The sequence below is a fragment of the Mus caroli genome, chromosome 10 (genome assembly GCF_900094665.2).
Source record: "Mus caroli chromosome 10, CAROLI_EIJ_v1.1, whole genome shotgun sequence".
Classification (NCBI taxonomy): Eukaryota; Metazoa; Chordata; class Mammalia; order Rodentia; family Muridae; genus Mus; species Mus caroli.
In genome coordinates this window covers 53,122,870-53,181,125 of record NC_034579.1, presented here as the reverse complement: position 1 = coordinate 53,181,125, position 58,256 = coordinate 53,122,870, and the positions used below count along the sequence as shown (strand labels likewise).

General features: G+C 47.5%; 1 protein-coding gene across 1 annotated transcript; it reads left to right on the top strand.

Moving 5' to 3' along the window:
- Positions 1 to 18,693: 18,693 nt before the first annotated feature.
- On the top strand, positions 18,694 to 48,182 carry Edar (ectodysplasin A receptor). Its single transcript, XM_029482305.1, has 11 exons — positions 18,694 to 18,759; positions 19,347 to 19,469; positions 20,147 to 20,328; positions 27,474 to 27,559; positions 36,820 to 36,906; positions 38,409 to 38,534; positions 38,633 to 38,707; positions 38,972 to 39,044; positions 41,488 to 41,647; positions 42,884 to 42,944; positions 45,798 to 48,182. The coding sequence occupies exons 1-11, from the start codon at positions 18,709 to 18,711 to the stop codon at positions 46,118 to 46,120; spliced, it is 1,347 nt and encodes a 448-aa protein (XP_029338165.1). The 5' UTR covers positions 18,694 to 18,708; the 3' UTR covers positions 46,121 to 48,182.
- Positions 48,183 to 58,256: the final 10,074 nt, after the last annotated feature.

The following is a 58,256-nucleotide window of genomic DNA, read 5'->3' as shown; positions in this document are numbered from 1 at the left end:
TAGAATTTTAAGTCTTCTCAATATCAATTCAAAATGACAATCATTTTACCTTACAATTGTATGGGTAGGAAATTTGGATCAAGTTCAGCTATGTTGCTCTGTTGGTCTCATCTGGGTTCACATATATGGGTTATCTGTGGGAATAGGTTTATCATGATCCAAGACTGGCACTGTGTCAACTCTTAACTACAGAGACAGAGGGAATTAGACTGGGTGACATGTAAATGTCACAGGATCAGGAACAGAATGTGACAATTAAACCGAGTGCACTCTTTGAAAAAAAAAAAAATAGTTGATAGACACAGTATAAAGGAAACCCTTGTTGGAAGTAACCAAGACTTGGGAACAGCTGATATTCAGTATGCGCAAGGATTTAAAGGAAAATCTGAACGCAGTCAGAGAGCAATGGGGAGCTTCAACAAAGAAAGTGAGATTCTTTTCTAAAGGAAACTCTAGAACTAAAAAGAAAAGAGCTTAACCCTGTGGGAGATTATAAAGGAGCAGTGAACCAAAGATAGATCAAATGAATGTATCTAAAAAAAACAAAAACAAAAAAACCAGAGGATTAATACCATTTTTATCATGCCCTTCCATTGCTCAGAAACCCATTCTCCCCTGCCTTACCCGCTCACTGGAGACAGAATCTATGTATCCAAGGCTGTTTGCATCTAGTCCTCAAGTGCCTTCTACCTCTACCTCCTAATACCTTGTATGAGGTTCTACCTCGTTCATGTTCTAGTTTGATTTTCTATTGCGTGATGAACACTAAGCTCAAATAAAACTTTGAGAAGAGAAGATTCATGCCATTTTACATTTCGAGGTAACAATTTATCAGAGGGAAGTCAGGGCAGGGACTCGAGGCAAGTGCTGAACAGAAGCCATGAAGGAGCACGGCTTGTGGATCACAGTCCATGCATGACTTGCCCAGCCCACTTTCTTACACTGCCCAGGACCACCTGCCTGGAGGTGGCACTGTCCGCAGTGGGCTGGGCCCTCTCATATTAATTACTAATTAAGGAAATGCTCCACAGAACTGCCTACTGGCCAGTGTGACAAATGGAATTCCTCAAATAAATGTCCCCATTCCCAGGTGACTCTAGTTTGTGACAAGCTGGCATATGAACAAACTATCCTGAAGCACCTGTTATCTTTCTGAGTATAGAGACGATCTGAAACCCTCTCCTTTTCTTCCTCTCACATCAGCATCAAAGGAAGGCAGCTAGCACTTCTGCTTCTGTGTGGCAGTGTCCTCAGTCCCCAGGCCCACTCACTTTTCTACAACCCAGCCTTCTTCATCTCGGCTTTCCATTCAGTCTGGGAGCACAGTAGCAGCCGCTGAGTTAGTAAGCACATAGCTGTGCTGTAACAGAGTGCTCCTTTACTGTTTCTCTCAGTAAAGTTTTGCAAAGATCTTCACGGAATAACATAGACCTAAGAGGCACTCATGGGCTGGTAAAATGCCAGAGCTTCTAGATTTAGCCCAATATCCTCAGTGTGCATACAGATGAAGAACTTGAAGACCTGGGTGAAGTGTTTTTCCCATCCTGGTACAGAATTCTTCTTTAAGCCACATTGCTATGGCCCAGATACCCATACAAGATCATAAAGAAACCATACAAAGGATTTGAAACAATGACTTTCAAATACACATTTAAATTTTAATGGGACTAACTCCTCCCTCATCATTCATAGTACTCTTTTGAATAACGTTCAATCTTCTTGAAGCTCACTCTCAGCTAGCACAGGAATGACAGACACCCTAGCCTTAAAGGATCTTAGACATAGATGCTGAGGTACCAGAAATAAGTGTCAGTTCAGCTCTTGGTAACAGCCTACTAAGTTTAGGGTCTTTCTTGACCCTCTACTGGAGGTTGATCATTGGAGTAAGATGCCACCAAGCTAGACAAAACAGAAGATGCTTACTAAGATGACTCAATGAACAGATGCCATCAACAGATGCCATCAACCCCTACGGAGTCCTCAGCATGCTAAGAAACACTTGAGTAGGTGGCTATCAGCCTGGTGAACAAGCACGAGAAATAGATAGCCTATAATAGGTGTGTTGCCTAGATGGCCCCAGAACATACCATTTGTCCTACCAGATGCTCAGATGAAAGTGAGGCATAACAGAAGAGACAGCTGCGTCCCCAGCAAGCAGCTCCTCCAAAGACACACTCTCTACTTGTATCAGCCACAGGCAATTCCTGCTTGTGCAGGGGTATCAAGGGGGAAGGAAGCTCCAGGGGATGTCATTTGCTGAGACTACAGTATAGCCTTACTTTCCCTCTGCCCCCTGGCTTTCCCTGAGCTTTCATCTCCAGCACCAGGTTCATGTCACTAGATGGGGAGCTCTGTCTATGAAGTGGAATGGAGGACCCAGGTGGGACTGAGGGCAGTGCCCACAGAACGGAGAGTATGGGGAGCAGATGAAGTTTTGAGTGAGTGTGTATTGTTAACATGATCGTGGGGATGTCAAGGACCCTAAAGCCTCAAGACTCATGGGAATGGCAAGTCCTTCCCCTGGTCAAGTATGATGTCAACAGTGTGTGCAGAAAGCATCATCTGGAGATTCCTCTTCTTGGATGACTGTAGCCTGACACTGAGCTCTTAACAGGGACCCTGTCCTGAGATGAGCTAACCCATGTCCTCCTTCGGCTGAGGATAATAAACCCACCGCCTTGTTCAGCTGTATAGAATAAAGCCCTGCATTTCTGGGCTGCTGGTGCATCTCCATCAGAGTGCATAGCCTACCCATCCCAGCTTTTCCTGCACACAAGTTTGTCATCTCTTCACCTCCCACCTCCCCATCTCACCGGTTCCAAAGCCATTGTTCTAGTTAGGGTTCTTGCTGGGATGAGACTCCATAGCCAAAAGCAAATTGGAGAGGAAAGGGTTTATTCAGCTGACACTTCCACGTCATAGTCTGTCATCTAAGGAAGTGAGAACAGGAACTGAGACAGGGCAGGAACCTAGAGGAAGGAGCTGATGCAGAGGCTATGGGGGGGGGGGGAAGGGTGCTGCTTACTGGCTTTCTTTCCATGACTTGCTTAGCCTGCTTTCTTATAGAACTTGGGACCACCAACCCAGGGTTGGATTCAGCCCTCTCCCATCAATCAGTAATTTAAAAAATACACTATAGCCTTGCCTACAGACCAATCTGACGGTGGCATTTTCTCATTTGAGATTCCCTCTTTCCAAATGGCTCTAGTTTATGTCAAATAGACATAAAACTAGGCAGTGCCATCATGTACTTCTTGATCAGAGAGGTTGGCAAGTGGTCAGTGTTACATACACAGGACAGACTTGGTGCCTCTGTGGCGTGAGGGCAAAGCCATGCCCTGCCTCACCTCTCAGCCACACGGCAGGAACAGGAAGAATTAAGCAGTGCTTGTGATTCCTGCATTAACCTGACCCTACCCCCACATACTACTATTCATATGTTTGGTCATTGTAAGAAATAATGATGCTCTCTGGCCTACAGTAAGGTCCTGTTGAAACATCCTAAATAAAAAACCGCTCCCAGGACAGCTAGTCTACCCAGTGCTGAAGTTTGGTCTATTGTGCCTCATGAATACTCAGGACACTTAGACCAGTCTAAACTGGATAAAGTCACCTACCACCAAGCCTGCTTTGTGTGGGTGAGAACTCACCATTGGGTTTAGTTAGTGGTCACTAAAGTGTGGCTGCAACCGAATGCACGTTGCTTCCTTACCACTATTCTGTCTTAAAGCTGTAAGTTGGGGGCTGGGTGAGATGAGTAAGAACACTGCTCTTCCGAAGGTTCTGAGTTCAAATCCCAGCAACCACATGGTGGCTCACAACTACCCATAATGAGATTTGACACCCTCTTCTGGTGTATCTGAAGTCAGCTACAGTTACATCTGTATAATAATAAATAAATCTTTGGGCCTGAGCAAGCATGGCTGACTGGAGCGAGCAGGGTTGGCCAGAGTGAGCAGAGGTCCTAAAAATTCAATGCCCAACAACCACATGAAGGCTCACAACCATCTGTACAGCTACAGTGTACTCACATATATAAAATGAATAAATAAATCTTTAAAAAAAGCTGTAAGTTGTAGAAAGAATATGTTTTAGAGGGCTGTGGTTAGATGTGTCCCTAAGTGTTACAGCCATTTCCTGAGGTCAGATATTTTTCAGGTGTCCTCGCTCCAAGATCACAGCTGGCAGAAACCAATGTTTGCACAATGACTGCCTGGTAGGCCCTGATAACACAGCCTGTCTCCGCACTCTGGAGATGCAAGGCCTTCGAATCAGACACTGCTTGCTTCATAACTCATAAAGTAAGGATGCTGGCCATAGGGAGGGCATGAGACTCTGAGCTGGAAGGGACACAGCAGCCTATGGTCAGCTGCCCATGACATCTGCCACTGAACACCAAGATGATCTGGGCACTGATAAGTCATGATCTTTGCATATTTGTGGGGTTTGGGAGAAATGAGATCATCCATTTTCCACGCTATCTATGGTTGAATGAAGTGGCTCTCGGGTAGGCAGTACTGGCTCCTGCTGCCCCAAACCTCACTTCCAAACTCAAGTGACTCATCTAATGGGCAAAAGAAAGAATCCCTGGGCAATTTCTAAGGTTTTTTTTTTTAAGCTTTTAAATGTTTTTTTTTTTTAAGATTTATTTATTTATTATATGTAAGTACACTGTAGCTGTCTTCAGACACTCCAGAAGAGGGAGTCAGACCTCGTTACGGATGGTTGTGAGCCACCATGTGGTTGCTGGGATTTGAACTCCAGACCTTCGGAAGAGCAGTCGGGTGCTCTTACCCACTGAGCCATCTCACTAGCCCTCTAAGTTTTAAAAAGGTGTTTTTCATGACTTTACCCACAAATCATGCCCTGGTTTGGACTTTGGTTGGCAGCAGGAGATCATGGCCCATAGCAATCAGAGAGGTACAGACAAGGCTCTGCCAACATAGTCATACAATGGACACAGGTTAGCCAGCCCACATTCTACCACTGACTGAAAAACAACTGTTTCAATTTCTATCTATCTATCTATCTATCTATCTATCTATCTATCTATCTATCTATCCATCTCTGTGAATAAGAATCCTTTTTTCTTAAAAATAATTATTTTGTTGTTTTTATGAAAAATGGCCTCTACTAAAAGTTTATAAAAGCAGGGTAATAAAATATGAAGAAGACAACAAGGGGGCGATTCTAAATCTCCCACCCAGAAATACCTATCATTATTAACTTGCAGTAGACAATACAGGAATGGTTGCATATGTGAGCAAAGTCCTTGGACTTTTTCCAGAAAAGAGTTCTGTTACTTCTTCAAGGAATGCAGCATCCTGGAAGAAATGACAAGAACTCCGGGCTTAAAGCTGTTCTCTTCATAGAACACTAACTGCCAAAGCCATCTCTCTTGTGCGGTTAAGAATTGCAAGGCAGAGGCTGTGCTCAGTGGCAAACATGATGGCTCAGGACAGACCCCCGGGCTTCCCAGAGCCCCTGCTTCGGGCAGGACCTGGGCTGCTGTAGACATGCTCGTGTGTCTGTTGTCCCAGGTGTGTCACCATCCCAAAGAACAGCCCAGACTGCAGGTGCTAGCAGGAATCTGGGTGATTCCGAGGAGCCTCTCTCTGTGAAGCTGGGAGTGCCAGGTGACACTGCCAGGATGCACTCTGAGCACATCGTACCTGGAATGGAGGACTGCCAGGAGGAGCGCTGTGTGTCCTCAAAGAGCACTTGGCAGCACTTGGCGGCTCTCCCAGATGGCTGATTCCTGATGCTTGGGGGTTAGCGCGTCCAGCACCGAGGCAGAGATGTACAGTGTGACAGATTTCGGTTGGGAATCTCTAGTTTGGTTGAATCCTGGCAGTGTCAGAAGGAAGCATAGGACAGAGCAGTTTTTCACAGCACAGGACCTGTCCCAGGCATGGATGCTTCTGCTTTCTGGCCCCTTACTAAATAGAAGTAGCCAACATGTGTCCTTAAGCCACGAAGCACATGACAAGGTTCCCTTCCCTTTATTCCACTGTATTCACAGACCACATTTTCTCAATCCATTTGGGATCCATGGTCTTCTTCAATTAAAAAAAAAATTAGCTGTATTATTTTCCAATCATTTCCCCTGGAATTCTAGGTAGCTGATGTTTATGGTACTCAAATAGAGTGAAATTTATTCATGCCGTCAACCTTTCCCACCGCAGCCCTTTCTAGGATTTTAATGTTAGCAGGTTTCAGGCTTTTAAGTTTTAATTTTATTGTCGTACCAGTATAGTTGAGTTCTAAATATGCTGGCATCACTGGAGGGCTCTTGGTGTAGGGATAAATAAACCACGGCGTTCCAACCATGACAGCACTGAAATGCATGTGGAGCACCTAATAAACAGCCCTTTATGCATAGCTTGCTTCCTTCTTTGGCAGAGCACCCACTAGCCTCTCCCAGGGCCTCTGGAGGAGGGCACAGCCACACACAGTGTGCTTGGGGTGGTCCTCTGTCTCTAGATACGATCCCGCCCCGTGCCATCAGAAGGTGAAGTTTCCATGCAAACAGGCAATGCAACATGCATACAGCCACAATTCCCTATGGTTAGAGACTCCAGGTTGCACAAATAGAAGGCAGACTTCCTTCAATCACCAGACTGGTGTAACATGATAACCAGGGAGCCATGTCACTTTCATCGAGCAACTGCCCAACTTCAGTTAAGGTCAGTTGCTAAGGGTTCCCCGAGGCCATCATCTGCACAGGCAGCAATGAAGATCTCATGGTAAGCCTGGGCAGCCTCTGCCCTTGAGCTGACTCAGTGACGTCTAGAGCATCTGGAACTGGCCCTGCGACCTAGCTCTTTTTCTCGTTGTGATAGGAACTACAACCCATCATCTCTCCAAACTGTGCACCTGAGCTGCTTGTGGCTCTGGGCCAATGGCATTTCCGCCCCTAACACTGCAAGGCTAAGCAGACTAAGCAGGGAGATCCTGTCTGCCATGGGCATGAGTGTCCCAGACCTTCCTAAAATAGGAAAGGGTCCTATCATCCCTCCCACTGACATATGAATAACGCTCCCATTAGGTTAGAGGAAACCAAGGCAGTTCCCATGAACACCGTTGCAGTTGATCTATTTTGACTTTTGGAAGAAAACATCACTCTTCTGATTCCATGTACACACTGCTGGTCCATCTTCTCAAGTCACTGCTCAGGGCTGTCTCTTATCCATCTTAACCCAGCCCAGTAGCATCCCTAAGGCAGCTGACTAGAGCTGTCTCTCCAGAGTGTGCAGATGCCAGCATGCAGCCCAGACAGACCCAGATGAACACTTGTGTTCTTGTTATTCAACACACCAGGTCAATGAAATGATGCCACAATCAAGTTCTAACTGGCACATAGCAATTATACAGATTTGTGGAGTGCAGGATGGTATTTAAGTGTGTGCGCGCGCGCGATAGATCGGGAGATTGGCATGTCTGCCAAGTAGGTCATTTATCATTTCTTTGTATTGGGAACATAACATTTAACTACTAGCTCCCTTAATGCTCGACTAATTGTCATCAGCCATAGCTACTTTAGAATCCCTCCCTCCTGTCCCACGACTGCCTTCAAGGCCAGTCTTTGCTCTGAAATTTTTGTGCAAAAGTTAGGGTGGCATTGGAAGCAAGTTTACCCAAACTTGTGTGTCTGTAAGAACCAGTTCCCGGATCTTCCAGGTTAGTTACAGCCTGTATCAGCAAGGACAATCCTATTTGTCAGGGTTTTATTGTTGTTGTTGGGTTGTTTGTTTGTTTGTTTGTTTGTTTTTAAATCAGTGCCTGGACTATAACTAGTGCCTCATGCATTCTGGGAATTCTCCCCTGAGCTCCAGCCCCAACTCCTTCCATTCTTTTTCTAAAAAGTGCATTTAATACTTCAACAATGACTTCAACTACTCCACCTTGAAGGCTGGTCTGGGGTGGGAAAGAGGATAGAGGGTGATCACATTACAATCTCCCTCTGTTGGTGAGTGGTTTAGCTAGCTCTATGAGAAACAGAGTGGAGCCAGGAGCAGGTTTTACTCCCAACCTCACTGATTGCTGAGCTCTGGAGGATGTGAGCAGTCCCTGTCTTGTACTCCATCCTGCAGAGGCCCTGGGGATACCAAGCAGATCAATCTCAGGGGTCCTGGCTGAGCTTGCTAAGTGTCATGGCCTCCCCAGGTCCTTCCTGTTTCTGTGCTTGCAAAGAGCACACTCTTTCAAACCGGTGGAACGGGACTCTGATTTTGACAGGAAGGATCCAAATCTTCAAGTTCCTTGCTTCATGTTGGGACTCGAATTTAAGATAGAAAACAAACTGCTCTCTGGAGTACGATACAAAGTGCTATTTATAGTCTGCTCCGTCAGGGTCATCGGGGTGAAGCAGCACCTGCGCTAGGTTATTTCTGTCAGTGGGGGGCAGAGGGGGTGGCCTAGCCCCAGAATTAGGGGGGCATCTACTTATGAAATACAAACAAACCAAATCCTGTCCACTCAAACTTAGAGAGCCTGGGGGCATGGGTGGCTTTGTGTGGCTGCTATAGAAGGTGATCTTAACACATTTATCCCTCTTGATTCCTGGAGTGTGAGCCCTTCGTGGGAGGAGTGGTGGCTATGATTGTACCAGGAAGTTAGACTGGCTGATATTGAAAGGGTCAAGAAGAAAGCAGGAATGTACTGGAAGCGAAAAGTTTCAGAGATCTTCACGGGTCACGGCATAGGTGGGAGGTGAAGGAGGAGCCTAGCCTTGTCAGCCTCGCTCAGAACAGGAGCCCCAAAGCCACCATTGACATTTCCCAGGAAAGGTTGAGAGTGAGCAAGCACATTGATCCTTGTGATTTCTGCGGTTGCAGAAGATGGGAGTGTGATGAAGCCACGCCCACAGCACTCTGAGCCCGCCCCTTTGCTAACTTGAGCCTCTACCCCTCCAGAGCGCAGCTTTACTTAGCAACCTTGCTCTCTGGCTCTGGAAAACGAGACACACTAAGCAGCTCCCGGCTTGTGCCTCAACAGTCCCCACTGTGTGTAAGACCTGCAGGGCACCTTGGCTTTCCAAAGCATTCCTGATACTGTATCTGCAGAGAATGGTCTCCCCATATACACACACCTCTGCTCTTCCATAGACTCTGCAGGGCGAGCAAGTACCCCTGTGGCAGTGCTGGATGGTAGAGATAGAGGTCTGTGTGTGACAGAGCATCTGCCAATAACAAGGCCTGTGTGCTCCATATCACATGGATGCCTGAGGGTGTCCAGGGAAGTTCTCTCTGGCGCTGCCGTCCCCTCTGTGAACACATCTGTGGTGTAGTTTAGCCTAATCCCCTACTCACTAAGTGACTTAGTGAGTTACTGGGCCTCCTTGGATGCCCAATTTATTTCCTCAGCTGGAGGAGGCTATCAGGACCAAGATCCCAGCACACGGGGACAAAGGCCACATACAAGCTGCTGCTGCTGCTGTTCTGAGTCCATGCATAAACAATCCGGCAGATTTTGTTGCGGGTGACTATATACAATAGCCAACCGGCAGTTGTTTTCAACACTTCCTTGAGGTGACTCAGAGAAGGTCATCGGCTGTGATGGCGCTGAGTAAATGTTATTACGCTTTAAGCCATTACTTTTCTACCTTCCTAACACTACGACCCTTTAATATAGCTCCTCATGTTGTGGATGCCCCAGCCATAAAGTTACTTCAGTGCTACTTCATAACTGTAATTTCGCTACTGTTGTGAATTGTAATATAAATATCTGATATTGGGGATATCTGATATGTGACCCACAATGGGGCAGTGAAAACCACTGTTTTAACCTGGGCAGGCTCCCGATTGCCACGTACACAGCTAGTTGGGAAGAGGCTATGTATTTCATTGCTGGCTTTTGTGAATTTGTATATTTGTCTCCCTGGCCAGTGAGACAAGACAGCCACGAGTCCCCTGGAAACTTCGCGAAAGCAGTTTGGAAACCTAGTGTCTCCCAGCTTACCTGGGGACTGGAAGGAAAGCCGCAACCTGTGTGTGTTGTGTCCCGGGAGAGTCCAAAAAGACATAGGCAAAAGCTCGGTGTCCTCCTTTTGAAACCTGCCGCCTACATCAAGCAGACAGCGGGAGATCTAGGAAACAACCAGAAACCAATTTTTTAAAACATAGGCTTAACAAAAAGAAATCAAATAGGCAAATGAAAAGCTATTCTCATTCATTAATATGACAGCGTGGTGAGGACCACCTGTGATCCCTGCACTTGGGAAGCAGAGTCAGGGGGATTGCAAATTCAAGCCTGTTTCCATTTCTAATGACAAACACTGGTTATCAACAGCTAGGGCAGGGCAGGAGGCAGGAAATGACAAAGAGAAGGGACGATGGGCGCTTTGTCCAGGACTGTGAAATCTACGCAGGCACAAATGGTCAACATTGCTTCCTGGATACAGAAATTGTATGATTTTATTATGAGTGCTTCCTAAAACAAATGCACGTTTAAGACTAATATAGTCAGCAATATGAATATAAAGCACAGGCCATTCATAAGCACAGTCAGACATTGGGGCTTCCAGAGCCCTGTGGGCTCCGAGAACAGCTCCCACTGTGGTGCACCGTTTTCCTAACGGCCTTGCTGGCCCTGATCCCAGCCCTTTCTTGGCTGGTCTGTCAAAGTGTGGGATGGCATCTGGCTCTGTGCTAAATGAAGTTGACATTAGACTTTGGTGCCTAGGACCAGTACTGAAGCTGATGACTGATCTTGGGTCTCATTTAAGTCTCAGATACTTCCACTGGACTGACTTGGGCACTCAGGAGCCCCTCAGCGTCTTGGCTACAGTCCTGCTCCCAAGGTGACTTCAGAGGGCAAAGAGGCCAACAGGGATGTAGGACACAGTGGGGGTTGTTACACTGATGATGTGTATACCGTGCCTGGTGCTCTGCACATCCTTGGCCTGCCTTCACCTGCCCTGCCCATGGAAGAGCAGACTAACTTACCCATTGAACAGTCTTAGGGCCTGGAGCCTTCTGAGATGCCTTAACGTCACAGCCCACTGCAGCTCCACCCCCTAGCCCTACTGCCAGGTCAAGGTTTTATTTGTCCGACATGCTTTTGGACTGTGGTCATATGCCTACCAAGCTTGCAACAGGCAGGCCTTCTCTCTCCACAGCATGACTAACACCAGCTTCCTGCTCCCTAGTAGAGCCCTCTGAGAGATAGTTGGTGTCATGGGGACAGGGCAAGCTGAGCACATGGCTTTCCAAATTCCTAAAGCCCGAGAGAGCTAAAAAATGAGGGAAGAGCTGAGAGGGACTTGGCATGGTGTTTGCAAAACATAAAACAAGATGCCCTAGATTTTGTGGGGACATGGGTAAGAAATAATTAATACATCTGCTGCTAAGAGAAGAAAACAGAGCCGTTGGCCTTGGAGAGGATGTGCTAGGACATCCCACTGGTGAATAGGACATGCCAGCTGTGGTCCACACTGACTCAGCTAATGCCTAGCCACTCTCCTTTCAAAGGTTCCAGAACAGTCTTCCTGGCCTCCTAAATGTGCCAGTTCCCACCCCCACCCCCAACACACACACACACACACACACACACACACACACACACACACACACCAATATTCCCACTAAATCCATCACTGAGTCCCCTCAGGATTTATCTCTCTGACTTGTGTTGGCTTTTTGTGGTTTCCACGAAAATGTGAGATGCTCCCAGGACAAGGACAGGTTCACTTATTTGTTCAGTCTGGTCTAGAGTAGGTATGTCGTGGCTTTGTGACGGACAAATGGGCTAGCAGATAGTCAGATGCTGAGAGAGAAGTTCTGTGTGCCTACACACAGAAAGAGAGAGGAAAGAGAAGGAGGGAGGGAAGAGGAGGAGGAGAGGAAGAGGGGGAGGCTGGCCATGTAACAACACTGAAATGCACCTACAGCAGTTATTCTATGAGATTAGAATGGAGCTGAGTAATTCCTGTGGCTTGGTGGCATCACAGCCATGAGAACCTTGTAGCATAACACATTCCTCGTGTGTTTGTGGTGACAGTGGTATACATAAATTTACTGTGGTGCCAACTGTGTAAGAGAGAACACGTAGTAAAATCATCTATGGCACTGGCATTTGCTGATGAAAATGAGTGACTGCGTTACTTACATACTTACTATATTAACTTTTAATTGTTGCTTTAGAGTTCATCCCCCACCCCCATCAACACAACTTGTTAAAGAACAAGTTAAGGGCTGGAGAGATGGCTCTGCTTTGAGGAGTGTCTACTGCTCTTGCAGAGGACCCAAGTTCAGTTCCCAGCATCCATGTCTGGAGGCTTCTAACTGCCTATAACTCTGGTTCCTGGAGAGTCTGATGCTCTTTACAATTAATGTAAACATCCATACACATTTGTGTACACACACACACAATAAAATAAAACATATCTTTAAATTAAAGCAGTGCAGCTTTACTCCACTAACATAAAGCTTGAATACCCACATTCACTGTTCTCTTCACAACACAGTTTTGTGTCCCCAGTTACTCTCTTTATTCACCGTGGCCCCAGGAGCAGTAGACTGCACCACACATACCAATAGCCTGCCGTGTGCTAGGCCACACCATTTAGGTTTGGGCAAGAGCAGTTGATGACACCCCCATCAGGATAACTTCTTCAGAACATGCACATTATCATCTGTGTACAGGTACTTGTGTGTTCCCAAGTACAGTGTCCCCTGAGAGAGCACATAGACTTGCCTTGTGACACTTGAGATGCAGCAGAAGCTGGATGACCCTTCACAGTTCTAAGATTCTCAATGGTGGCCCATTCTCCATCCCCATGGGATGTGGTTTGGATTTCTTAGCTTTTCCACATTCTGATTGCTCAGTGCTCAAGCATCGTACACCAGCTTCATTCGCTATCTCTCTAGGACTCTGCTTGGTGAGACTGCCAGGTTATTTTTCCATCTGGGCTGTCCCTAGCTGTGTGGTCATGAGAGTCCTTTCCTATTAGAACCATGGGTCACATCACTTGCCATGGGGCCCGGTAGGAAACAGAAGAAGTGGGGACTCCCGGTTCAAAACAACCATTGAAGACCTGTGCCAGAGGTACACTGTCACACAAGCGCCATATGAAACCCTTCCCCTGAGGGCCCAGGAGAGGAAATGAAGCCGGTTTTCCAAACACAAGAAGGGGAGGATGAATACATCCCTGCACCACTGAGCAATAATTAGTACTCCCCCATGCCATCAATCATCGACAGGAAGTGCTTTGAGTTGCTGAGATGATGAACTCCAGCTTCTGGGGGGAATGAGAATCTATCTTTGTTAAAGAGAACTTGGGGCTGTTGGGAGATCAGAATCAGAAAGCACAGGGAAGAGGCCACCAGCAGCCTCCCCTCAGGCTCCTCCTGCAGAAGAGAAAGCTTGGGAGGTGGAGGAGGGTGGGAGGCTGGAGGGAGAGGGCCTGACCTTGCAGCTGCTTCCCACACACTGCTGGCTGCCAGCACCTGGCCTCATGAGCTCCACAGAGGAGCAGAGTGAGCCCCGCTGCAGGCCTCATCTCTCTCCCATCAGACATGGCCCCCTGAGGGTATCACATGGCTTGAGGGGTGCAGGGATGGCCAGACCTCTGCTCCTGGTTACTGCAACCTTTTGAGAACAAGAAGAACCACCTAATGCAGATACTCAAGTGGGTAGAGCAGAGAAAGATGGCAGAGAGGCAACCTTGGCCCACACACATAGAAAAATGACTATAGGTTTGTCCATCCTGCAGGGCTACATTGTCTCAGTCAATAGATGTGAGATAGGATGTATCCAAGGTGGTACTTTCTTCCTAATAAATAAACCCATAGGTAGCCCTCCTCATTCAAGGGTGGTCCAGCAGGCTAGAACATGGATTCACAGAGCTTGGGCTGTTTGGGTGATTCTGGGTAGCAGGGAGTGTAGCCACCTCAGAGAACAGAGGCAAGCTGCCCAGTCAAGACACATGGTCTAAGGAGCAAACTTGGGACAATGTGCCTAAACTCCTATATGATTTAATGTTTGGTGCATTTCGTTTTAAGCAGGAATCCCTATTTTTCTCGGTCCCCAGGGTCTGTAAGGTAGCTGCATGCACCATTTTATAGCAGCTGTACAGCAATGTGGATGCATGCATGCATACAGGGATAAACAAAATTCAGGATACTGCAGGCCATAGGTGAGAGATGCTGTTGTTCAGCAGACCTAAGCGGAGAGAGTCCTAGCTACAGCTTTCTTTCTATGTTCCTCCGACTTAGGTAAACGTTAAGTTCCTCCTCCCACTCCACACTGTGCTTCCAGGGAGGCCATTGAGACAATGCTTCACACACCTCAGTGTGCTCAGAAGCAACAGATGCAGTGGAAATACAGATTCCCAAACACTCGTGGGTAGGTCCCGGACGACATCGCTTAGGAGATGCTGATGATGCGGGGCAGATTGTATATATGTTGGGTCATACTGTGACATCTATTTCCTCCCTGGGTTTCATCCTGTTATATTACAGCAGAAAAACATCCTGCTTGTCCCTCCTTGCTCTGTCCCAAGGTGTGATGAGTGTGCTGACATGAGCTAGAATTATCTGAGAAGAGGAAATGGCAATTTCAAGAATGCTTCCATAAGATGAGTCTGTAAGCAAGACAGTGGAGTTTTAGCTTGATTAATGGTGAATGTGGTTAATTAATAACAGATGTGGAAGGGTTCATCCCACTTCCCAGGGTGATGCCACCTATGCGCTGGTGGATCTGGGTCCCACTCAGAAAGCAGGCCAAGCAAGCCGTGAGGAGCAAGCCAGTAAGCAGCATCCCTCTATGACCTCAGTATCAGTTCCTGACTCAGGTTCCCCTGCTGACTTCCTGCCCTGACTTCCTGCAGTGATGGAGTGTGACATGAGGACTGTAAGGTGAAATAAACCCTTCCTCCTCATGTAGCTTCTGACCATGGTGTTTGATTACAGTAATAGAAAGCTAAGACAATGGGGAATCCTTGTTGTCAACTTGTCAGGGTTGAGAAGCACCCAGGAGATTAGTGAAGCATACCTCTGGCAATGTTGGAGGCCATCCCCAGAAAGCATTAACTACAGAAGAGACATCTTCTGCATGTGGGCAGTATCACCCCATAGGCTAGGGGTGGGATAAAAGGGAATAAAGAGAAAGCCAACCAGTGCAGGCCCTGGGTCTCAGAGCTGTGGCATCCGGCCATGACCCTCCCACCTTGATGGACAAAATACTCAAAAACCATAAACTGAAACAAATCTTTCCCTCCTGGAAATGGCTTCTGTTGGCTCTCCACCTGTCTTCTCTCCCCAGGAATGGGATGCGGGCCTCTGAGGATAGGCAGGGCCCCGGGATGCTGAGAGTTAAGTGTGTGCCTTTGTTCAGCTTTGCCTCAGGCATCCATGGTCAGCATCAGGAATGGCTGGAAAGGAGCAAGACACTGAAGCAGCAGGGCCTCTCAACTGCACCCTCATCATAGATCACCTGACCCCTGAAGTATTGCCAGCAGGGCAGAAATTGGTCCCATCCTGTAGCCCTGAACATGGTCAAGGTGGAACATTTCAGAGATAGTTCCAGTGTGTGAAACACCACTCAAAGAGTTAGCAAATCTCTAATATGGACCTCCAGCTTGATGAGGCACAAATGTCTCAAGGGTCATCCATCACACATGACCTACCTGAACCTTCCTGTCCCCTGCTAGACACATAGCAGTTTTACCTACTGCTTGTCTGTGGAATCCAGACCTCAAGTAGAGAGAGTTCTTTGTGAGAAGCCCAGCTATTTCTTTGCACCGTGAGTTAGTTTTGAACTTTCATCCTTGCGTCCAGACATCTAGAGTGCACAGCCATGATGCCCTTCCTGGGTTTGGGCAGATGGGTGTGTCTGTTTAGCTTTTCTACTTCCATCTAGAGGGAAGAAAGGGCAGACAGTTGAATCTCTGAAGGACCACGAGGACTTTGCCCCAGACACATTGACATCCAGAAGACCCTCTTTAGTTCTCTGAGGTCAGGTCATCCAGTGTTGGCCACAGAGTACATTAGACCTTACACTTTACAAGTGGCAGCACTGACCACAGGGCCATCCCATCCCAAGCAGACCTTACACTTTACAAGTGGCAAAGTACTGAAGATGCTGCTGGCTTTCTGATTACCTCTGTCTGTCTGTTTTCCTTTTGACCTGAGTTTTATTAGGTGCATCCTTAATGAGCCTTTCAAAACGGGCTGACACTAAAGTGCACAGGCCCTGCCCTTTCCCGTGTTTCAGGGTAGTTCTTAAGAATCTGCTATAATTAGAAGTCAATTAAATTAGAAACCATTAATATGCCTCTTGGAAGGCCTCCAATACCCAGAGCCTCTGGCTCCTTCCACAGCCACAGTGGAAAATCATCCCTGCTAAACCTGCTGTCCTAAAGCAAGGTCAGAGCTGTGGACCTGAGGCAGGAATGTGTGGTGTGTGTGTGTGTGTGTGTGTGTGCTCGCGCACGCTTGTGAATGTGTGAGGAAGCAGGCCCCTGTCTGACCTCTGCTGCCTTGGCCTAGCCCATTCATTAGGGCTGTAGCCAGCCTCATGGCCTATAGGCTGAGGCTCCCTGCCTCCCCTGCTGCCTGCCCTAGCTTGCTCCTTGCCAGAAGGAAAACACCAAACAAGTTCACAACTGAGGGCAACTTGGGCGCTTTCATCTTGCCTCATGGGACTGGGGTGCAAAAGTGTCTGGAAGCCTGACCATTTCTGACAGGCCACCCAATAGACAGCAGTGATCTGTGAGGGAAACTCTGAGGTACCTGAGCCATGTGCTTGAGCCCATAGAAGACTCAGACCCTGTTCCTCTAGGCCTTGCCAGGGACCCTGGCCAGGTCTCCTGAACACTTGCAGAATGCCCATCTTCAGACTCTCCCAGAGTGAAATGGCTCTGTGGTCTTTTTCTCATTACAACGTTCCCAGAGTGGAACTAAACTCTCTGCTCTAATTCTTGGTCCAGGGCAGCCTCTACACTCTTTCACTTCCAGCCAAAAAAAAAAAAACCCAAAACAATCTCTGCTTTAAGGACAGGGTGTCACTCAGAGCCCATCCCTGTGCACACAGACAGCTTTACGACCACAGCCAAGAAGGTCTTCCCGACGAAGTTTTTGGTCACTCAACAGTGGACATTTGAGCCTTGTGTGGGGTTCCAGGGAACTGAAACCTACATTCTTGTCCTTGTGCTGGAGGCCTCACACACGCTGGGGGTGTTGTGCAGGGTTGTGTGGGGGGTATTACTTTACCATCGAGCTGTATCCCCAGCCCAGAATTTTAGATCCCATCCATCCCCCCTTAAACAGGAGTGTGGACATTTACTGTTCCATGAGGAGGAGGCAGGACAGGAAGGAAACAGGTTCTGAAAGCTGTAAGTTCCAGGCTCATCAGATATGCATCCCACCTGCCTCTCTGCCTGCTTAAATGTACATACACTCTAATTCTAGAACCCAGTCTAAGCAGACTTTAAATCTTGTGGGATCAGAAAATAAATAGACGCCAATGCTCAAGGTCTCCCTGACTTCACCCCACTTGTGCACCCCCTCTCTCCGACGCAAACTTACTTTCCTTATTTTCAATACACAGTCCTTTGGCTACTTTCCTCAGTGTCTTTAGGATATTGTAGGGCCAAGTTCCTACAAGTAGGAAGAAAGAGGAACGACAGGGAAGGTGCCTCCCTATCCAGCATTCTTTTGTGTGCTGTTGGAAATCGCTGGCTCCCAGGACCAACCATAAGAACAAGGGAATGTGGGATAAAGGCTCTAGTGGTTTCCTGAGGACTCAGTTTGTTTTGAGGTTTAAGTCAGTGGTGGATTCTGGAAGGTTCCTAGTATACTCTACTTCTCAAAGAGAATATGCTGTTTGTAATTAGGTTACCCTCCCCCACCCCACCTGGTGCTAACATTGTGGCCACAGTGTGGCATCTAGGGAATCCAGCACATTGTCTCTTGTTAACATGTAGGAAAATTAATACTCATACTCTCAGGTAAAACAGCTTGCCTTGGAAATACAAATTCCCAGTTCACAGTGGAAAAGATGAGCAGATAACACTATGGCAGAGCCGTAGAGAGTAGAGTAGAGTACTAGACGAGAGTACTAGAGTAGTTGGTGAACGTATGTGAATCCTTGCACTATGGCAATGCTCTATACATTAAATATTTTTATGACCTTGGACAAGTCACTTAAGCTCTCCGGCCTTCAGTTGATTCAACTATAAAATCGGGCGGCTAAACTGCATTATCTATCTGACTCATCCATTCTAATGGGCATCCAGAGAGAAGGCAGACCCTTCCAGTGGGCTATGAGAGCAAGGATGGACCAGACTCCAACAGCATCTCCAAGATTCTTCTGGTCCTGCATCCCAACCAGCAGGACCAGCCCAGGGCACCCCATAGTTAAAGTTTACACAAGACCACTCTTCCAATTGAAAAGCATAGTAAACACTGCCTTAAGCTCCCAGCTTAACAGCAGGCCCTAAGTACTCAGCCATCTCTGGGTGTGAGTGTGTGTGTGTGTGTATGTGTGTGTGTTTCTATGTCATGGCGTGATGCTGGTGAGGGTGCCTGAGCTGCCTAAGGGTCGTCAGCCTGGAGCTTATCTTAGAGTCTTGTCTGTTCTTTGGAATGTGCCATTCCCTGTGCTTGTCGGATGGAAAGTTACTGTTATCCACATGACAAAGGTAAAGGCAGCAGGACCACCTGATACTGATGCAGTATGTCTTTTCAGGTGTACTTCCAAGAGATCATGGCCCACGTCGGGGACTGCAAATGGATGTCCTGGCTCCCAGTGCTGGTGGTAAGTCTTTGAGTGCCTGCTCCCACTGTACAGGTCCTCCAGCACCTACAAGCCAGGGGCTTTCCCTCGGGCCACAACCTTCACTAGCTGTCCCACTTCACACTGCCTTAGTCTCGTACACCTAGGCTTCCCCTGCTGTCAAAAGGGCATGAGGACAACAGTACCCTCAGTTCTAATCGGACCGTTATGGGGCTTGTAGATAGAAATGCCCCCTCAATGCTTGTCAGTGATGAGTTAGCCTGTGTGATGGACCCACAGCTGAAAAAGACCAGAAAGCTCTTGTCCTCTGGAGCTCCTCCTGGAGGAGTGGGTTGGGAAAGCATGAGAATGAGGGATGAGCGTCTGTAGCACCCAGATGTCTAGAGACTCAAGAGAAGGGGAAGGTACCTCCTTCATGACCTTAAAAGAATCCAGGGCAGAATGGGTGTGGGGTGGGGATAGGTTCATACAGCCTGCTCAGAAGGAAGTGGTTATAAGGATAGCTGCAGATGGGAGGTATGAGTGGCCAATCCCGATCTCTCTGGGCACTGTCCCCACATAACAGCTTCTTCAGAAGGGGTGGAAGTCAAGCATCCTTTCTGTGGCAGGTGTCTCTGATGTGCTCAGCCAAGGCAGAGGACTCCAACTGTGGTGAGAACGAATACCACAACCAGACTACCGGGCTGTGCCAGCAGTGTCCTCCATGCAGACCAGGGGAGGAGCCCTACATGGTAAGGACCAGCCTGTGCTCACGAGCTCTGGGGCACAGGGGTGTGGACTCACAGCACATTAAACTGGCATTGAGGAGGAAGAGGTCACTAAGGTATACGCACCAGGGCTGGGTGATACAAGCTGCAGAGCCCAATGCACTCTCCAGATGTGCACTCACCAGATGTGCACTCTCCAGATGTGCACTCACCAGATGTGCACTCTCCAGATGTGCACTCTCCAGATGTGCATTCTCCAGCATATTTCTCAGGTGTTCTGAATTCTAGAAAAATTGTTTTTTCCTGACCTGTTGTGCTCACAGTCTGATTGTAAGTGTGGTGTAAATGTTCTCCAGGAACAGGCCATCAGTTCTGAGAAGTGCCCCCCACCCCGTGGAAAGGATAAACACACATGCTCTTTGAAGCACCAGAAAAATGTCTGGGGTGACAGTATCTGGGATTCTTGCAGAGTTCTGAGAAAACTTGGGCTCCTAGCGAGGCACTCCGAGAAGCCAGTGGACCTATATTTAAAGGACCTCATCTGAGACTGGAGGCTGTCACTCAGCATCAGTTGGTAGAGAGGAGGAAGCTTGCAGCTACTGTAGAATGGGCAGCTGAGACTGGAAACAGTGCACCCACCACTGTGCGGTCCACTGTAGTCACGTGTTGTGTGTTCTTATATCCCCTGTCTCCCCGGCCAGTCCTGTGGATACGGCACTAAAGACGATGACTATGGCTGTGTGCCCTGCCCTGCAGAGAAATTCTCCAAAGGAGGTTATCAGATATGCAGGCGCCACAAAGACTGCGAGGGCTTCTTCCGGGCCACCGTGCTGACACCAGGAGACACGGAAAATGACGCTGAGTGTGGCCCGTGTCTCCCTGGGTAAGTGTGGGGGTGTGCCTCCGGGCTGACCCCTGAAGGGTGAGGAACACGGACCCTGTGAGTAGAACCCCACAGGCGTAACAGGCCTTCACAAAGTGTCATGCCCACCTTTGCCACCTTCTCCAGGGAATAACAACAGGATGGGGAGGCTTGTCGCTGCCCATGGCCAGGCAGGCAGCCTTCAGGCACTGCATTTGTGCCTGCTATGGGGCATCGTCATAGAATAGCCTGACTATGATGTATAGCCTTATGTAAAACAAACCGGCTGAACACTTACAATGAAGCATTTTGGAAGGGGAGTAATCTAGTATTTTACAGGAAGGTATTATTTTTGGCATCCTGGGAAATGTGTGGGTAAAAACCTGAATCCTCTGTTATCTGTGCTTTCCACTCTGCTGTGTTATATAGGTCTCCCACCCCACCACCCCACCCCCCAAAAAGCAAAGTGAGAATGCAATTGGTCTGAGAGACAAAAAGATAAAAATCTTTCTGTTTTCCTGATAGAATGCATTAGCAGATTCTGCCTAGAATCAGAAAATTCCCGTCTGGACACCCAATCAATACACACAGCTGTTGCTACTGCCTCCCTCTAGTGGCCCTAGCATAGCATGTTTCTCCAGACTCCCAGATGAGAGAAGCAGGGTGGGAGGAGGGGGAGGAGATAGAAGGCTGATGGTGGGTCGTGGTGGTGGTGGTGGTGGTGGTGGTAGAGGTGGAGGTGGTGAAGGTAGAGGTGGTGGTGGTGGCAGTAGTGGTAATGGTGGTGGCAGTGGTGGAGGTGTGATGGTACGGGTCTGGGTGGAGGTGGTGGTAGAGATGGTGGTGGTTGACTGGATGGTGCTGATGGCCATGATGTGGTGAGCCTAGGGAAGTGGGAGGAGCTAATTCTAGTGGTGAACATTACCTTTTGGGAAGGAAGTACAGAAAGGTCAGAAAGACAACTCCAATGTAAACATAATTGTGTGGTAAATTCACTATTCATCGCACACACACACACACACACACACACACACACACACACACACACACACGGAGAGTTCAATTTCATTATAGAGAAGTATCGTATTTCACAGCGACCCTCGCTGCCTGTGACAATGGTGACCCCCACCCCAGTTTCCCAGAGTTCTATCTTCAGCTCAGGCCACCTCCTGAGCCACAGACTCAGGTATCCAAATATTTGCTAGGCAATCATGTTCAGGTCACTGACATGATTCAAATGTATTTGCCTAGCGAATCTGTGAAACAGTAGAACCTCATCTTGTCACCTTATCCTTCCGTATGCTCAAGAGCAGAGACATCTAAATGGAGAGGAAGTTAGACTACTTCCTTTGAAAAGATGAGAAAAAAATGTGTTTTTATCTGCATAGTTGTTGCAGGTACTGGGTTGTGGGACTCCTCGAAAACCAGCAGCAGCATTAGAACCATGATGGGCTCTAATATGGGTCCCCATACAACTGTAGAAGCACCACTGAGTGACCCTGGGCTTGCCGCTGATTTTGATGAATTCATGTATTCATCGGCTTCAGATTGTTTTTTTCTTGGTTCAAACTTATGATACACAACAAAATGCAGAGCGCCTGGCAGTCACTGTGTAAGGCACACCCATCCCATCGTGCTTCCTTTGGAGGGAAAGAGCCCTCTATGTAAACACCGTTTATGAGCCATGTGACAGCTGGATTATTTCTTTCCCCGGGAAGCAGCAAGCATCTTCAGGGCCTGGTCCTCTGGTTCCCATGGCCTCCGTGAGGAGTTCATGCCAGGGTGTGTGGAGATGCTAGAGGCAGGTGGAGCCAGATGGAAGCATTCTAGCAACCAGCACCGAACTAACTGATGCAGGTCCCCACGCAGAAGGCCAAGTCAGGGAAGGATGCAACAGGGCTCAGTGACAGCAGGATCCTTTGGACAGCGTCAAGGGAAATGGCTGAGGAGTGAATAGCCTGGGACCTAGGGAGTAAGGACCTCAGTATGGAGAGCAGAGGAGCTAGGACAGAGGCCCTGGGGTGGCAAGAGTCTCAGGGATGCCCAGCAGGTAGATGGGGGTGCAAGGTGAAGAATAGGTGCAGAAGACTCACTGGTGTCTGCCCTCCCTGGGCCAGTGTGGATAGTTACAGATGTTGAGATGTCAAATACAGGAGGAAGAAGGATTTGAAGAATACAGGAGGAATACAGGAGGAAGAAGGATTTGGTGGGGATGTGGAGACAGGTGGCAGCCAGATGTAATAAACATCTGTGGGACACCCAGACCAAACTCACCCATGTGGGTGGATGGAGAGGTGTGAGATTCAATGTGAGTGATGAGTATTAGTCACACTAGAACCATTGGTCCAGATGGGATCCAAGAAGCAGCCTCACAGTGCAGGGAGCATGGGCCAGTGCATGCTGAAGCTCCCGAACCCACACGCCTAGCTCTCAAGCCACTGTAGGAGAGCCCCGTAACAGCACCCCATCAGGGGTCCATGAAGCAATTGTCATCCTGTTCCAGATTATCAAAAAGGGGCAGTGACTGTATGCAGCTGCTCCACTACCAGGTAGAGCCATAGAGACTTTTTAGCTAAAACAGACATGCTGCCTGGGACCATGCAGTGACTGTATGGCTCAAGTCAGATGCCAGCTAGTGCTTAAGAGCTGACCAGAGAGCCATGGAGACAATTTTCCTGGTCCCAATATTTACCAGAAAGCATCCAATCCCCAAAACAGTTAACAACAGTAGTGAGCCTGCTTTCTCTAGACGCTTCAAGCAGATGCCATTTACAGAATGAGTGTTGGGGCTGTATGGATTCCAGAGTCATGTTCCCACCCTGAATTCTTAAGTTCTCTCTCTGTTCTGTGCAACAGTAACTTTAACTTCAATACTTGGGACAGATCGAGGTTTGGGAGCGAGAGAGGGGGCCTATGTTTATCCCTGTCCCGGCATGCATTACATCACTCTACAAACGTGGAGTAGGTTTATAGATAGTCAGTTCCCCATTTAGCTTGCAGAGAGATATATCTGCTAAATCAGTCATTCCTGACCCTGAAGCCTCTAAAGAGAAAGGGTCCACTTCCCTAGTCCCTCTTAGAACCACGACTTCTTCACTCAGCGTCTCAAGTGCCACAGGAGCAAGATGCACTTCCTGTTGCATGCCCTAAACTTACAGAACAAAATGAGGTTCTCATGCTGTCACAGAAGACCATGGGGGCATTTTGGCAGGCTGGACAGATTAGTTCCATGGACCCATGTGGTTAGGAGCCAGGATGTAGATTTACCTGGTGTTTGTCTTTTTAAGGCTGAGAGCGGGCCCTCTTCCCCCCTTGTGGTTTGGCGGGTACTGGCTCCCTTTCTCTGCTCTGTACGCACATGTGGCCCAGACAGTCACTGAACAATAGCAGCACACGGGGCTTTCCTGTTATGAAAGGTCTGTGTGGGAGACAACAGGAGGCACGGACAAGACAGCAGGGAAGGGGTTAGATTTCATAACCTCCCCCGCCTTGGCATCCCCTGCCCTGGGTAGCTCCTGCAGCCAGTTCTATACCAGCCACTGCTTTTACAGAGGAGGCTTAGCAACTAACTGCCCATGGGCTTGGCAGGCTGTGGAAAGGAATCTGCAGGTCACAGGTTGAAGGGTGTAGGTGTCTCATGACCCAGAACATCCACTGTAATCTTAGGGGATATGAAGCAGGAATCTGAAGGGGGAAATCATTTCCTACCATCTTAGAGGACGTCAGCCTGAACAGAAGATGCTTAGATCCTTGTTTAAACTGACTTTTGCCCTGATTAGATAATTTAGGACAGGAAAAACAGAAGAGAGAAGAAGAGAATGCTTGAGGTAGTGCCCAGCTCACAGTGGCTCAGCTTAGCTCCCCTCCACCCCACAGATTATGATGCCTCTACTCATTAAGGAGAAACATCACTTCAGCCTGGCTTAACCCAGAGTTAGTAGCGAGTCCTCCCATGCAGCCAATCTGCCTTTCACTTCCAGAGCAGAACTTACACGAGACAAGATTTATTACGAAGTAGGTTTTTATGTTAGCAGATGCAACCTGACTGTAGGCAAAGATGCATGTTCTGAGCCTGCTCCACCAGCTAAGTAGAGAGCTGGGTGCGCTGAACGCATTTTTCTCTTTAACAATTTCTTTAGCTTACAATGATCTTATCAGAATGCAACCTCACAGTTAAGGCCAGGAGCATCTGTAGAGGAAATCAAATTAAGAATGAACGAGTAAGGGATCACATGTTTACAGGAAGATAAATGGTCTTGACCCTTGCTGAGCCACAGGTGTCCAATGAACACTTCAGACTGGAGGAGCTCTGGGAGAGCCAAAGATAGGCCAGTGCTGTCCACTCTCCTCTAGCTGTGTACAGAACTCCACGTGCAAACTTTTGTTCGTTTAGGTTAGTGCTGAAAGATGTTCTCTGGGCTGGAGAGATGGCTCAGCCAGTGCCTGCTGTACAGCATGAAGATCTGAATTCAAATCGCCAACATACACATAAAAGCCAGAAGTGGCCATACGCATCACAGAGACAGGAGGAGCCACTCAGCTCATTAGCTAAGCAGTCTCATTGAATCAATGAGCTCAGTGAAAAACCCTGTCTTTAATAATAAGGCAGAAAGCAAACCAACTAAGGAACCAGATATTGACCTCTGGTCGCTATACATTTACGCACTGCATGCAAATGTGTGTGCATACACAGGAACATATACATAACAAAACACGCACACAAATTCTTCCAGCAATACATGCTAGAACACGGTTGTATGCCTGGAGGCATTTGACACGTGTGCCAGGTAGACCATGCAACTTCTAAACAGATTCTTAGAGCCAACCCATCTTTTTAAAATGTCTATAGCAGGGCTGGAGAGATGGCTCAGCAAATAAGAGCACTGGCTGCCTTTCCAAAGGTTCTGGGTTTGATTTCCAGCATCTCCATGGAAAACTGTAACTCCAGGCTTAGGGGATATGACTGGATATGACTCCTTCTCCTGACCTCCAACGGCACCAGTAATGCATGTGCTACACAAACAAAGCAGGCAAGCCCAAGACCCACACACATAAAATAAAAACCAGCAAGCTGCTCAGCAGTGTTCCTTTATTAAGTAACTTTGTACTGCTTGGTCAAGTGCACAGTCACGGCCAGGGCAAGAGCATGGAGATGGAAACATTCAGAGCTCCCTGGGGGAATCAGCAAGAGACATCCAGATGGGACTACTGGTCAACCTACAGCAGCAAGTACCTACTTGCATGCCAAAAAAAGGCTACCTCAGCACAGACAGCAACCCTTGACTGAGGAGCCCGTAGGCCTTGCCCAGGTGCTAAATACCCAGATCTTGAGTGTGTAGCAGGTCATCAAGGCCAGATGGTCCACACCTCTCCTCTGTGTGCCTCCAGAGCCTTACCTGTGACAGAGTCTGATATCCAGACTTAACCGGGACATTCAAGACTCTGGCTTTGCTGCCTTTAAAGGCATGTGTGGCCTAGCATTAGAGCTTTCCTCAGCTGAGCACTCTGAACTGTGGAGCAGAACACAGTGGCATTCATTGATTTGCCCAGTCAATATTCACCAACAATTGTCCTTCCTTAGTGCCCGGCAAGAGGTATGAACAAGGCTTATCCTTGTTGGCCCCCAGCACCTGGTTTTAATAAGATGGGAGAGAGAAATGGTGTGGGCTTGGGAGATGTTAGAAAGCTGTAAGCAGAGCTGAATGGGCAACTGGGGGCTACCTATGGGTAGATCCTCCATTGTCTATATGTAATTCATTGCTTCACTGACAAAGATGGCTTCTTAGGGGGCCAGAGGGTGTGTTTGGGAGCTTTCTCCAGAAGGCTTAACAGTTAAACTGTTGTGGCTTCTCCGAGGGTGTTTTTGAGATTGGTTAATTAATGTTTGTGAGATGCTCAGGGATCTGAGGATAAAAGGCTTTGAGGAAGGGTAAGCAATTACAACCCCGATGTTACTGGTAATGGTCCAAGCTCAGGCGGGCTGGGACACTCAGGCAGGCTGGGGTCCAGAGTGTCCCAGCCCACCCTCCCCCAAGGAGAGTCTCATCTTACCACCCACAGCCATCTGGAGGGCCTTCATGGTAAACAGCTACTGAGAAAGAAGTTAGGAAACAATTGCAGTTGGATCTACCAGCAGAGATGGCTTCTCATCTCTTGAGTTCTAATAACTGACACCAGCTTCCTTTATTTGATTAGACTTCTCACAATGTGATAAGTGGCCTCACGGTCACTGTGCAATGCTTGTTTATGGAAAATGGCTCACACCAAGATATGAGTCAAAATGAATGTCAAAGAAAATCACTCCAGGAGGGGCGCAGCAGCTGCTGAGGGCTGTATCCTTTAAGGGGTGCCATGTGAGACATAGCCAGAATACTGATTGGGTTTAAAGGACTGGAAGCAGCAGCTACTCCGAGTATTTACCCTTTCCTCTGAGTACAACTGCAGACAAACTCAATAGTTACACAGATGTCTTTAGCCCGGGGTAATCTGTTGTATCAGTACCTAGTTTCTCTGGGGAGAGGGTCATCTCCAAGGCTACCTGCAGTGACCTGTGTGGCCAATGTAGTTGTTTTCTGTCTCTGTCACTGTCATCCACTCAGGCGATTGTGGAGTCCCAAAGATCCCGAATAGGCATTTTGCAAGCAACCCCACCAACTTATGGGCCCTGGGCAGGGTGACAGTAATGGGGAGAGTTACAGGGAGCTCACTGGTGCCCACATGTGGTGGTGCATAGGTACTGCCTCTGAAAGCCTTCATGACAGTTGTACACACTCACACACACACACAAGCACACATGTGTGTTAAACAAACCCTTTAGGAAAGAAAGAAAGAGGTGGGGGAGGGAGGGAAAGAGGGAAGGAGGGAGAGAGAGAGAGAGAGAGAGAGAGAGAGAGAGAGAGAGAGAGAGAGAGAGCAAGCAAGCCGGCCATGTAAAGTCAGGTCCCAAATCATCCCAGTTCTGTAAAAAAGAATATTCTACTTTAGGACATACTAAACATCCCCCCAAGGAATTGAGGGGGTCCTGAGGGCTAGTGGCCTCTCAAGTCCTCAGTTTCTACCATGTTTTCTCATGACTGGTTTCAGTCATGGCCTAGTGACATCCAGGGTGTGCTGTGCAGTGTCTCCCACTCATTTGCCTTTCCTGTGTCTTATCTTGCCTCCTGTAGCTACTACATGCTGGAAAACAGACCCAGGAACATCTATGGCATGGTCTGCTACTCCTGTCTCTTGGCACCTCCCAACACCAAGGAATGTGAGTACTCAGCCCTTCACCAGAACCACTATCTCTCTTAAATGCATTAGTAATGACCCCACGGTGCCCAGAATGTGTGCAGTGTTGCATTAAGGAGAAGAAATCAAAGTACTTCCCCTTGGAGTAATCTTACGGAGAACAAGTCCAGATCTGAATTCCGCTCCTGTCTGTCTGTTGTATGAGTCTGAATCTATGCCTGCCTGAAGGCTGTCTTGTGAATCTGTCTGTCTGTCCCTGTGGCTGTGTGTGTCCCTAACAAAGGGCTTCAGTCTCTCTTGTATTGAGCAGCACAGAAAGCATCACACAAGGAAGGGTGAGGGAAACTCTACAGAGTCGTCTGACAGAAGGGATTCAGTCACTGACTCCAACTGTCCCATATAACAAACGTGACCACATGTGTCACTGCACACAGACCTATCGACCTGTATCCATGTTGTAGCCAGTATTTATGGTGGATATGTTCCATAAGGTTGCTTCCAGCCTATTTGCTGATTTTGGCATTTATTATCATAACACTCATAGTCACCATGGATGCATTATTACTCTTGGGTCAGGGGCATGGAAGATTACAGCTCTGTATTGTCTTTGGTTGTGAATATTGACTACACAGGGAAATCCAAGACATGGTAAGGTTGGTTGTCACACTGTTCTTACAATCAGGTTAAATAAATGGGCTGAACACACAGTAGTAGGATAGCATTCTTAAGTCCTAAGTGACCTTATGGTGTATTATTAGTTCCAGCTGTCAGGACCAACAAAAGTTCCAGTCTTTTCACTACTGGTGTAGAAGGAAGCCATTTCCAAGGCCTAGGTAAGATTAGCATAGTAGGGGCTGGCGATGGAGGCAGCTCAGCCATGGACAGCACTGGGTTTTCTCGCAGAGGCTGCCATTCAGTTCCAAGCACCCATCTCAGGGGGCTAACAACAATCCAGCTCAAGGGGATCTGGCCTTTATGGGCAACACGCACACACATATACAATAAAAATAAAATCTTTTTAAAAAGAACAACACAACAAAGGTATAAGCAGGGGTAGGCTTTGCTGTGGGCCAGATTTTTGGAGAGATGTTAAGACTATCAGTAGTACCTCAGACAAGTCACTTAACTGTACGATCTGTCATAGAGAGAGAGACCTTAAGACTGCATCCACTCACCTTCTGTGACCTTTAAGAAAGCTAAGGGGGCTGCAGATAAAAAGATATTTTGGAAGTACAATCAAGTGCGAAGTGACTTGAAGCTCTCGAGTATATGTAGCATCACACATGGCTGTGAGAAATGTAGAAATACAAGTTATCAAGAAATTGAATAGTTTCCAAAACTTACACATAAACTATCACCTTCCTAAGTTTATAACCCTCCACGGGGCTGCTTCTTTTCTGGTCTTACAATCTTTCATTTGTGGGGAAGGGTCTCCTTCTGTTCCAAAAGGATGTGTGGTTTCTTGGACTTTGCCACATGGCCTAATAAAGGTCGGGGTGTTCTGAAGCTGAGGCCCTGAACCTGCATCCAAATGTCAAGCTTACTAAAGATGTGTTAGTGGGCAACTCAGATCTGCTGAATGGAGGTAGGATGAAGGATGACCGGTAGCCTCGTCTCCCCACGCTACAGGAACGATGATCACGTGACTGGGCAGGATGCCTGAAGGCAGGAGTTGGGGAATCAGAAGGCCAGGCCATTCTCTGCCTTCTAGATAGTTTGGCAATTGGAATAGATTTGCATGTGTTTAAAATTGAACTTCTTACCCGCCATATGCTAATTAATTTACAAAGTGGAGGAGGCCCTGGGGCTCCTGGCTGCCAGCCTGACCTGTGGTAAAGTCAGCTGCCGTTGCTAATATATCTTCTGTCAGGGGATCTACATGAATTAAGTGCCTGATAATTCTGGGATGAGCTCTTGCCTCAGTGGAGGATCTCAGGACCACACCACCCAGCAGGAAAGGTGCTTTGCCTATGGCACCCGGCAGGAAAGCAGTTAGCTGTCTTCAGGGGCTGTCCCAGAGATAAATATTCTTCCCAAGATGCCTGGCTAGTCAGAAGAGCATCCAGTCTGGGGTAAGCAAGCAGAGTCCCTGACTCTTAGAGAAAAAAAAAAAATCAATGCATCCCTTACTTCCCTTCATTGCTTAAGGAACAGCTAGATCCCAGGAAGGCTTCACTGTAGGCTTTTACAGTCCAGCAAGACTACCTCCAGTCTTGGCTCTGGGACCTCTCAAGCCAGTCTCTAGACATCTTGCCCAGCCCAGAAACCAGTCTGTGACAGATGGGTAGGATGAGCATTCCTTCAGTGGGTCTGAGCCTTCTTCAGAACCTATCTTTCTCTACCATTACCCAGAGTGCACTGTGACTAGGGAGATTACCTAGAATGGTAGCCGGGTGAAACGAGTTGACCCACATGCTCAGTGTTGTCCACAGCCCCACTGTAGGAAAGCCAAACCTCATCTTTGTCGGAATCTTGAAATCCCTGGCTGGTAGCCTAGGCTGCACCTCTTCCTGAAGGGTGGATTTCCTGGGCCGTGTGGAACCAAGTTGTCATTCTTGGTACTCTGAGTCAAGGACCCTGGGGCACATGGTATTGCAGCTGCATGCCCAGCAGAGCTGGAGCAGGCAGATGGCCAGATGTGGGACAGCCAGTCCAGCTACATGCCTGAATCCGCTTGAGGGTCTCCTCAGCAGGAAACACAGGGGTCGGGGTACCAACTGTTCTCCCCATCCGCATGACTGAGCCTGTGTTGGCATTCTCCAAGAATCTGCTGCCTCTCTGAGCAATGAGCAGAGGAATAGGATTCTTATTGCCCTCCTATGAAATGCTTGAGATAGCACCCGTTTCTGAGCCTGCCTCGGAGTCTGTGGGTCTGACATTGTGTGTAGGTTAAAGGCCCCAGCTCCAGAACCTTTCTGCCTTTGTTAGAGTGTTTTTCCTGCCTCGTGGAGTTCTGGCTCCATCCTTGCCACCACAGGCTTGCCCAGCAAGGTGAATTCATGCTCACCAAGCCCTTCCACACTCGTGTCATAAGAGTGCTACTGCATTGCCATGACACAGGCCACCAGAAGACTCTAGGGAGGAACGAGAAAGTGACACATGTTTACTCATAAAGTAGAATAAAATGTCCCTGCTCCCGGGTGGCTGGGCTGCTGGGTGGCAGGTCAGTTGGGCCATCAGGCTGAGGGTCATCTCCATTAAAACATAGAGGCAGTGAGGTTCTTGGAACCACTTCAATGTCTACTTTCTCTACCATATAACTGAGACAATACCCGCACATACTGGGGTTGACAATATGTGTACATCAAAACTAGGCAGATACAACTGGTGTCTTCCCTTCACTGAACTGGTCAGCAGCTGAGCTGTGTACAGCCTCTGCCCAAAGCCCTGAAGCAAAGCCCCTCCCCTCCAGCCAGTACCAGCCCCACTGAGAGAGCTTCAGGCCTTTATTCTTCTTTGCCATCTGCTGTCACAGTACACGCGTGAGTCCACACAAAGCCCTTTGGTTTGTTTGTTTGTTTGTTTTCAGTAAACCAGAGAACAAGGTGCACTTGAGCAAGATGCTCCTGCTATAATATTCTTTCTTCCATGTTGCCCTAAGAACGCAGGTGCCGGGGCAGCTAAGTATACGGAGCCTGTGCTGTAAATGGCAGTTGGTGGGAGTTCCATCTAGAGGGAGGCGGGAAGTCGGGAATGGAGAAAGGTGTGCATCCCACATGGTTTCCACTGAGAGTTTCCACACCTAAGAAAGTGACCTCCTTCTCTGGACCTCAGTTTCCTCTAAGACCTTGGGTCACAAGATCTTAGGACACATGGGACTGTACAGGCAGTGTGTGGGAAATGCCCATGTATGTAAGTGCTGGTGGTATATGCAGTGTGGTGGGCAGCAGCCTCAGACACACATCAGCAGCCCTGCGCTCCCAACAGCTCATCTGGGACAGAGTTGTTAGAGGGGACACGGACATAACACAATAGAAGTACTGTGTTGTGGCAGTAACAGTCATGACGCCTGTTCTATAGTCTTTTTGTTTGTTTGTTTAAATCACGTGTCAGTGGTTAAGACCCATGAGTTAAGTCAAGAATAGAGTGTTCTCTTAGGAAGGGACACACAGTGAAATGACTGAACTGTGGCATGCAGTGAGCCAAAGACTGCTCCTGTGAGCCTTAGAACATAAATAGGAAACCCTGGCCTCCCAAGCACGGACACAGTCATTTCTGTAAAGTGCCACGGGCCCCTATTCACACCATGCTATCCCCCATTTATCTGTTCACACCAGAACATGCCACATAGCACCAAGGACCTGGTGAGGAGCAGATTCCTGCTGAGCATGTCTGGGCAGAAGCAAAGGCTACGTTCTGCTCCCATTTCTAGCAACTAGCGAGTATCTGACGACCCCACCCATCGCTCACAGATCTACCGCCAGGGTGTGTGGTGTGTGGCCAATGCCAGGGCTGAGGGGCACTGCCTTGACAACTCTAATAGCCAAATCACTCTGAAAAATCCAAACTGTTTACACTCTATAGAGAATGCCAGCCAGCCTCTAATACGTACTGGCACATTTATAAATTGTGTGGATTAACAACTTCAAAGGCCCCTTATATGCCATCATCTCTTTGAACAGAGGTATAACTCCACTAAGCCTGGTGCTTACAGCTCGCTAAGTCCCTGAGGAAGGTGAGCTGAGCCGCAGCCAGACTGGCAATTCAGAGTGAACTAAGCACATCTGTCCCTACCGTCTGGTCTAGTCTAGTGATGAACCTTGAGTAGAGACCTCTACCCATTTTCTGGAACGTTCATCCTTACCAGCTGTTATCACTCATGTCATCTGCAGTTGACTATTCAGAGAGATTGCCATGGTGGAGCAAATGACCACAGGAGGATGTAGGTAGTGTGGGATATTCCTAGCTGCCAGACATCTTGATAGTGAAGAGCATCAGCATCAGACCAGAGTACAGCCTGATCCAGGAGAATGTGTCTGCAAGGAGCCTAGTATGCTGCTCTTGGGAATGTGTGCTATAGCAGTGCTTCCATGATGCACAATGTGGATTCTGATGCATCTTCTATGCCCACCCATGTTCCTTGTAGGGTAGGATAGTTTATAGACCCATGGCTTGTGAAAGGTGTGCAGTGAAGAGTAGCAATAGCCGAGCTCTCTGTGCTGGCTTTCTTTCCCTCCTCCTCTCTCTGTCTCTATCTGTCTCTCTCTCTGTCTCTCTCTCTGTCTCTCTCTCTGTCTTTCTCTCTCTCTCTCTGTCTCTCTCTCTGTCTCTCCCTCTCTGTCTCTCTCTGTCTCTCTGTCTCTGTCTCTCTCTCTGTCTCTCTGTCTGTCTGTCTGTCTGTCTCTCTCTCTCTCCAAGTTTTGCCCAAACATGGGTCATACACCCTTTACTTTACATGATATAGTGTGTTCATAAGGTTAGCATGCATGCATCTGTAACTCTGGTGTATATGTTTCAAGGGTTTGGGATAATGGAGAGCAGGTGTCTGTCTTCTCTGGGGGAATTTCCCAAGCCTTCTGTGGAAAGACAAGAGCATTCTGAAGTCATTACCAGGGGCCTGACTCTGTCTACCAAGGCCTGCAGGTGCCCCGTTGCCTAGTCTCATACCACACTGCTTCTTCTACTTGGTCTTCTGGGGGTCTGACTGCCCCACTGTTCTCTATGGTGTGTAATGATAGGTAGGCAGTTGAGCATACCTTTCAGCCTAGGGATGGGCAGGACTGGGGGCTTGCTCTGCTCATATCATGCCTCCCTTGTGTGGAAGCAGAGGACACTGAATTGGGGACAAAAAAGACCAAATAAGATGTGGGGCTTTGTTTTGTTTTGGTGGTGGTGGTGGTGGTGGTGGTTGTGGTGGTGGTGGTGGTGGTGTTTGTGTGTGTGTTTTACTTACTGTACTCAGAGCAGTCCTATTGAATTTGTTTTTAATTGTGTTCCATTAAGAACATTCCTTCCACCTGCCTGAAACAGAACTGTCACTGAGAACATCTAATTCAGACACCCATGCCCGTATTTGCTCTGGGTCACCTCAGCTCGGTCTTTGCTGAAACAGCATCTCCATTCTCTCTTGCCAGCTCTGATTCTGAGACGCCTACTGGCAGCTCATGGGTTGCTGCCTTTAGGACCTGTATGGCCTGCAGGCCTGGCTGGATCCCTGTAATTCTGCTCAGTCTGCATGCATCATAGGTTTCAGCATCTGCTTCAGGATCCCCTGAGGGAAATGTATGCCTCCCTGCAGATTCTGGAAAGACTCTGAGGTCTACCACAGGGAAAAGATGGGATGGAGGTCATGAGGACCTGAAGGGTTTGATGACAGGATGCCTGCAGGTGTTTGGCTCCAGCCTCTGGCTTAGAGAGGTCTACCTTCTCGCCATACCTCATCCCTACTTACCATCTCTCGTGTAGTCAGCAGAGCATCCTTGGCTGGAGAGTACCTGGCAACTCCTGCAGCCTGTGCAGTCTGAGCTCTCCACTGATGCCAACAGGAGTTCAGGTTGGGGAATGTCCAGTATATCAGAGCAAGGCATAGCTGGTCCAAGCAGGTAGCATCTGCGGCTTGGGAAGATATCCTTAGCAAGTAGCAGCCTGCACCAGTGTTTGGCAGTGTCATGTAACCAGTCCTCCCGGGTACAGGGGCATTTCATAAGTCTGTACTCACCAAGCTACCTTCATTGTTTCTTTCTAGACCATAGGCCTGGGTGTGTTTGCGCCCCAGCCCCAACCCTGTCACTGCCTTGGTCTGCAAGTCCTAGCAAGAAGGGACAAGAAAAGACAGAGATTGCTGGCGTCCACAGACAGAGCCCTTGGCTTTTTTTTCTCTCCCTCTGCCCATCTATCTTAAGCTCACTTGAGCCCCTTACCAAACCAACAGATCCGTTTCTTTGCAGTGCCCTATTTGCTTTCGAGAAAGCAAATTAGATTCTATTCAAAGCTGGGTCAGGACAGTCCATCTGATGACATGTGACAGCTAGTTTCCTTGCCAAGTACAAATGGCAGGACCCTGGATCTTGCCTTAGCTGGCTGGAGCAGCTGCCAATCTGCAGAAGACTTGGTGGGGTCTGTGAGCAGGGATGGACACAGCCTGAATGTCTGTCATTTGATAGGTTAGCATAGCTATGTAGACAGGACCACCACTGGGGGAGGGGGTACTCCCTCAGCAGTTCCTCCCTAAGAGTGACCCCCAAATATAAACTTTAAAAGCTGAACATAAGCCACAAGAAAGCTTCCAGTCTTCCCCCAGAAAGAGAAGAAGAGATCTTATCCTCCCTGGGCAAGTGACTATCCTCCTGGCTACATTATAGTGCTATTTCTGTCTAATGTTGAGGGACAAGCTAGCCTCTGAGTACCTTAGCACCTCACAGATGCACAGAAATCCACCTCCAGCCTGCCCTGAGCCTGTGATAGCCTTTTGTACCACCACCCTGTTTATCTGTCTGTCTCACTATGAGTTGAACTAGGTATAAGGATGGAAACAGAGGCATCTGGCCTCTCTCCACAGGGTATTGTAGGCATACATTTTTTGCAACCTACTTTTTTTTAAAATTTATTTATTATATGTAAGTACACTGTAGCTGTCCTCAGACACTCAAGAAGAGGGAGTCAGATCTCATTACAGATGGTTGCGAGCCACCATGTGGTTGCTGGGATTTGAACTCCTGACCTTCGGAAGAGCAGTCGGGTGCTCTTACCCACTGAGCCACCTCACCAGCCCCCGCAACCTACTTTTAATAAGGGTTCAACCTCTCCTCTAGCCCAACACCCAGCAGAGGTAGTGGTAGAGAAGTTATTAGGGTGTGAAGGAAATGGACCTGTTGAGCAGTAGTTCTTTGGGAACAAGCTTGGTCTTCTTGGGCAGCCATTTAGTCTCATAGCAAACACCAAATATGACTCAGCAGCTGCAGACCAATCCTTTCAGCTAGCAGACACCAGGCAGCTGTAGTTCAATCCTGAGGAAACCACCAGGCTTACCAACCAGCCTGAGGCGAGGCCACTGAATTGGCAAGCAGCCACAGGACCTTACTAGCAGTTCTTGAGAGAGTTTCTTCTCTCGATGGCCGTTATCACAAGTTGAGCTCAACAATGCTATGTAAGGTGAACCAACACATGCATGTCTTTAGTGAAGAATAGCAAGGTGGTGCAAACCAAACCAAGGCTCAGTGCTTGTCTCCCACTGTCAGTGGGGTCATATTTATACTCCTTCATCATAGGTCCTTTCTCGTGTCTTCTATATCCAAACATCCTTTCACCTGTGTCTGCTTCAGGAAAACAGTCTTTCATGTGTTTGCTTTAGCAGACATCCTTTTACCTGGTAACCCAGCAAAAACATTATTTGATATAACTAACTTTCCAAAGAACTAGAAGTTTCCACCTCAGGGTATGTACTTAGTGAGGTTGTCAGCTAATTAGGCAGCACACTCTGCTTCAGTGGGACTGGGCTTCTGTTCCTGGGCTGGCACAAGGCAGATGGCAGGAGGCTTCCCACACAGCAGGCCTGTGTTTCTCCCAGAACCTCTCTCTGTTAGACTGCTGCCCCTGTGGTACTGTGGACTGACCCTTGTGTACGCTCCAGGCCAATTCTCTTGGCTAGTTGGGGTGGGTGGGAAGGACATGACTTCAGGGAGGTTGGTGACCCTGCCTGGGCTTACAGCTGCTTTTCAGAAGCACAGGATTACTATATGAACCTCTTCAGAATTGAGAACCAACAAGCAGAGAGACAGAGAGAGAGAGACAGAGAGAAGAAGGGACGGAGAGAGAAAGAAGGAAGGAAAGAAGGAAGGAAAGAAAGAACAAAGGAAGGAAGGAGGGAAGGAGGAAGAGAGAGAGAGAGAGAGAGAGAGAGAGAGAGAGAGAGAGAGAGAGAGAAGGAAAATATAACCCCCTTTCCCATTCAAGGGCTGGGGTCACATATGCATGCTACTACTGCTGAGCTGTGGTCCAACCCTGATTGTTTTTATCAATTGAAAAACTCAAGTTTGACCTAAAGGGAGTTATTTATCAGAGAAAATACATGTACTGTGGTTTATCTGATAGCAAATCAGCTTCCATTTTCTTTTCTTTGACACATTTTCTTTTCTTTCTGTTGTCTTTCTTTGTTTTCTTTTTGCGACAGAGTCTCTCTGTGTCAGAGTACTCTTTGGGGAACTTTAAACATTTCCTCTCTGCCCCACCCCCTGCAATACAGTCTAGAACTCCAAGTTGGTTCATTTCACTGCGGTGCCTTATTTTCCAGCCTTTGGAGGGGATGCTTTGCCAGATCTCTGAGGTTCTCTCTTCTTCTCGCAGGTGTGGGAGCCACTTCTGGGGTTTCAGCTCACTCATCCAGCACTTCCGGTGGCAGCACCTTGTCTCCCTTGCAGCATGCTCACAAAGGTGAGGAAAGCATCCAGAACTCAGAGAGCTGAGAATGAGGAGGGAGAGGGGACAATGAAGACAGAGCCCTTTCCTCTTGTCACTTCCCTAATGTGACAGAGTCACATGATCGCTGCATGATCAGCTGCAGGACCTTGGTATAGAATTGCTACTCCATGGGTATCCTGGTATTCCAGCCACCTTGGCAGGGTGGGAGGTGACAGTCAGGAGCCAGTGTCAACAGTGATTTACACTTTTAATACTCATTTCCAATGACTTTTATTCTCCCTAGCTCCTTAGAAATGGAAATGGCGGTTGAGGGGCACTCTCCCCTCCCCCATCTCAGTGCAAGCTCTTGAGTTTAACTTATCCCTTCTCATCGAGACTCATAAAACACATAGAGGAGTTGCTCTATGGTTTTTTGAGACAGGGTTTCTCTGTATAGCCCTGGCTGTCCTGGAACTCACTTTGTAGACCAGGCTGGCCTCGAACTCAGAAATCCACCTGCCTCTGCCTCCCGAGTGCTGGGATTAAAGGCGTGCGCCACCACGCCTGGCTGCTCTACGGTTTTAATTGCCATCTGATTCTTAAGCATGTTTGGGGTTGAGTCTCCATGAGGCTTGGGGTACCTTCAAAAACCCTCAAAGTGTCAATATGCAGCCTGCTATATCCTGACCCAAGGTATGAGGACAGTATGCAGACATACCCACCTCACTTCCCCCAGCACTCGGGAATAGCATGTAACCGAGAATAGAAAGACATACATCAGCCATCTCCCACTCCCACAGTTATAAACGCACCAGATAACATCAAGGAGTCTGACCGTCCTCAATGGGCTCTCAGCTCTGCACATCCTTCCGATGGCCCTGAGTGCCAGATGCCTGCCACTGCCTCTTTGGCAGGACATTTGGATCCTGCTTCATGGGAACCAGATGTCCTGTTTAGTTATTTTGGAGAACTATGGGAAGGTTTCAGATAGTCCACACATCCAAAGCTTCATCAGGGAACCAAGCAACCAGCTCCAGGAATAAGCAGCAGCCCAGCAGAAGTGGAAATGGTAGGAGTTGCTGGGTCAGTTCAGCCCTCTTTACCCTGGGGCTCTTGTTAATACTCTGAAGAGGAGGTGCCAAGTAAAACCAACCCAGGAATGTAACCTCTAGCTGGAGGGGTGGCCTTTTGCCTGAACTCCCAAGACAGATACTTGCTCATGGGCCTCTCTGGTCTTCATCTGTACCTTTCTCTCAGGATCTCAGGGTAGTGACACTAAGAGTGAGCACCCCAGGAATGACTTCTTGTTTTTGCATCCTGCTCTTCCAAGTATAATGCACATATGCCCAGTTGGCAGTGTGGGGGAAGCTGTAGGTGAGTGGATACACCCAGTTGGCAGTGTGGATGAGTGGCCCTGACCTAGCAGCCAACACACGGTTTGAGGGCCAGGTCCTTAGGCCAAGTATGATCTATGGAAGCATTCTTGGAGGAGGGGCTTGCAAACCCATTTATCCTCCTCTCCTTGATGTCAGCAGAGCTCTCAGGCCAAGGACACCTGGCCACCGCCCTGATTATTGCCATGTCTACGATCTTCATCATGGCCATTGCCATTGTCCTCATCATCATGTTCTACATCATGAAGACTAAGCCGTCAGCTCCAGGTGACATCCCTACACCCATGTCCCTAACCCAACACTCTGTCACCTTCTCTGAGAGAGCCAGGGAGCTCATGCCAACCTTTTTCTCTTTCTTCAAGCAGCCTGCTGTAGCAGTCCCCCAGGAAAGAGTGCAGAAGCCCCAGCTAACACACACGAGGAGAAAAAAGAGGCCCCAGGTCTGTACACATAGCCCACACTGCCCCTTGAACAATATCTAGCATGAAGGTGGAGTATGTTCACCTTGTCCTCAAACCTGGCAGCCCAGTTTACTGACCACCTCTGGTTCCAGGGCCTTTGAGGGGGGTAGTGTACCCACTTGTTCTGTCCCCAGGTGGGGACCTGGTCACCAAGGATGTCTACTGAAAAGGAAACAGGAAGGGAGATCCAAGTTCAGCGCCACAAGCTAACTCTCACCAACCCCCCAACTTCTATTCCTACAGACAGTGTGGTGACTTTCCCTGAGAATGGTGAATTCCAGAAGCTGACAGCAACACCCACAAAGACCCCCAAAAGGTATGTGGAACAGGGGCTCACCTACACTCACTACTAGGTTGAACAGTCCCAGTCCCAAGGACGGAGTTACCATCTGGGTCTTTATAGGTCCTTGAGCAGGCAGGCAAGCTGTATCAGTGAGTGTACTGGGTACTGGTGCCTGGCCTAAGAATGTTCCAAGAATATTAGAGAGCAGCTTCCCACCAAAGGGGGCAATGTAAACCAGCACTGAATTTCTGTTTCCTCATTGACCACAGGAGCTGGGGCAGGTGTAAAATCTGCCTGCTATTCCCCACTTGCCCGTTCTCCCTGTTCCCAATTTCCCAGATGCCCTGAGCCCTCCACCCTTCTCTTCAAACTGAGGAGCCAATATGAATCACAGGATGCATACATGCCAGTCAGGTTATTTAGCTGCCAGCAGTGCTTATATTACATAAAGCCAGCAACCCCAGCCCCAGGCCTGAGACTAGTCTTGCCACACCCCTAAGATGCCATCCCTACTCCCATCACTGGACCAAGATCACACACCAGTGATCAACAGAACTGGAACCAAAGCCCAGACTGTCAACCATCTATTAAGGGCTGGTGTAATAAGCCTCTGAGGAAAGAGATTTACCTGGCTGTATTTTAGCACATTTTCCAAACATTGGGTCATAGAACTTACCTCTGCTTAAAAATCAACCCAGGATGGAAGTCGTTTCCTATTGTCCCCATTGGATAGTCATCTGGACTTGGTGCAGCAACACAGCATACAAACCCCTTCCTTCTGGGCCCTGCACTGAGGCCTTATAGACAAGTCTGGGAAGGGCCCCATCTCCCTAGTGTTGGTCTTTGCAACTGGAGTGCAGAGTTCCCAAGGGTTGTTAAGACAGTTTCCAGAAGAGCAGAATGCCAGACCCTCCTTCCTGACCCAAGACAGGACCTTCCCACAATGAGTCACAAATTCCTGCCAAGTCTTTCCTACTTGAGAATAAGGACTCCAGCTACCTGGATCAGGTCCAGGCACTGTGGAAGGCCAGCCTAGTGCATTAACCCATTTGGAAAATTCTAGTGCTCTCAATACTCCCAACACAGGCAGTTCTGCATGGTAGAGGTGGATAGTAGATGTGAGACTACTCAAGGCCTTGGAAAGGACTTAGTTCCCACAGTATCTTAATTCTAACTGGTCATTGTTCAGACTCTGAGAATTGTGGTCTGAGCCCTGTCATACATACGCCAAGGCTGAGGCAGGGCTCTAAGTATGGTGTGATGCCATTTGGTCCCAGCTTGGCCCTTCCATCTTTCAGGATTTTTTGTTCCTAAAAGTAGCAAAAAGGGAATGGTGAACAGGCAAGGATGTGCCCATGGCTTGAGTTTCTCCTGAGGGGAGAATTTGTGGGCCTGAACTTGGGGAACTATCTCTTGTTTACACATATAAATATTATACTTTTGCTCAAAAGGTAAGGCCATGAGCCTTTGTCCCCACAAACAGCTCTTGGGTCTTGGAAGCTATGCGGTGATCTGTGGAAATGTCATGAGGTGCTCAATAAAGATACCATTATGTACTTCCATTTGCCTTCCAGAATTAGTGATGAGGGTGGGCCAGCCACCTCCCTCTTAGGCCCTCAAGCATCATGACAAAGTGGCTCTGTTAGATGGTTTCATAACTTCTTTTTTTCTTTATTCTGGCACCAGGGATGTGTTTGCATATGGCCTTCACTGCTAACAGTAACACTCAAATATAATGTGTGGCAAATACAATCCCCTTTTCTGAAGTTCTTTAGCCAAAGCAAGAAAGTAGGCAGAATGCTTTGAAAAAAAATACTGTTTTTCTTTTATTTTGAATGGTTTAAAGGCATAAGCTCTAACCCCTGGTTGCCAGGTCTTGTGTGATCTGAGCTATAATCAGAGGGAAGCACATGAGGCTAGGGTTGCATGATCACCCACCCTGCCCACTGTTAGGCGCTCTCTGTAGCTCCCACAAATCTCATTCTAACAACAGGCCACACTGGTCAAGAGTGCACTTTTTGTGTGTTCTTGGTTACTGTAGAAACCTGGCATGAATTGGATTCCAGCCATCTAATCTTAATAACTTAACATGAAGACCCGTGGTTGTACTTGTCTTGCTGGGGCCAAGTGCACGACTCTAGAACATACTCTGTGAATCTTTACCAAGCATCTGTGGTGTCAGAAAGTGTGGAGAGATGTCCAGGTGCAGCCCTTGGTGGTTTCCCCAGCCTCTCGGAACCCACAGCTTCTTGGGAACCCATGCAGACATCTATAGGACACTCAGTACCAGTACTGCTTGTTTGTCAGGAAACAGGATGTGCCTTTCTTAGCTCATGTCTCCTTACCTAGAGCTCATAATGTGTACTAAGTGCTTAAAGAATAAGGCAGTGTGCTGTGCTGCCCATACCTGGGTCAGTGCTGAGACAGCTTATCTGGATTGGAGCTTCACTAACAGGTGCCCTGGTTGTTTCCACAGTGAGAACGATGCCTCCTCTGAGAACGAGCAGTTGCTAAGTCGCAGTGTGGACAGTGATGAAGAGCCAGCCCCGGACAAGCAGGGGTCCCCAGAGCTATGTCTGCTGTCGCTAGTTCACCTGGCCAGGGAGAAGTCTGTAACCAGTAACAAGTCTGCTGGGGTGAGGCTCTGGTAACACTGCCTATGGTACACTGGTGCAGTGACTTACAGCCATCAGACAAGACACCTTATGTTGAATAAGCTCCTTAGGGTACTGTTTCTCCCAAAGGTCCCAGCTAGGATGCCAGGCAAAGCAACAAGTCAAAAAATAAAAAAATAAAAAATAAGGAATCTTATCTTAAATATACTGCTTATAGAAAAAAGAGAAAAGTGTTTCAAAAAAAATCATTGTAAATGCCAGAGAACAGAAAAAAAAAAAAAACTTCAAAAACATACCATGCATATCTAAGCAGTTACACACTCTCTCATGCACACAAACACACACACACATGCAATTATGTATATCTGTGGGTTCTATGAGTTGATTAAAAAAGAAAATGGTACTAAAGATGCATGCTTCTTATTGTAATTGATCTGTAAACCATGCAATGCAATAACTATTTGCATAATGGTCCATGTGTTAGCTGAAATAACTTGAAGATGATTTAAAGTACATGGGAAGATGTGAATAGGATCTATGCAAATAGACATGTTACATAGGAGTCTTGAGTAACCTTGAGTAGGCTTCGAGATACTAAATGTAAACTCATGTGCATACACATATATATTTCTCTTAAATAGCAATGTTCAGAGGGTTTTATCACTAAAGCATGCTATGTCTGTGGCACAGAGTGTGCTCTGAGGCCCCAGCATACAGTCCTTCTTTAGTTTGTGCCTTGGGCAACCTAGCCAAGACTTGTGGCAACGTTGTTGGCAGTAAAGAAAATTCCCACTGAGATCCTGGATCTGGCCTGGTCCTGTCCTCTAGGTGCAGTGCGCTAAAAGAACCTGGAATCTATGCTGCTGCCACAGGCATGGGCTCTTTCACTCAGGGCCACTCATTGCCTAGCTTCGCCCTGTGCTTTCTGCCCTGAAAAAGAGAGGCTTCTGTAACTCTGCTAGCCTCTGCATGCATGGCTGCCCTGGTGGCCATCTGGTAGCCATTCTTCTAAACTTAACAAGGACGGCTCTAACATTGGTGTCCCCTTTAACACAAATGGCACCCCTGGTGCGCACAAGGAGGGGTTGTATGGAAACCTAGGGACAGTCTTCCTCTTGATAACTTTGGGTTGTTTCTGTGTAAGGCCTTAGCACAGCAAGAATATCTAGGCAATTGGACCAAGCCAGCACAAAGGGAAAGACTTGTAGTCTTTCCCCTCTTTCTGAAGATGAACATTATTTTACTTGTTCTTTATAGATCCAGAGCCGGAGGAAAAAAATACTGGATGTGTATGCCAACGTGTGTGGTGTTGTTGAAGGTAAGGACTAGAGAACCATTAATCCTAGAACTGAAGGTGTGGTGCACGCCTTTAAATGTAAATCCCAGCACTTGAGAGGCAGAGGCAGGTACATCTCAGTGAGTTTGAGGCCAGCCTGGTCTACATAGTGAGTTCCAGGTCTGCCAGGGACTCTGTCTTAAACAAACAAACAAACAACAACAACAACAAAAAGAAAGAGTCATTCAGGGCTCACTCCCCCAATAATCCTCCCAATCCCACTGACCCAAAGCCCAGCATGGAAGGGACTCCTGAGTGAAGAATTGAGCACATTCATCCATATCTGATGGAGGTTGTCAGAATGGCTAAGTAAACTGACTTCTGATGTGGAGGGAAAGGAAATTTGGTTTCTGGTTTAGGCTGAACCACCCCATAGTGCTCCTCTCGCAGGACAAGCAATAGCCCAGTGTGTGTGTTGATGGGGACACAATGAAGGGGCCCCATATTTCTGTGCCTACATTGGTATTGTCATCATGGAAACGTCTGATGGCACCCAGTAGTCAGTGCCAATGGGTACACGTTCTAAGAAGCACATAGATTTGAGATTTTGTTTTTGGGTCAACAGTAGCTGTGCAAACACAAACAAAGGTGGTTATGGCATCAGTAGGTAGACCTACAGATCCAGAGTTTCTGTCATTGATGGAAACGTTGTCATGTAAGGGATAGCTGTGCCTAGAAGCTGTTATCTTCCCTCTTGAGCTTCACAAGGCAAGAGGGATCTTCCCTCCTTCCAGAGCAGCCACAGGAGCAGCAAGTTCAGGCTGCCTTAAGCAGGCAGGTAAGAAGCAACTGGGTAAGAAGCATAAACATTCCACTCAGTAATCCTCCTACATGCTACAAAATCCAGGCCCTAAATTAACTTCTATTTATCCTGGAAGTAAACTCCTCACTGCTGAGGTCAGGGGACTTTCCAGCCTCATGCCTTGCTGGCATGTCTCCATGCACCTCTGACCTGGTTGAACCCTGGGACTGAAGAGAGTCACATGCGGCCACTCATGTCCCATGTGGGAGAGGTGCAGGCCCTAAGCCGGGGCAGACTGGTTAGATGCTCTGTTTGGCCTGGAGTAACCACTGAGCAGGAATTTCAGGGCCAAGAATTCTTCTTGGCTGCCTTCAGAAACCTGGCATGGCTCCAGAAGTGCATGCCTGGTCAGCCTGCTCCATCAAGCTTGGCATGGTGGGTGCTGTAGGCTGCCCAGAAGAGTCTGGTCTGGGAGTTACATTCCAGCAACCCCAAACCTTTTCTCTCTTCCAAAGAATGTCTTGGCTTTGAAAGATCAACCCACGGGACTGTGGCTTTCAAATTAATTTAAAACTTCAACCACAAGAAGAGCCCTGTCCAGTGGGTCCTGTAAGGTGGAAGCTTCAAGCCTGTGCCCTCAGGTGCTCCTTGACAGCCCAGGCATGTGTGCCTCCTAATGCCACAGTAATAAGATGCAGCCAAGCCTGAGACTCTAAACCCAGTATGGCTTGGCTCCCATGAAGACCTTAATACTCGCTACCTTCTCCTACCCAACCTGCGCCACCTTCCTCAAGATCCTATTATGACACCAAAGTCCCCCAGTTATTTTAAAGTTTTTAGTATTGCAATATTCTTCCTACCCATTCCATCCCCTCCCCATGACAAAGTTCTCTGTGTAACAGTCCTGGTTTTCCTGGATCTTGCTCTGTAGACAAGGCTGGCCTTAAACTCGAGAGATCTGCCTGCATCGGCCTCCCAAGTGCTGGAATTAAAGGTGTGCACCACCATCTAGCTTGTGATATTCTTACCACTTGGTAAGGTGATAGGACAAAGCCTGGGTGCACTTCTCCAAGCTTCTCCTGATGGTAACAGCTCACAAAGCCCATAAAATCACAACCAAGATGTCAATGTTAACACAGTAGACAGAGACCCCTTCCACCACCACAAGGGAATCTCCTGTTCTCCAGCCCCCAATGCAGCCCTCTCAAGCACCAATCTGCTCTCTCTTACTATAATTTTGTTATTTCAAGATTATTAAAGTCAAATTGGGGGCTGGAGAGAGGGCTCAGTCCTAAAGAGCAGTCTGTTCTGCAGAGAACCTTGATTCAATTCCCAGCACCCATGTGGCAGCTTACAATCATCTGTTAACTCTAGTTCCAGAGGGTCTGACATCCTCTTCTGGTCTCTGTGGACATTGTATGTGCATGGTGCACAAACATGCTTGTGGGCAAACACCCATATGAAATAAGATACACGTTTTAAAAATATTTTTGAAAGTTGATTGATACAGTGTACACTCAGTGATAAGTCGGTCTCACATACCATAATTCAGTAGAGATTCCTTTGGGTTGTTCTGTACCGCAGTGTCATGGCAGTCTTTGAGTAGATTTTTTGAGATTTCTGCATAGATGATCGGTCTATGCTCACAAGGGTAGTTTTATGCCTTTCTAATCTCAGTGTACTTTTCCTTTTCTGCCTTCTCTGCTTTGGCATGATGTCACATATGAGCTCTGTGAGCAGAGCCCTGGTCCTGACCTCAGCTTTTAGCAGTGTACTAGCACTGCACTTAACATCAAAGTCACAGTGACTTTTGAATACTGAACCAGAACCATACACCCCTAGAATAAATGTCACTTGTAGTAAATAATTCTCTGTTCTATTGTTCAATTCTATTTGTTAATATTTTGTTAAGAATATTGGTCTTGGTCTAGTTTTGATATCAGATTAGGAACTATTTCCTTCTTTTCTGTTTTCTGGAAGAGACTATTTAGGACTTCCATTCATTCTTTATTGAGTACTTACTCGATGTTTACCATTGAGCTCCCACTGAGCTTCCATTTGTGACATGTAATTCTGACCAATTCCTCTCTTAGGTCTCAGCCCCACCGAGTTGCCGTTTGACTGCCTTGAGAAGACAAGCCGAATGCTCAGCTCTACATACAACTCTGAGAAGGCAGTCGTGAAAACATGGCGCCACCTTGCCGAGAGCTTTGGACTGAAGAGGGATGAGATTGGGGGCATGACTGACGGCATGCAGCTCTTTGACCGCATCAGCACCGCGGGCTACAGCATCCCAGAGCTGCTCACAAAGTTGGTGCAGATCGAGCGGCTGGATGCTGTGGAGTCCTTGTGTGCAGACATATTGGAGTGGGCTGGGGTTGTACCACCTGCCTCCCCACCCCCAGCTGCGTCCTGAAGAGTTTATCTTGGACTGTCTTCCCTGGGACCAGCTGGGGATCCAATGAAGTCACAACCGACAGCTGTGGGTGATGCTATCAGACTGCCAAAACTCAAGGCGTTTCCTGGTGGGTCACTGTATTCCTTAGGCTGCCCTAAGTAGTTCATTGAGCAATCAAATGAACCAAACCATGTGGAGAGGACACAGGTGAAGCATCTGATCCTGTCTTTTAAGGAGGCACTTAGTGAGAGATGGGAGTATGGTATAGACCATGTTCCCAAAACATCACCTAGGCAAATGAAGGGATGCTTTTTTAAAAAGTAGCAAAAGGTATAAGGGTGATAGAGTCTCAAGGGGTTGAAAGTGGGAACATCCTAATGAAGAAAATAACTTCAAGGTTTTAGTAAAACGGTTACAAAGTACAGACATCCCACATCCTTCATGGCCTCAGACAGAGCATGGTTTGTTGGCATGCCCTATGGTTTCAGAGGTAACTCCACCTGTGTTTGCAGTCACACACCATGGTGCAAGCCTTGCAGTCACTAGTGGAAGAACTCACCATGTGTCACTGACACACAAGGCGTGTGTCTGTCCAGTCACAAGTGTGGGCAGATCTGGCCTCCAGCACCACTCACAGTCACAGCAGTTACAATGTCAGGTTTGTTTTGCTTCAAAGGGACGTGTGTCCTATCTAGAGAAGGAAATGGTGACTTGCTCAGAGTTTGACCATGCCTGATTCCTGGGTGAGGCTCGAGCAAGTTCAGACACAACATCCTGAGCCAGTGAGGGGTGGTGCAGCCCGAGACGCAGTACAGAGCTGGGGTCTGAGGTCCTGGGCCCTGGGGGAGTCATCCATAGTGTCTGTCTCCTCTTCCAGACTTAGCTTCTCTTAGCTAAGAGAGGTTGCTCTTCACATCTGTAGTCAGGAATGTTGAGGCTCCAGTGAGCGAAAGGGTGAGTGAAAGAACACGGAGGCAGAAGAGGAGAGGCCAGAGGAGCCTCCATGGGGTAAATATAGTGTGGGTGGCCACAAAAAATGAGAGTCAAGGGAAACGCAGCCGCCATTCTCATGTAAGGGCAACTGTAGGACTGAGCATTTACAGGGCTCATAAACAGCCATTGCTCTTGGCAGATTCTCTTACTGCACCTGTAACTGCCAGGAAATGGGAGCCAAGGAAACTTCCCCGGCAGGGGGTTAATGCCAAGCTGGCTGCTGGGCTCCCTCCCAGAGCGCTAACTGCAGAGAATGCTTCCTTTCAGTAAAGCCTCTGGTTTAGAAGGCAGTTGGGGTTTTTTTGTTTTACAAGGCCTATGACTGAACAAAGGCTTTGGAGAGCAATCAGTGGTGTGTTTAAAACCATCAAGCCATTTCCCACCACTGAATATAGACCATACTGTGAGAGGACCATAATTAGGTCCTGAATTTTTAATATGATCATTTTCCTGTCTGTCTGTGCTGTTTTTTTTTTAAGAAGGCATTTACTCTATCCTGCAAGTTAAATGTCTGCTTAATTGTCCTTTTAATTCCTGAGACCCTGCAGTGTCCCTTACCCCTGGTCTTCCATAATGACACTGCGATTCCCCTTAATTTGACTTGTAAATGTCATGCATGATGAGTGAGCAGGTCAGGACAGCAGGCTCTTCTCCAACTGTCATTGTGCTGAAGAATGGGCAGCTGCAGCCAGCAGTGTGGGCTGCTGTCCATTCACACTACTAGGTTTCAAAGCCTGAGGCAGCCAGCATTTTTGTTGTTTCCTTGACTCCCTGCTTGCTGCTTTAGGGGAGCCAGTCCCTTGTCATTTACTTTACTTGGCAATAAATCCAGGAAGGGTTGGCTTCAGTGTGCTTTGCCAACCAACAAGACCACAGTGACTCTTGCTGACCAATGCTGGAACTCCACACTGCCATGTTTGTCTGGAGACTGTCATTATTTTTTCAGTACTTAAAGGTATTTAGTAAACACCTGAGCTAGGTCTGAGGGCCTGAGCCAGTGAAGTCTTAATTGTGAATATTTTATATAATTCTGTTTATGTAACTTATTATATTTTTATAAGCTCAATAAACATATTGATAAAAAGGAGACCTACAGACTGGCACCCTGTGAACTCTTATGAGTGTGGCAGTATGAGTGGAAGTGAATGAATGTCACTGGTTGATGTACTGTGTATGATGAGACTATGGGGTTGTGGCCATCCATAAATGAGGTAGGTAACATGTTAAAGCAGGGAGGTGTTCGCTAACAGGGGCAGACATGTATGGGGAACGTGAAGACCACATGGGGTACTCTTTTTCCACGTTGCCACCATCAGTTACAAACTCACTCTGTCGCTGTCCCAAATTCAGTGTCTTGGAGCACAGTCACTTCTCAGTCTAGCTTTGGAGTCAGTAAGGGCCAGTGGGGTCAGCTTGCCCAGACTGTGACCAGTTCTCTGCCTGCTGGACAACCTTGAGAAGGGCAGCTCTGCTCCATCATCCTTCATCCTCTCCATCATCCTTCATCCTCTCCATCATCCTTCATCTTCTTCATCCTCTTCCACAAAGCAGCTGGAGAACCTGAGCTGACATGAAGCTCATCATGGCAAGCCCAGAAGCCAAGAGCAGGATGAAGGCCATCTGAAGCCTTGGCCTCAGAACTGTCATTTCTGGCTTAGCCTATTGGCAAAGCAAATCAATTGTCCAGACCCAGAGACAAGAGTAAGAAAGGAGAGACTACCCCAGTGCAGGAGGAGGGGCAGAATCACAAAGAGCATGGGAAGTAAGACTGTGTTGATTGGCCACCAGCGCAGATCAGCCACAGTTGAGCTGTAGATATCCTCTGGGTACTCAGAGTTGGAGAAAGGCTCCGTGTAAGGGTACAAAACTGGTCTGGGGTCTGAATGCTCCAGAATATCAGGATTTTTTTGTTTCCCATAATGGCATTAACTTCTAAAATCCTAGTGTGGAGGTAAGAAGGTTATAAAGGGAAGAGATGGTTACACCTATTTGCCTGATGGTCACCCTGAACATATTACATCACATGTCCTACAAACATCTCAAGGTTCTAAGGATTCAGGTTGCTGGTGGTCCTGTGTGCTGCTGTTTCTGGGTGCTGGTGCTCCTGTGTGCTGATGCTTCTGTGTTGTTGGTATTCCTGGTATATCCTGTTGGTGTTCCTGTGTGCTGGTGCCTGTGTGCATCTTGCTGGCTGGCATCCCTGGCAAGGGTTATCTTTAATTAGGGACCATGTTCCTCTTCTGACAGCAATGGCAAGCTTCTCTATGCCTCAGTTTTTTCTCTGTACACAGGACAATAATAATACAGTTTTGGGGGATTGCTGTATGAATTAAGTAATCAATACAAAGCACTTTCTCTGACATGGAATGGTCAATAAATGTTCACTCTACTCACAGCACTGTTAGCTGCTCTTTCAGGCAATGAAAACCAATAAATTCACTGCAAAGTTTTCTATGTAGTATTTGGTTAACAAAGATTACCATAAGACTTGCTATGATCACACCAAGTTAAACTCAACTTCTGCCAAGTACCCATGAATGGAAGATCTCAGACTCATAGTCAGTGAGCAGATTTGCAGTTCTGTCCCCAACCTCCCCTAAGTGGGAAGCCAGCTCCAAAGGGTGCCAGCTCACTAACTGATACTCAGTCCCTTTTGTATGAAGGCCCTTACTAATCGGGATGCTCATCAAAAAGTCTCTACTCCTGGCCTCTTCTCTTAAATAACTATTGGATTCCAACTAAGTGTATAACATTGCAGGTTTGTTTATATCCATTTAACAGTTTCAGCCTGCTTTCTCCATGTATCCAGACAATGGTCATTTTATGTTGGGAGCTATTAAGACAACTCTTGATCTCTAAATTGGGCCTCTCCCCCCGAGAAGAAAAAGGGGTCAAGCGGGCCACCCTGCTTGTGGACGTTGTACATCGTGGTGCGGAGCCTAGTGCGCACCACGATGTACAACGTCCACAAGCAGCCCAAAAGTCCCCCATAGCGCCCCCCACTTCCCTACCCACCCATTCCCATTCTTTTGGCCCTGGCATTCCCCTATATTGGGGCATATAAAGTTTGCAAGTCCAATGGGCCTCTCTTTCCATTGATGGCCGACTAGGCCATCTTTCGATACATATGCAGCTAGAGACAAGAGCTCCAGGGTTCCGGTTAGTACATCATGTTGTTCCAACAATAGGGTTGCAGATCCCTTTAGCTCCTTGGGTACTTTCTCTAGCTTCTCCATTGGGAGCCCTGTGATACATCCAATAGCTGACTGTGAACATCCACTGCTTGTGGACGTTGTACATCGTGGTGCGGAGCCTAGTGCGCACCACGATGTACAACGTCCACAAGCAGCTCTTTCTCCACATCCTCGCCAGCATCTGCTGTCACCTGAATTTTTGATCTTAGCCATTCTGACTGGTGTGAGGTGGAATCTCAGGGTTGTTTTGATTTGCATTTCCCTGATGATTAAGGATGTTGAACATTTTTTCAGGTGCTTCTCTGCCATTCGGTATTCCTCAGGTGAGAATTCTTTGTTCAGTTCTGAGCCCCATTTTTTAATGGGGTTATTTGACTTTCTGGAGTCCACCTTCTTGAGTTCTTTATATATATTGGATATTAGTCCCTTATCTGATTTAGGATAGGTGAAGATCCTTTCCCAATCTGTTGGTGGTTTTTTTGTCTTATTGATGGTGTCTTTAGCCTTGCAGAAGCTTTGTAGTTTCATGAGGTCCCACTTGTCAATTCTCGATCTTACAGCACAAGCCATTACTGTTCTATTCAGGAATTTTTCCCCTGTGCCCATATCTTCAAGGCTTTTCCCCACTTTCTCCTCTATAAGTTTCAGTGTCTCTGGTTTTATGTGAAGTTCCTTGATCCACTTAGACTTGACCTTAGTACAAGGAGATAGGAATGGATCTATTCGCATTCTTCTACATGTTAACAACCAGTTGTGCCAGCACCATTTGTTGAAAATGCTGTCTTTCTTCCCCAGAAATGAACCCACACACCTATGGTCACTTGATCTTCGACAAGGGAGCACACAGATTCTTGAGCTCCACAAATAAGTTGTAGCCTTTTCACAGAAGGCTCTGTCTCTAGGCCCTTTGGCCCAAGATCATGGCAACCACTGCATGAAAGGTACATGGCTCCTACTTTGGTCTTTAAATTCATTTTCCAAATGCTAGAGACAGCTGCCGTCAACTACCCTGACCTCTAATAACAAACCAAACATTTATTTGCAATTCAAACTTCAGTGTACAACATGGATAAGAGAGTCCTTCAAAGTTGCAGTACACCAAACAAATATGGTTACATCTTCCAGAATTCAAGTCCAAGCTGCCATTGGCTTCGTAACCTAAAGCTTTGGTATCAGAAGGGGGCTGGAACAATCCCTTACAGTGTTGTGTGGCCTCGGGCCGCACAATTACAGAGACATCATCTTCAGTGGCACTGTGTCAAATATATCTTTATCAGGAACTCACGTGATTCTTCTTCAGGAAGGGAACTTCACACAATCATGACATGCCTGTGGCCACACTGGCAGGGTAGCTCATTGGGTAGAGATGAGTCTAGGAAGGCCTGGTCCTCAGACATGAAGTCTGATGATACCTGGAGGAAACACTGTGGCCCAGGGTGGGAGGAGGTAGGTGTTGGCTCCACTCCACCCTAATATCTCATCACCTCAAGGTTACTATGGTTTTATTTGGATATCCCCACCTCATTGTTACTGCTCTGCACTTTTTTTTTTTAATTAAATGGGCAAATTTATCAATATAATGGAATGTGGACCAGTTCTGACCCGTGGAGAATTGTAGTTGCAGGTATGGCTGTAGGGCCTAGGTCTTAAGCACTACAGCTATGTAGACCTGGACCTGGTACATAGTACCAGAAATTACTACCTGGCTATCCACAGGAAAAAATGTGTTGTGTTCTCAGAAGCCCCCACACTGCTCCTGGCTCTGACCCTTTTCCAGAGTACACACCTTAGAGATGCTTGGATCTACAACAAAACCAAGTTAAACTCAACTTCTGCCAAGTACCCATGAATGGAAGATCTCAGACTCATAGTCAGTGAGCAGATTTGCAGTTCTGTCCCCAACCTCCCCTAAGTGGGAAGCCAGCTCCAAAGGGTGCCAGCTCACTAACTGATACTCAGTCCCTTTTGTATGAAGGCCCTTACTAATCGGGATGCTCATCAAAAAGTCTCTACTCCTGGCCTCTTCTCTTAAATAACTATTGGATTCCAACTAAGTGTATAACATTGCAGGTTTGTTTATATCCATTTAACAGTTTCAGCCTGCTTTCTCCATGTATCCAGACAATGGTCATTTTATGTTGGGAGCTATTAAGACAACTCTATTGTCTTGATCTCCAAATTGGGCCTCTACCCCCACCCCAGAAGAAAAGGGGGTCAAAAGCGGGACACCGATGCACCACTCTGAGAATAACCACAAAATGTTCCAGCCCTAAGTCAGCGCTGGATGTCCTGACCACAAGATGTACCCTGATACCACCAAGTTCCTGCTTCCCCGAGTAGTTGCCAAAAGAAAAATTTCCACTGCCCATCCCTCCTGCTGAGAAGTACTTCCTCTTTTTCTGCTGCCCCATCCCTCCTGCTGAGAAGTACTTCCTCTTTTGCTTGTTCATTTAAACCTTGAGCCTTGCTGAATACAGTGACCAGTGACACCTTGATGCTACTCAGACTGGTTCCATGTTGTTCCTCGCACTTGGTGTCCGTCTTTCTCTCCCCCCATTTGGTTCTTAGGAGAAGGTCCCCTCGAGATCCTTGAATAACTGAACCTGCTAGACGGGTCAATTTTTATAATATGTTAAGTGGTTTATTAAACTTCAGGTATGTAGCAAGTTCTTGAAAATTTTTATAGCTATAAATTACATTACTACAAACACTACCAGCACTTTAATATATATTCCTTATTTGAAATTATTTACTTAGGCCAAATCCCCCAAACCTAGAGGACTAGTTAATAGTTATATATACTCCATCACATTTTCATGACAAATGGAGTTTATAGGACCTTATTTTAAGGGAAATAACTAAAAGATCACCATTAGTATTTATCACTTCTGGATAATATGGTAGATTAATATCTGCTTATGTACCACTATATGAAAGACAGGAATTAGAATAAAAAAAAAGCAATAGACCCCATTCCTATAAAGAAAAGCTAAAGAGAAACGTGCACAGGTGAGGCTTTTCTCGACAAAGCAGCAGGAAGGCCAGCATCCAGCTATACCAAGATGCTCCAACCCCTACCAGGCTAAGGACAGCTTGTCACCTTGTCAGGCAGAGAGACTGTCTGTGCCCCAGGGATGCCAACGGGGCTGGGGTGGATGATGTATCAGAGAAGGATGTGACATAGAGACAGAGCTGAGATCCACAGTGAAGGCCCTTGAGATAACAGCCAGACAAGGCCAAACTTCAGCCATCACCCAGACAAGCTACAGGGATCCTGAGTCATGCCATGCCAAGTTTGGTGCAGTCCCCTGAGAGCTGACCAGGAAGAGGTTCCCAGTGACAGAGGCAAACACAGATAAGTGGAAGGGGGATGGAGCTTGTAACCCCCTCAGAGACTCAGTCACAGAAAGCTTCAGATGTGAGCCCCAAAGCATCACAGACAAAGTGTAATTGGGGGCAAGGAACTCAGACTGGGGCATTTGGGCAGAAAGTGGACTTAACTGGCTTGGGTTACTAGCCACCTATAGATGATAAAAAACTGAGTGTAAGGGGGGGGGCACATCATCCCAACAAGGAAGTGGTACTAGCGAACAGCACACTTTCAGTTTTGTCTTATTGCAAACTAGTTTTCTGTACAATGCTTGGGAGGCTTTGCTCCACTTCTGGTTTTGGGTCTCACACAGACAGACATGCATGACTGTCCTGCTCTCTATACCTGCTCAACAGCATCCCTGCCTCCTCTGTCCTTCTAACACCTCTCATTTCACCTCCTTAATATTCATGCATTTGTCTCTTTTGAGACAGGGTCTTATTATGTAGCTATAGCTGGCCTGCAATCCAGTATTGGAGACCAGGCTGCAAATTCACAGAGATCTGCCCACCTCCGCTTCCCAAGTACACACTGCCCCACTAGGCTGACTTTACATTTTTCTCATCCGGTCCATTAGTACCACAATTTCTTACCCTGCTGGGGACAGAAATGAAGCACACAGGCTCCTGCTACCAGAACTGATGTAAAAGCATGGTGTTTGTCAGGCAGCTGCCTTCCCTGGGAATAGCAGAGAAGGACAGAGTGGGGAAAGCACATATCCACCTTACAGCTGGGCAAAACACAGTATCACACACACACACACACACACACACACACACACACACACACACACACACACACAAGGGTGAATGGGGACAGCTTCTCAATCACAAAGAGGAAACCGCCAAAGTGAGGTCAGAACAACAGCCATGATCATCCTCAATTAGATCTTATAGCGAAATGGGTGTTGAGGGAGTGGAAGGATCCTGGCTAGCCCTGCCCAGTGCAGGTGGGGCCACCTCCTTCTGTGACCCTGGGGAAAGGAGGAGGCTGCTGGAACGCAGGGAGCCTACACTAAATCTATCACAGTCCTACAGAACATAGGCAGCACAGTCAGACAGGACCAGGTTAAGGCCTCTGGTGTAGACAGGGTTCAGAACCACAGGCTACTTAAGGAGGGAAGAGCAGAAAGGAGACCCGTGAAGAGACTGTGCTCCTCTGAGGACTGTCTCAATCACCTTTATTATCCCTAAAGTAGCTGACATGTTATGGCTCAGTGTTTCAAAGGGTTTCCACAAATAGCTGCTTATGTGCTGTGAGCAGAGCATTATGAGCCAGGAATGTAGGGCAGAGGCCGCTCTCCTTATGGCAGACTAGAAACACCATGACAGAGGCCAGGGATAACTTTAAGGGCAGCCTACCTCCCTTGGTGACCTACTTCCCCTAGCTGGATCCCAGCTTCTAAAGCTCTGGCACCTCCCAAAACGACACTACCAGCTGAGAACCAATCACCAGAGAACAATTCTTATTCAAACCACAGCAGGGATGCAGCTGAAGGGACTGAAGCTACTGAACCAGGCCCATTTTGCCTTAGTATGCCAATCACTAAAAGCAGTTTTGCAAGAGAGAAAGTCTATTGTCGAGAGACATCCAAGTAGGAGACCGAAGTCTCAAGTGTGAGGAGAAGGGATGCTTTTGGAAAGGTGGTTGCAGGTTCACTGAGAGCAGAGGAGTGGATTCAGTTCAGCTTTACAGGGCTGACTTACAGTCAACCCTCCACTTATTTCAAGCCCACAGTGGGAAGCAGGGATTTAAGAATCCCAATACATTGCTCTTCCTCCACTCTCTTGCTAGGGTTCTCACTGGAAAAGCCCAAGGGTCCTAGGCCATGAAAGACAGACATGAAAATGAGCGGTGAGGCCCGACTCAGGGAGTGGTGGACCAACACACTACAGGGGGTAGCTTGCCCTGGGAAGGATGCCTAATGGAACTCAGGGCACTTTCTTACCAGGTTCTACTCCTGATGCTACTGTACTACTGAACTATCTCTTCAGATCCAGTTGGCTTGATCTTGAATTTGCTCCAGTACTCAGGCTGGAAGGCCTGGACTCTGAGGAATGTTGCTCTTCTCCCAGAATGGTCCTTCGCAGCAGGCCCAGTTCACTGGCAGGACTCAAAAACTTATTTTCCCTGTCATCAGAAGTCACAGGGCATGACTAGAAAGGACTGAACATGTAGCCACCTGAAAAGTACACCTTGCCCTAATGGGCTGAGTAAGGATGGCTGACCACTGCAGCTGCAATCCGAGAATTCTTCAGGAAGTTGTATGTGCTTTAGCACAGAGTGTACTTTGTCACTGCCCACTGACTGCTCATAAGCTACTTCCTAAATGATCTCAGGGTTCTGCTGTGTGCAGGGTGAGCATTGCAAGTGATAATGCTGGCTGTGCTCTCTAAGTCAGCCCTGCCTACAGGAAAGCAAGATAGTCATATATACAAATGCCTCGGGCAGTTGTTTAGACAGACCGAATCCAAACAAGGAGACCTGCTTGACACACTCCAGTGTTTTGGTCTTTTCTTTTCATATGTAATGCTTATGCGAGAGTCGAAGCCTATTTGTTTAAAACAAATGGAACACTTTCTGGAGTGACTTTTAAATGATAATCTACATGTGCTGGCTTGACTCCAACACAATAAGCTAGCCCTTCATGTGTCTTTTGTTCCTGCACAGGTGCATCTTCAGGAATCTGGAAACGTGGCCCAAACTGGGGGGAAAAACCTCCCTTCCACTTTTCCTGGGAGGGAAACATTCATCAATAAATCAGTGTGGTACATTAGCACCTTCCAACCTCTGTCCGCTGTAGAAGTCTATACTAACAACACTGGAGAGCAACAACTCAGAAAGGAACATGTGTCTTCTGATGGATGGGAAAAGTGCAATGGCACCTTGGTGGCTTCTCTTGACAAGCAAGGCGGGTTAGGCCCCAAGAACTAAGGACAGTTTGGGGTTCACACAGAAGCTGATGGCCAGGCTGGCTCCCAGAAGTGGTTGAGTACTCAGATAGGTGTTTAGTTACTTTTTGTTGCTGTGATTCAATACCATGATCAAGGGAAGGTGTAGAAGGGAAAGTTAATTTAGAGGGTTACAGAGTAGGAGTGTATCATGTGTGGAGATGAATCGAGCATGGCAGTAGGCAATGGGAATAAGAATCTGAGAGCTCACATTACTATCCACATACAGGAAGCCGAGAGAGGGAAGGGGGGGGGCAAGGGAGAGGGGAGGGGAGAGATAGAGGCAGAGAGGGAGAGAGAGAGAGAGAGAGCAGGAAGTAGGACAAAGCTATAAACCTTCGAAGTCTGTCCCCTGTGACATACATCCTCTGCCAAGGCTATACCTCCCAAACATTCCATAACAAACCCAAACAATGCCAACAACTGGGGACCAGTTGTTCAAACACATGAACCTAAGTAGGACACTTCTCATTCAAACTATGGTACCTGGGATCCATGAAGACCTGTTTATTAGGAGGAACAGGCTCTAGGCAAATGATGAGGGATAGGGCATCAGTTTCCAAACTCTAGAGCTAGAAGGATTAAAGGAAGTCCCTCTTTTCTTAAAGCTGAGGGCCTAACAGGGGCTCAGAGTTCAGGGAAGTCAAGTATTTGTACAACTCTCAAGAGGTTGCAAAAGAGAGGCAGCTGACCCCCACCCCAGACACCCAGCACTTACAGAAACACACAGAAAACCTTCCCTTCCCTTTGTGGTTTCAAATTATAGCTTATCTAGAAAAAAAGCAGTTTACTTCCCAGTTCTGTCCTGGTGAGACCCTGATGCCCATCCCTTAGATACAAAGCCCACTCAAATCATGCTGCCCTGGCATGAAGTGGATGCTCACAGTCAGCTATTGGATGGATCACAGGGCCCCCAATGGAGGAGCTAGAGAAAGTACCCAAGGAGCTAAAGGGATCTGCAACCTTATAGGTGGAACAACAATATGAACTAACCAGTATCCCAGAGCTCTTGACTCTAGCTGCATATGTATTAAAAGATGGCCTAGTCAACCATCACTGGAAAGAGAGGCCCATTGGTCTTGCAAACTTTATATGCCCCAGTACAGGGGAACGCCAGGCCCAAAAAGTGGTGGTGGGTGGGTAGGGGAGTCGGGGGGGGGGGGGGTATGGGGGGCTTTTGGGATAGCATTGGAAATGTAAATGAGGAAAATACCTAATAAAAAAAAGAATCTCAAATATAGGTTTTAGTTCAGGTTTCCAAGAAACAGAGCTTGAGATAGGCTTCCTCATACTTTAAGTTCATCCAGGAGAAAGTATTTGAAAGCAGCAGAAATAGAGTAGTAGAATAGGATAAAGAAGAGAAGAAAATAAGAGAGATATCAAAGAAACTACAGGTGGGCGACTTAGCTCTTATTCTACATAGTGAACTGGAGCAAGTATTGAACAGACACTTAACATGATCCCATTGACCTCACTTCACACTCGTTAAGATGAGCTATTATATCTTGGGTATCCTAAGTTTCTGGGCTAATATCCACTTATCAGTGAGTATATATTGTGTGAGTTCCTTTGTGATTGGGTTACCTCACTCAGGATGATGCCCTCAAGGTCCATCCATTTGCCTAGGAATTTCATAAATTCATTTT

What these genes read in the sequence shown, in the direction of transcription:
- Edar (XM_029482305.1), top strand. Translation starts at nt 18,709, where the DNA reads ATGGCCCACGTCGGGGACTGCAAATGGATGTCCTGGCTCCCAGTGCTG. An exon ending in GACTAAGCCGTCAGCTCCAG is followed by an intron (nt 38,535 to 38,632) that starts GTGACATCCCTA and finishes TTCTTCAAGCAG; the next exon opens with CCTGCTGTAGCAGTCCCCCA. An exon ending in CCCACAAAGACCCCCAAAAG is followed by an intron (nt 39,045 to 41,487) that starts GTATGTGGAACA and finishes TTGTTTCCACAG; the next exon opens with TGAGAACGATGCCTCCTCTG.